Source organism: Protopterus annectens, chromosome 7.part0, assembly GCF_019279795.1.
Source record: "Protopterus annectens isolate FY-2018-M chromosome 7.part0, PAN1.0, whole genome shotgun sequence".
NCBI classification, from domain to species: Eukaryota; Metazoa; Chordata; order Ceratodontiformes; family Protopteridae; genus Protopterus; species Protopterus annectens.
This window is the reverse complement of record NC_056739.1, coordinates 49,086,109-49,158,197: the sequence shown is the minus strand read 5'-3', so window position 1 is coordinate 49,158,197 and position 72,089 is coordinate 49,086,109.

The following is a 72,089-nucleotide window of genomic DNA, read 5'->3' as shown; positions in this document are numbered from 1 at the left end:
AGTAAGGTGTCCAGACCCACATTATGACCAACACTTCTTTAAGATCCAGAAACCTGGCCAGTGAAGGCTGAGTAGTTGCAGAAGATGGCAGTGATTGAGATGAAGTGACTTAGATGGTGGTTGGATGCACATTGTGGGGCACGTGAATAAAATGATGACATCATTGCAGAAGCCAAACTAGCTTCATTTGCAGAGAAGGTTAAAACAAATAGATTACAGTGTTTCTGACGTGCAGAAAAATAGAAGTCAATTTGGTGAAAAGGATTTGGGAGAAACAGGGAAGAATAAATGAGGACAGTAAAGAGAGGGGAGTAAAGAGAGGGGTGGGCTACGTCAGAGAAGACCTATAACACTCAGGCATGACTCTCAAGGGAGGTAGAAGACCTATAACACTCAGGCATGACTCTCAAGGGAGGTAGAAGACCTATAACACTCAGGCATGACTCTCAAGGGAGGTAGAAGACCTATAACACTCAGGCATGACTCTCAAGGGAGGTAGAAGACCTATAACACTCAGGCATGACTCTCAAGGGAGGTAGAAGACCTATAACACTCAGGCATGACTCTCAAGGGAGGTAGAAGACCGATAACACTCAGGCATGACTCTCAAGGGAGGTAGGACATCGGTATTCAATCAAAACAGGCTGCAATAGTTCACATGACACTGACTCTGTGTAGAAAAATGGGGGTGGGGGTAATGCTGATGTGCATTATTATGGGTATGTGGTGAAGACATTTGGAAAGTAGGGACGCACTGTGTTTGTGCTAACAGGACAGGTTATGGAGATGGAAGTGCTGTTTTTGCTCATACTACATTCCACTGCCTTTCCTTGGCACCCCCTGACAGATACTTGCTTTGTTACCTTCCAGCAAATGTGTTTTCTACTACCTTAGGACTCCACCTTTGCTAAGCTAAACAACAGTATTGTAGCCCCATGAGGTTTGTAAACAATGAGATGAATTTTAAGCTACATCACTTTGACCTTGTCATTTAGTGTGTGTGTGTGCATGTGTGTACGTGCGTGTGTGTGTGTGTGTGTGTGTGTGTGTATGCCCAAACATGTGCATGTGTGTGCATGTGCATGTATGTGTGTGTGTGTGTGTGTGTGTGTGTGTGTGTGTGTGTGTGTGTGTGTGTGTGTGTGTGTGTGTGTGTGTGTGTGTGTGTGTGTGTGTGTGTGTGTGTGTGTGTGTGTGTGTGTGTGTGTGTGTGTGTGTGTGTGTGTGTGTGTGTGTGTGTGTGTGTACATAACAGATATGTTTACTGATTCCTATGTTCACAGGAGGTCACTTGGCTAATGGCCCTACAGATTCACCCCCTTTTTACAGTTCTCTGTTATGTCTTTATTTAACAGCAAGCTGTTGATCTATAGTTGTTAGGATAGCTTGAAAGTTCACTCTTAAGTAGCTGTATTGTTTTTCCTCTTGTTAACCAGGCTGGTGTCTGTTCTGGGTGGTTATATAAATAGTCCTTACTCAGGGCTAAATCTTCATGTAAAGATGTTAATACTTTTAGCCAGATGTTAGGTATCGAATCTGGTCCTGGGGTTTTCCAGTTAGGAGCTTTTCTTAACTCTGTTTCAGTCTTTCTGGCTGTTACTTCATCCCATTTCATATCTTGTACAGTTAAGGTTATTATTCTTTCTTTTACTTTTTCTATCCATTTAGCATCTTTGTTGTGTTCCACAGGATCTTCATAGAGTTTTCTCCAAAAGTATATCTACTATTTCTTCCTTTTTCACTGGGGTTTCAATTCCTTGTACTTGTTCCTAATTCTGTACAAAACCTTTCTAAGGTTTTCAATAAATTACTTATTTTGTACTTTCCTTTACATTTATCTGTGTATCTTCTTAGTTTTTCTGCCTGTGCTGATATTTTTAGTTTGTTATTTGTGATGGTGCATGATAGATCCTGATCTGTTCTGATACTGGGCGTTGCTTTGATCACATTTATCTTTCCGAGTATTTTTGTTGATCTGTTCCCTCTCCTATACTCTAACAGTGACACTTCTTGTCTTAATTGCTTTACAATTGCCCCTATTCAATACTCCATCATGGCATTCAGTTTCTCCCCTCCTTTCCCTTACTGCCCTGTGTTTTGGTAAGACTATCTGTTATTAATTTAGCTGCACAGTAACATATCCTATTTACTTCTGTTATATCGCATGACTCTCTGTGGACAGTCCTGATTACTGTGTTCATTTGTTTTATCAAACTTCTAACTCATGTTAAGGTATAGCTGATGTACGGCTTGCTTCAAAGGTAACCTGTCACCTGCTGGCATTTTGGTGGAATAGATTGCTATTATCATGTTATCATTAAGCTGTATAAATCAAGTTACAGATGTTGTCAGTCCTTTTTGTTTTGTTTGGTAAATTGTCTGCATTACAATCTGTCTATGACATAAAAGAGGGAGATAGAATTCAACAATATGCATGCAGAGATGTGCAAAAGACCACTGCTGATGTACAGCTTGTTTCAAAGGTAACCTGTCACAATATATCCGTAGTGTTATGTCTGACTAACCTGCAGTATCTGTGGTATGTTAATAGAAACCAGTGACTTCTGAGGATTTCCGTAAGTTGTATGTTCACTGATTACAGATACTTTCTGATGCTTAGTTATATAGTAGTAGTCGTTAGCGGGGGTCTGATAGAAACAACATGAGGATGGTTCATTGTTTATTGTTTTGATATGTTGCCATGAGTGCATAGCAGTTCATTTTAATATACTGATATTTGTCAGCACTGTTTCTATATAACTACCATTATGTGTGTTGCATACCATATTATGAAAGTAACATTTGCTATGATGTGCATCAATGGCTGTGGTTGTACATGACAGGCATCTGACATTCTTGGACTATACATGCTCATTCTGTTTGGATGTGCACATAACTGTGGAACATTGCTATAGCATATTGGTTGTGTGGTTGTCCCTTACCTGTTATGATATCCACTGCCATGGGTTCAAACCCCACATGTGACCTATGCAACTCTAATGGATTGTACATGTGCTGATTATGTGTCTTCTTATGTATTACATATTCTGACTTTTTTTCATATTTATTCTGATTATCTATTCATAACAATAATAAAATTAAACTGATTGTTTAGCACAGCTTTGCATTGTACATGAGAGGTGAGATAGTCAGTTGACATATTCTTGTAATATTGTCATGCCAGTATGTGAGCCACCATATAAAGTATAACACTTGCATATCACACTGTCTTCCAGATGTCAGTCAGAAGTAGGGAAGACAATTTCTCACACAGAGAGAATGAAATTATAATCAATATTCCTCTGCAGTATGATTGCAGTCTTCTTGGATGGACGGGCAATACGGTCTGGAGGAATGAAGTGTGAACAGACCTTCCAAACATAATCAATGCAATTGTGTAGTCACAACAGATTCAGTGAGGCCTGTTAGTGATGTTGCTCTGGCATGATACTCAGTGTAGCCTACAGACTGCTGCTGTGAGTGAGCGAGGAATGCCAATGGAGGTGGGCCACCCTTGCCTCCCCAAATAAGTGTTACTGGCCTCAAATCATACCACAAGGACATATGTTGCCCTCATACTTAATGTCAACAGGCATGAATTCTGATTATGTCATAGCTGTGGTCCTGTACTTACTGATGAGTAGTCCTGCAGGCATTTCACCATGTTGGAAAGCAACCCTCAGACGACTTTCCCTTCATATTGCAGCATCATGGACATTCCCAGAGCGTGTCACCATGATATTAGTAATGAGGGATCTGCTAAGTACACCACCTGATACCCCTTTATATTGATGTACAGTTCAGCACCAGGTACAGCAGGTGTTTTAAATGGAACATGGGTGCAGTCTATTCACCGAGGCTGCATGATAAATTGGCTATAGCACAGAATTGTTGTTTGGCAGTTCTTTAATCCATGACTGTTGCTGAGAAGTGGATGTGCCATTCCATGGCACATTACTGCCAGGAAATGCAAGAGAATTTGAATGGCAGCTGCCCAGTATACTCCTACAGCATCTTTCTTATGCTGCTGAGATGTTCCAGAGGCCAGTATACCTAGATTCAGACAAACTTTTGTTAGCAAATGTAAAGGTTAAATTAAAGATGAAAAAAAGTATGAGCATATGTGTTTGTGTGTATAAAAATGTGAAGAATGAAAATAATTGAACCGTTGCAGAAGTTAAGAGGCTTGCATACCTCTTGACCTCTCCTCTTAGCTCAAGATAGAAATTGCAAAGTTGATTGAACAACAGGATTTGTGTTAGCATGCATATTCTGATCCACAACTGTGTTTTGGGGTGGGGATTGGGGGGGTAAGATTGATCCAGCAATGGCAGCAGCAGTTAAGAGGTTTGCATACCTCTCAACCTGTTAGCTTAAGGGATCATTGTGGGAAGTGTTTCATCTGATGTCAGTGAAGTGCTTGAGCAAACATGGAGAAACTACTGAAGGGATCATTGGATGGGAATGTTCCATTTGGTGTCAGAGAAGTGCTTGAGCAAACATGGAGAAACTACTGAAGGGATCATTGGGGGGAACGTTCCATTTGGTGTCAGAGAAGTGCTTGGGCATACATGGAGAAACTACTGAAGGGATCATTGGGGGCAATGCTCCATTAGGTGTCAGAGAAGTGCTTGAGCAAACATGGAGAAACTACTGAAGGGATCATTGGTGGGAATGTTCCATTTGGTGTCAGAGAAGTGTTTGAGCAAACATGGAGAAACTACTGAAGGGATCATTGGATGGGAATGTTCCATTTGGTGTCAGAGAAGTGCTTGAGCAAACATGGAGAAACTACTGAAGGGATCATTGGGGGGAAAGTTAGATTTGGTGTTAGTGAAGTACTTGTACAGACATGGACATACTACTGAAATGATCGTTGGAGGAAATGTTTTATTTGGTGCCAGACAATGACTTTAGCAACAATCGACCAACTACAGAAGGGTTTATTCGAGGAAATTATTCATTCTGTCATAACTGAAGTCTATGTGCAGACATTTTGGGGGAAATGTTTCATTTGGTGTAAGTGATATCTTTGTGCAGACACAGACAACTTACTGAAGGGATTGTTTTGGAGAAATGTTCCTTTTGGTATCAGTGAAGTGCATGGACACACATGGAGAAGCTACTGTTGGGATCTTTGGGAGAAATGTTCCATTTGGTGTCAGTGAAGTTCTTGTGCAGGCATGGACAAACTATGGAGGGGATCATTGGGGAAATGTTTAATTTGCTGTCAGTGAAGTGCTTTTGCAGGCATGGACAAACTATGAAATGGAGCACTGATGTTCATGAAGTGCTTAGGCCTACATGGAAAAACTACTTCATGGTTATTTGGGAGAAGTGGTTTATTTGATCTCAATAAAAGTGCTTGTCCCAGGATCACTGGGGGAAGTGTTCCATTTGATGACAATTGACTGCTTGTAGAAATATGGACAAACTACTCAAGAGATCAGTGGGGGAAATGTTTCATCTGGTATCAGTGAAGTGCTTGTGCAGGCCAGGACAAACTGCTAAATGGATCATAAGTTCATAGGTTCATAGATGTGTACTATGCTAATAGCCCTGGAGCCTTTACAAGCCTAGTCGAAAAAAAAAAAAATGCCCAGGCACTGTGCCACCAGGTGTTAGTTCACAGTGCCCATATCCAATAGGGCAAGTGGAATGATCCCTGGAGTGAACTTTCTATTACCCATCCACTCATCAAGATTTCGCTTGAAGAGGGCCAGCAAGGTGCTCTGCTTGACATGAATGGGAAGCTTATTCCAGAGTATGGGCAGTCTTTGGGAGATGAACCTGTCCCTCCAGCATGTTCTGTTAATTGTGGTAATGAGGTTGCGATCTCTGGACCATGTGGCATGGGGGCATTGGGATTTCTTTAGGTGTAGCATTTAAAGTAGGGCTGGGTTGGACATAGCATTGTAAGTCAAGCAGAGACCACCTCTAAGGAGACAATAAGAGACTGAGAACAGCTGAAGTTTCTTATGTCTGTCCATGTAGGACATGTGTTTAAGGCCTAGGATCCTTTTTGTGAGGTACTTTTGTGGTCTCTCCAGCTGCTGTAAGTGTCTGGTCAGGTACATGCCAAATGGGGCATTATATTCGATGATTTGTGTAATGAGGGATGAGTAGAGAGGGAAGATGGCCTCTTTCTTCCTAGATGCAAAACCTTTGGTTATAGATGCACCACGTAGAAAGACTTTCTGACCCCAGTGGCAATGTGATGGTCGAAGGTAAGGTGACTGTCGACCTGGGTGCCAAGATCTCTTACTTCAGTGTTCAGTGGGCTCCCATCAACGTGGTCATTTGTGGGAACTGAGTTTTTTTTCTAAAGGGGATGATAATGCATTTTTGGCATTAAGCTTCAGGCCATGGTTCTGACACCAGTCATTGGTCTCAGAGAGGCCCTTTTGTAGGATATCTGCATCACTTGCGGAGTTGATAATGACTTGTAACTTGCAGTCATCAGTGAACTTGGTCAGCCAGAGTCCTTCTGTGTTGGCCTGGACTTCTGAAAAGTAGATGCCAAACAGGAGAGGGCCCAGGACTGAGCCCTGTGGGACAGCACTTGTAACTGATCGATAGTCTAACTTGGAATCCACAACTTTCACTCTGTGGGTCCCGTCTGTGAGCTAATTTGCAACCCACCTAGTGATGTAAGGATCGATGCGTAGTTTGGTGAGTTATCAATGATACCTGAGCAGGGAATGGTATCAAAGGTCTTGGCCAGGTTGAGGTAGGTTGTATGCACTGCCTTACCCTCATCCACAGTCTTGGTGACTGCCTTGAAGAAGTCAACCAGGTTCAGCAGGCAGGATCTCCCCTTGACAAAGCCAAATTGTGTGGGGTCAAAAGTTTGGAGACTGCCTATATCTTTGTTAAGCAGGTCCATGATGATACACTCCATAGCTTTGCATATCAGACTCGTCAGGTTAATGGGGAGATAGTTCCCAGAGTCTGTAGTTGCTCCCCCTTTATGGAACGGGATGACTGTAGCAGTGTACCATTCGTTAGGGACATAACCTGAGGTAAGGCTGTGATTAAACAGAGCACATAGATGTGGTGTCAGTTCATTTTATATCTCAGGTTGGATGCACACAGAGATATTATCAGGTCCCATGGATGCTGTATTTTGGCTTTGGACAATGCAACCTTTACCTGTGCCACAGAAAATGGTGGGTACCAGGTTTTCTTCTGGTATTGTGATAGGGCCCGGGGGGGGGGCTAAAGCTGACACTGAATCTGTCGGCCAGTATGTTGGCTGTATCTTTTGGCTCAGTATAGGAGCTACCATTGTGCAATAACTCAGAGTAAATCTGGGTATTGCTTTGGAGGTTTTTGATATAGCTATAGAAGGCTTTGTGGTTGTGTTCGGTGTCAGCTGCAGTTCTGCCTTCATAGCTGGCTTTAGAGGATCTGATGAGGGAGCTCAGCTTTTCGCTGAGAGTGATAATCAATGGAGGAATTGTTTTCATTTGGCGTCACTGAAGTGCTAAAGTCTGTTTTAGATCACTTACTGAATACGCTAAAACCTGCATCATTCAAGTTTGAATGAAAACAGTATTTTATAGGTTCATAGGTTCATAGGTTAGTACTAGGCTAGTGGCCCTAGGGCCTATACAAGCCTAGCCAAATGAGTTCCTTGGCTTTCACCACCCAAGAAAATTATTTTCCTGTGCCCCTGTCGAGCAGAGCCACAGCAGTGATTCCCGGGGTGAATTTCTTATTACCCATCCAATTGTCAAGATTCCTCTTAATGAGGGCTAATGAGGAGCTTTGCTTGATATGAATGGGCAGCCTATTCCAGAGCAGGGGAAGTCTCTGGAGCAGGAATCTATCCTCCAGCATGTTCTGTTTATTGTGGTGACAAGGTTTAGGTCCCTGGAGCATGTGGCGTGGAGAGATTGGGATTTCTTTAAGTGTAGCATGTCCAACAGGTCTGGGTTAGACATGGCTTTTTACATTAGGCAGAGGTTGCCTCAGAGTAGGTGATATGCGATGGAGTAGAGTTGGAGTTTTTTGAGATGGTCGACATGTGGCATCTGTTTGAGGCCAGTAATCCTCTTAGTGAGGTATTTCTGTGGCCTTTCCAGCTGTTGCAGATGTCTTGTGAGGTACATGCCAAATGGGGCATTGTACTCTATGATGGGTCTAAAAGAGATAAGTAGATAAGAACGATGACCTCTCTTTTTCTGAAGGAGAACCCCTTTGTGATGTGGTGTGCCATGTAGAAGGATTTCCTGACTACTGTGGCAACTTGATTATCAAAGGAGAGACTACTATCAACCTGTGTCCCAAGCTCTCTTGTCACACTTTCGGTGTTTAGTAGGCTACCGCCTATGTAGTAGTTCATAGGTATGGTATTTTTCACAAAGGGGATGACAATGCACTTCTTGGCATTGAGCTTTAGGCCATGACTTTGACACCAAGCATCAGTCTCAGTGAGGCCTCTTTGTAGAATGTCCACATCCTTAGGGGAATCGATTATGGATCCTAGTTTGCAGTCGTCTGCAAATTTCATTAGCCAGAGACCAGCTGTATTAGCCTGGACTTCAGAGGAGTAGATACCAAACAGGACAGGACCCAGGACCAAACCCTGTGATACTCTGCTTGTCACTGGTCTGAAGTCGGATTTGGCATTGGCTACTTTCACTGTGTGGGTTCTGTCATTTAGCCAATTGGCCACCCATCTTATGACATAGGGATTTATGCCTAGTCCAGAGAGTTAGTCAATAATACCAGAGTGGGGGAATGGTGTTGAAAGCCTTGGCAAGGTCAAGATAAGTTGTGTGCACTACCTTACCCTCATCTACAGCTCTAGTGACTGCTTCAAAGAAGTCCATCAGATTTAGGAGGCATGATCTACCCTTTACAAACCCAAACTGAGTGGGGTCCAGAGTTTGGAGGTGATCTATGTCTTTGTTTATAAGCTCTAGGATGGTGCATTCCATGGCTTTGCACACCAGGCTCATCAGGCTAATGGGACGGTAGTTCCCGGAGTCTGTGGTGGCACCCCCTTTGTGGAGTGGGATAACTGTCACTGTGTGCCACTCCTTGGGCACAAAGCCTGAAGTGAGGCTATGGTTGAACATGGTACTTAGGTGGTTTGCCAGTTCATTCTGTAGTTCCTGCAGAACGCAGCCTGGGATGTTGTCCGGCCTCATAGATGCTGTGTTCATGGCTTTGGAGAGTGTGGTCTTCACATGTGCGGCCGTGATTTTAGGGACTTTGCAATCATCTGGTATGGAGATGGGCCCTTTGGGGGGTGAGGGGGAGTGAAGTTAGCACTGAACCTGTCTGCCATAATGTTGACAATATCAGTTGGTTAGGTAAATGTTGTGCCATTGTGCTGTAGTTCAGAGCAGATATGAGTGTTGCCATTGAGATTCTTGACACAGCTGTAGAAGGCATTGTGGTTGTCTTTAGAATCCAAGGCAATTTTATTTTTGTAATTAGCTTTGGAGGATTTTATGAGAGATCCCAGCTTCTTGCTGAGGTTGACCAGAGAGTTCCTGCAGTCATGGGATTTTACTCTTTTCTGCAACAGTTTCTTCCTTATGTTGTAGAGCTTGTTTATGGCAAGGGACCACCAGATTGTCTTCCTTTTTCTGGAGGATAGCGTCTTGGTTCTGTTGGGGATGGCATGGTCCATGCACTCGTGTATGTGCTTATACAGTGCGTTTGTATATGATTCATCAGTCGTGCCACTATTTTCCATCTGTGTGGGTGTAGTGAAGTTTGTCACTTCTGACTTAAGAAGCATGAAGTTTGCTTTGGAGAAGTTCTTTTTTACGGTGGTTTCCTTAATGGGGAGGGGGTCAGGATATGGATGTCTAGAGTGATTAGCTTGTGGTCAGACCTGACCAACGAGGACATGACCTATGGCTTGCAGAATCTATTTACCCATATTGGTTATGACCAGGTCCAGGATGTTGCTAGCCCTGGTAGGGGTATGGACACGCTGGTCCAGGGAGTTGGAATTGATGAATTCCAGAAAACATTGGCAAATGTGTTAGAACTCAAGTAGTTTTCCCAGTTGATGGAGGGGTAGTTGAAATCTCCCAAAATTAGGGCATTGGGCTGTATTTTAATATTGTCCAGTATATTGAGAAACATGGAGTGGATGTCCTGGGGCATTGCGGGGGATCTGTTACATGCTACAACCTGAACTGCAGTCTTGTCCAGTGTTAATTGCACTTGGAAAATTTCGGAGGCCTTATGTTGAGCAACTAGCCTGGAGGTGTGGATATCCTTTATGAATATGGACATGCCTCCTCCTTAAGTATTACTTAGTTTATTCTGGAAGGCCAGAATGTTCATATTAGCTGCATGCTAGTTTATATCTGAAATAGAACATTCATGAAGTAATCAACATTACTGCCTTGTATTACTTATGCCCCCATTTCACAAAGCTAAGAAAACCCAAATAAATAGCAAAGTATATGTGTAGAAATGCAAAAACTGGCGACCAATTTCTTTTAGCGCTTTTGATTTTTTATTTTACATCATAGAACGTCATCAGAAACAAACTACAATACCTCAAACCAAATTTAAAAAGAGTCACGTAAAAATCAAATGACTTACAAAAATTGAAAACACACAACCTGCCTAATGAATATTAAATATTCAACGTCCACTAAATCATCTGAAAACTTACATTAAGGCAATGCAAAATATAAAAACAAACAATGTTACTAAAAAAGCTAAAATTAAACTATTACCTCTGTGTTACAAGAAACACTTTACATTTATATATGCATTAAGACCGGGTTTAATGTCTGCACGAAAGCACAAGGGGTCTATATCATATATTTAAAATCCCAAAATATCGAACACCATAAGTTCGAACTTGGAATTTTGAATATTGATAACATCGAACGCTCAGAATAGCAAATTTCTTTCCCAGGGAAAAAATTCACTTTTCCAAGAAACATACACACAACACAAGCACACCAAAACAAATAAACCACACACATACAGTTAACAAAACCCAATCCTACACTAAACCATACATACATACATTACTAACTATCCACTTACCTTAACCCACACCCTAACCCTAAGTTCCGTAACCATCGCACCACAGTGGAGGAAATAGCGAAGCCACAGAACAGCCCACTGAAATCTTGCCCTAGTTAAGATTTCGATGTTCTGGGGCTTTACTGTTTTCACTATTTGATGTTTTGGGTTCAATATTTTAACTTTCAAAGTTTTACATCTTCGAAGTTATGATATAGACCCAGCACAACTGCCACTCTGCTTCAGGCATTCTAACAAAACATTGTGATTACCAATAAAACTTTTCAGATCAATTTGATCTAGAACCAAAAAATAAACTTCCTAAAATCTTCACAACTCAAAAAATGCTTATCTAGGGCATTATTCCAATCTTTTTTATGGATAGCCAAAGTGTGTTCATATATCCTTTTACTTAACTTATGCAATGTTTTGCCGACATAATACCCAGGACAAGTTTCACAATGTTTAATGTACACAACTCCATGGGACTTGCAAGTAAAATTACCTTTTGCTGTAATTGTCTTATTTATGGCTTCAATGTGAATATCAGAGCAGTTAGCTAAAAGCTGCAGTATTTCAGTATTTACAATTGCTGCATTTGAATGTACCAAAGCTATTACCACTCATTTGATTAAAGTTCTTAAAACTTTCTAATAATGTTTTAACATTAAAACTCTTTCTTCACTTTAATTTTTTTTATTTCTTTTTGTTTAAAATAACATTTTTAAAAGCAGTACATGAAAAAAGTAGTATACAACATATATAAATCTTAAAACTAAATAACTGCATAACACTGCAAACTATATACATTGGTGTCTATACAGATTATGACATAATTAAACATTGTGTGAAGAATAAATCATAATATCATGTATTTTTGTCAATTTTCTCGAGTATTTCCATTACTGTCATCCAAGTGTTGTAGTATGATATAGGTCTGTTGGTTCTATTCTTTAAAGTAGAGATTTCCATACACCCAACTGTTAAGGCAAGATTTTTTAATTCGTTGAAGGTAGGAGAAGTCACACTTTTCCAATGAATGGTGATCTTTTTTGCTATAGCAGACAATGTCCAAAGGATTGATAAATATTTCTTGGAACACACTTGGGTATGGATGAGTTAAATAGGATCATTGATTTAGTTAACTGAAAGTTGTCATTGAGGATAGTCTGAAAAAGATAATTAATGTTATTCCAGTACACACTGAGGCATTTACATTCATAAAAATACATTGCCAATCAGCTTTCAATTTTATCTCACATCTCCAACATAGTTCTCATTAGAAAATATTAATGCTAATTTGTGGGGTGTAAAAAAACTTCTATTTAAGAATCACCAAGTAAATAATTGCCAATGAATTGATAGTGTTGAGTATTTTGATGATTTAAGAATATTTTTTTTATCATCTTCAGATAGTGGATGATCATTTATTAGTGTATAATAATTCCAGTTTGTTTTGGTATGGTATATTTTTGTTTTTTTAACAATTTTGTAGATGTTAGATAAATAACCATTACCTTGATAGGGTTAATTTATAATGGTTATAAATTATTCAATAAACTTTGGGGTGTCTTGTCTAACAGAAGTTTGTATTAATTCTATTTTATTTATAAGATATTGCCTTGGGCTTTGTAGAAGTAACCACAAATCCTTATTTATGCTGTATTTATTTATTATTTGATCATTAGATAAAACTTTTCCTAACTATTAATTGATGCCAAAAAAATAAACATTAATTTTTAAGTGCATTCATTTTATGTGTTTCGAATGTTTCAAGATTACTAGATGTAAAAGCTATAAGAAAAAATTAGAAAAAAACATGAGTTGGTGTTTAGATTTTTATTTACAAATGTATTGAAGATAAATAATGCAAAGTTTATATATTGTGATGGTAGTTTAATATTTTTATTTTCTAGGATATAGTCTTTAAGCATCCAAGTAAGGGAGTTTGATAATATGGACAAACAATCTTGATTTTGAGAGTGCTTATATTCTAACCCTCTCTGTTCATGAATTTGTTTCTATATGGGAAAGTAAGATGTGTTTAACCATAATGTTATATTTTTAACAACAGAGGATATGACATATGTCTCAATGTCTGGTAAGTTTATTCCTCCATCCTCCCAGTGCAGTAAATGTTTATTCAAGGCAATTTGAGGTTTAAATGGAAACCATTGAAAGTTTAGTATCAATTTATTAAATCTTTGAATAATATGTTTGGGGACAGGGAGTGAGAAAACTTGTATAAGGTATAGCAGCTTGGGAAAAAGTATTATTAAAACTTTTTTAATGGTAAAAGACAGGTTAGTGCATAATGTTTTAGGCATCTCTTTATTTCCTTAAACAAATTTCCAGTTATTCGTAATAATGTTCATAATAATACCCATATTTGTAGTTATTGGTAAGGGGAAAGTAACTCTAAAATCAGATGCACTATTGTCCATAGAAGGACTAATGTCACTCAATACTGAAACATTGGAAGAACAAAAAAGAGACTTAGCTTAACTTGTCTAAGCTTGTAGACTTCATTGATAGCTGTGGACAATAAATCCAAAGGATAATTTCTTTCCAAAAATAAGCTCTTTAAATGATCCACCCTCTCTTTGAAAACAGTGTCAGAACTAGTCTAGTTAATCTGATTAACTGCCCTTTTACAATGCCTCTTTTCATATGCTGAGGATGTAAACTATGATAGTGCAAGCAATTGCTAACAGAAGTGTTCTTCCTATATACTTTGCTTTGTATCTCACCTACACTATTAAAATGTAAGCTCAGATCTAAATAATTTATTTGTTTACCATACCCACTCATCATTTATTGATGATCTTTTTTTCTTTTGGAAAGCTACGCAGGAAGAATTGTTGTCCTTCACCCACGAATTAAGTAGCAGCACTAATTTTCTGCAGTTTATTATGAGTGGGTATGGTGAACAATACATTATTTGGGTTTGAGCCTCCATTTTAATAGTGTAGGTCAGATGGGGTGTGCTCATGAACTGCATCTCTTTTCATTATCTATAAATGAACGGCAGCATTACTATATCAGGTGTCCCACAGTTTACGCACGAGCCACACCTGCACTTATTACCTATAAATTAATGAAAACATCAACGTGTCACCTGTTTCACAGGATATTCACATGAGCCACACCTGTACTTATTACCTATAAATTAATGAAAACATCAACATGTCACCTGTTTCACATGATATTCACATGAGCCACACCTGTACTTATTAGCTATAAATTAATGAAAACATCAATGTGTCACCTGTTTCACAGGATATTCACATGAGCCACACCTGTACTTATTACCTATAAATTAATGAAAACATCAACGTGTCACCTGTTTCACAGGATATTCACATGAGCCACACCTGTACTTATTACCTATAAATTAATGAAAACATCAACGTGTCACCTGTTTCACAGGATATTCACATGAGCCACACCTGTTCTCATTATCTGTAAATGAACAGCAGTATCAGTATGGCAAGTGTCTCACAGGATATGCACATGAAAAACTTTTTTTTTCCTTCCTCTGTATAAGCATGTCTTTAAATGTTTTATATATATTATTTACTCTATTACTAGTAAGTTTTAGGCTAAGTTTATGTGTACCTATTCTGTATTGTTTTTTTTTTTTTGACAGTTTATTGTTTACCATGTTAACTGTGGAGGTGTCTTATAGAGTACATGCATGGTCCACACCTGCTGTCACCTGTAAATGAGAAGAATCACTGTGTCAGGTATCTCCCAGGTTACGCACATGAGCCATACCTGTTCAGTGTGTCAGGTGTCTTATAGAGTACATACATGGTCCACACCTGCTGTCACCTGTAAATGAGAAGAATCACTGTGTCAGGTATCTCCCAGGTTACGCACATGAGCCATACCTGTTCAGTGTGTCAGGTGTCTTATAGAGTACGTACATGATCCACACCTGCTGTCATCTGTAAATGAGAAGAATCACTGTGTCAGGTATCTCCCAGGTTACGCACATGAGCCATACCTGTTCAGTGTGTCAGGTGTCTTATAGAGTACATACATGGTCCACACCTGCTGTCACCTATAAATGAGAAGAATCACTGTGTCAGGTATCTCCCAGGGTACGCACATGAGCCATACCTGTTCAGTGTGTCAGGTGTCTTATAGAGTACATACATGGTCCACACCTGCTGTCATCTGTAAATGAGAAGAATCACTGTGTCAGGTATCTCCCAGGGTATGCACGTGAGACACATTTGTTTTCATTGTCTATAAAAGAACTGCATCATAAGTGTGTCAGGTGTCTCTCTGGGTATGAACACGATCCACCCTACTCTCATTATCTATCAATGAACTGTTGCATGTGTGTCCGGTGTCTCACAGGATAATCATATGAGCCACACCTGTTCTCATTATGTATAAATGAAGAGAAGCATCACTGTGTTGGGTGTCTCACTGGGAGATGCACATGAGCCATACCTGTTCTCATTATGTATAAATGAGCAGAAGCATCACTGTGTTGGGTGTCTCACTTGGATATGCACATGAGCCACACATGTTCTCATTATGTATAAATGAAGAGAAGCATCACTATGTTGGGTGTCTCACTGGGAGATGCACATGAGCCACACCTGTTCTCATTATGTATAAATGAGCAGAAGCATCACTGTGTTGGGTGTCTCACTGGGAGATGCACATGAGCCATACCTGTTCTCATTATGTATAAATGAGCAGAAGCATCACTGTGTTGGGTGTCTCACTGGGAGATGCACATGAGCCATACCTGTTCTCATTATGTATAAATGAACAGAAGCATCACTGTGTTGGGTGTCTCACTGGGAGATGCACATGAACCATACCTGTTCTCATTATGTATAAATGAGCAGAAGCATCACTGTGTTGGGTGTCTCACTGGGAGATGCACATGAGACATACCTGTTCTCATTATGTATAAATGAAGAGAAGCATCACTGTGTTGGGTGTCTCACTGGGAGATGCACATGAGACATACCTGTTATCATTATGTATAAATGAGCAGAAGCATCACTGTGTTGGGTGTCTCACTGGGAGATGCACATGAGCCATACCTGTTCTCATTATGTATAAATGAGCAGAAGCATCACTGTGTTGGGTGTCTCACTGGGAGATGCACATGAGACATACCTGTTATCATTATGTATAAATGAGCAGAAGCATCACTGTGTTGGGTGTCTCACTGGGAGATGCACATGAGCCATACCTGTTCTCATTATGTGTAAATGAAGAGAAGCATCACTGTGTTGGGTGTCTCACTGGGAGATGCACATGAGCCATACCTGTTTTCATTATGTATAAATGAAGAGAAGCATCACTGTGTTGGGTGTCTCACTGGGAGATGCACATGAGACATACCTGTTATCATTATGTATAAATGAGCAGAAGCATCACTGTGTTGGGTGTCTCACTGGGAGATGCACATGAGCCATGCCTGTTTTCATTATGTATAAATGATCTGAATCATGAGCATTTCAGGTGTCTTGTGGGATATTCACATAAGCAACACCTATTCGTATTACCTATGAATGAGCTGCTGCATGACTGTGGCAATATCTCACAGGATATGCACATGAGCTATGGCAGTTTTCATTATCTATACATTAAATGCAACATCGGTGCGGTGGGTGTCTCACAGGCTATGTGCTTCATACACACCTATTCTCGCTACCTATAAATGAGCAGAAGCATCTGCATGTCAGGTGTCTCGCAGGATATACAAATTAGCCACTGGGGTTCTCATTATCTATAAATGAACTGCAACTTGAATGAAGCAGGGGTCTCACATTACATGTGCATGAGCCATGCCTGTTCTCATTGTCTAATACTGAACAGAAGCATCAGGGCATCAGTGAGTTGCTGTATCACATGGTATCATGTAGAGGTATAACTGTGTCAGGTGTTTTGGAAGCTATGCAGATGATCCACACCTGCACCCAATATCTATAATCTTGCAGAAGTTTCAATGCATCAGGTGTCTCACATGCTATGCACATGAGCCCCAACTGTGCTCATTATCTATAATTTAAATGAAACATCATTGTGACAGATGCATCAATGTTTGTCCACATGAGCTATACCTCTTCTTATAGTCTATAAATTAATTGAATTATCATTGTGGCAGGTGCCTCAAAGGGTATGCACATGAGCCACATCTGTTCTCATTGTCTCTAAATCAACAGCAGCATCAGTACTGAAGGTATCTCACAAGGTATGCATGCAGACCACACCTGTTCTCATTATATATAAATGGACTGCTCCATGAGGGTGTCTGTTGTCTCACAGGATAGGCATATTACCCATACCTGCTGTCATTATCTATAAATCAGCTTTAACATCAGTGTGTCTGGTGTATCATAGGGTATGCACATGATCCACATCTATTCCCATTACATATAACAGAGCTGAAGAATCAATATGTCATGTGTCTCACAGAGTATGTATGTGAACCATGGCTGTTCTCATCATCTGTAAATGAATGGCAACATGATGGTGGCAGGGGTCTCACACGACATGTACATGAGCCACACCTGCTCTCATTATCTAAAACTGAACAGAAGCATCAGTGAGTAGGTGTCTCACATGGTATGCATGTGAGGCACATCCATTGTCATTATCTGTAAATGGACAGAAGCATCAATGAGTAGGTGTCTCACATGGTATGCATGTGAGACACATCCATTGTCATTATCTGTAAATGGACAGAAGCATCAATGAGTAGGTGTCTCACATGGTATGCATGTGAGACACATCCATTGTCATTATCTGTAAATGGACAGAAGCATCAATGAGTAGGTGTCTCACATGGTATGCATGTGAGACACATCCATTGTCATTATCTGTAAATGGACAGAAGCATCAGATTGTCAGATGGCTCACAGATTATGCACATAGGTTCACAGAAGGTTACTAGGCTAAGGACTCTAGTCCCCTCACAAGCCTAGTCTCATTTAGCCCAAGATGTCCCAGTTGGTGGTTAGGTGAGTGAAGTTCACAGAGGTAAGAGTCTATAGTAGTTAATACCAACTTTATCTGTCCTGGAAGGATATGGGCACCACCCCAAAAGTGAATTTATAGCCACCCGTCCATTGATCTAAGTTGAATTTGAACAGGATCAGGGAAGAGCTCTTTTTCATGTGAACTGGAAGCTTGTTCCAGAGAAGTGGCAGTCTCTGTGAGATGTGGCTATCTTACCTGTCTGTCTAATATGTCCTATATATCTGCAAATGCTTTGTAACCTACCCTACTTATCTGACAGTCATGTTCCTAAGCACCTTTCCCAACATTTCTCTCCCCCCGAAAATGGGCACCTGTCCCACAAAAAAAATATGCCTCATACATAGTTCTCCACTTCCACTTTGCTTTTGTGTCATTCTGGCACAAATGATTCAGTCCAATTGGCCATACTACATTATTCTGCTGTTGTCACCCATCACTGGTGTGGTGACTCTGCAAAGTCATGAAACTGTATAAAATTGTACACTGATGATGTGATGAAGTGGGGAGATATGGTGCTATCGCATAACCCTCTGCAAATTCATATGTTCTTTTCCTTGTTTTTTACCCTCTGCTTGCCAATCCTATTTTCATCACTGGCCTATCCACTATTTTCCACATGTTTAATCTGGTCAAATAATAGATTCACACACAATGCACACATAGCCAGAAATGGCCAATGGAAAAGCCTTCACTTCATGTCCTCAATATTTGTGGGGAGTTGGAAGAGCATAGTATTGTTGAGTGACACTGAATGCTGTTAAGTTCTTATTACAAAAGCTGAAGATTTCAATCAAGTTTGCAGTGGTCCAGTTACTGTGGTGCAAATGTGCTTAAACTGCACTACGGGAATACAGAGCAAAGCCATACTAGAAGCAGTGTGCAGAACAGTTTATGTAACATTTATGAGGCTGTTGGATGAATTAAACTAGCAGTTCCTATGTGTCATTATAGGATAATTACCCTTTCTTTTTGTAGCCTGATGTTTTGGTATAGTGTGATAGGTTTTATTACAGGTGTGTGTCAGTTTATTACTTCATGACAGTTCATATTCCCAATATATTTTTAATTGCAAATGTCTCTATTTCTCTACATAAAATGCATTTTCTTAATATAACATTGGAATAGTGCAGCAAGACATCATTTTCAAAACATTGTTGCCCCATCAGGGAGAATTAGTAAGCTGACCTTATCCTGAGTAAGTATTTATGCTTATTGCACTCTCCCACCCCTTATTTGACCTATAGCAATCGGTTTATTGTACATAGCAGGACAAAGTAATGATGATTAATAAGTAAGACTAAGAAACCATGCAGATGTTCCTATATGTACTAAAAACATATCTGTGCTATTTCTCTCTGCATCTGTTTGTAACTCTCTCTGTTCACCCTCCTTTTCCCATATTTTTTCAGTTTGTTTCAATAGTGCTGTTTTAACACTGAGAAGTAATAATTTATTTTGTGGCATGATGAGCTAATTAATGAAGGTGTCAAGAGTTTTTTTAATATTGTCATGGGATCTATTCCAGCCATTAGCTAAGTGTTACTGTTTTTGGTTTACTAATTTAGGTGGTTCTGTTGACTATGTATTGCTATGAGCCACCAGTATCCATATACATTGATAATTTATTTTATCCCTGCCTACGGGTTACCTTCATCACCTCCATGGCACCTTGACTATGTATCTTTTTCCTTCTGTATCATTATATTTCCACTTCTGCATTTGTGCAAAGCTTGGCACTGTGCAACAAATGCAACTAATTCTAAATGGAAGTATAGTGCTTATAGCAATATATTTGGATTTGATTACCTTCATCCATATTACTCTGTCTCACTTTCTGCCACTGTGCTAAGCTGTTCTTATTCAGTTTACTGCAAATTTAAACATGATTAAGAGTTGGATGTATGGATCACAGTGATCAATAAAGCACATTTATGTTTTCTGAAATATGCCATCAACTCTTAACTTTCAAAAATATGAACGTCTACATATTCTGCTAAAAGAAAACTCTGATGTAAATTACCTGTTGGCATGATGAAAATGTTCAGATACATGTAGATGAGAAAATGTTTCATATTGTGTCTGACTACTGTTTCTGCACACATTGGCTAAACCCATCTACTTGGCACATCATTATCCTGCTGTTACACTAATCTGCCTGCTGTTACACAATCTGCCTCCTGTTACACATTCTGCTTGCTGTTACACTAATCTGCCTGCTGTTGCATGAACCTGCCTGCTGCTACATGAACTTTCCTGCTGTTACACTAACCTGCCTGCTGTTACACTAATCTGCCTGCTGTTGCACTAATTTGCTGCTGTTGCACTAACATGTCTGCTGTTACACTAATCTGCCTGCTAGCTACTGTAAATGTTGTCTTGTAAAGGTCTTTGTGTGGATCTCAGCACAATGTAATGTAGACTACTGCTAACTACAGCTGTAATTCAACACTTCAAGATATGATTACACATGCACTAACACTTTGCCATCATCAGCAGTGCTAATCAGCATAGCAGTACTGTACTTCTTCTTCTTCTTTCGACTTTTCCCGGTTAGGGGTCACCACAGCAGATCACCTGTCCGCTCATGATTGGCAGTGAAGTTTTACAGTGTTGAGTTGCCAGCCTGGCACCCAACCTTCCACAGAAGGCACACACACACATGCACTCACACCTAGGGCCAATTTAGAGTGTCCAATCCACCTACAGTATGTCTTTGGGATGTGGGAGGAAACCGGAGCACCCGGAGGAAACCCCTGCGACCACAGGGAGGGCATGCAGACTCCGCACAGAAGGCATCCCAGCCGAGGATCGAACCAGAGAACCTCTTGCTGTGAGGTGGCAATGCTAACCGCTGCACCACCGTGGCCGCCCATAGCAGTACTGCACTTAAAGAGTGCAGTGCAATAAAAAAGAGGAAATCAAACAATTATAGTTTTCTATTGCACAACATCTGTATACCTGTATTACCATTGCCCAGAGATGATCATGAATTTTGAATGATGTTAACTCACCTAATTAATTTTTGTGAAGTAATGTGCCTGCTCTGTAGTGGTTACAGTTGCAGCATGTTTCCAGCTTGGTTAACTTAATCTCACCACATCCATCACTGTCATTCTGTCAGTCGCGCCAATGCACATAGTGCAAGTATGAGACAATGTAATTGTGCAGTCATCTCAACATGATGTCGGATTAATTATTGATTGATACTCCAGTAGTGTGCAACAGTCAATGTGTATGTCATCCCATTAAGAGGAATATGCCAATGTTCCTCACAGTAACACAATGTATGATAAGGACAGTATCTACATTGCATTAGCAAGGGGTGTCATTACATGTGACAATCATAGTGATGTTACATTGTCCTGTGCACACATATGCCTTTGTTGTATAACCTGGGATGCACAGCACCATCTCTTCCAGCACTGATTTTTTACAAGTATTCCAATATCCATTTTCAGATAGGTATTGTGTACCTTCCCCTGTGGTGCCTGTGGCTAGTGCATTGAAATGTATATTGTGTAAACCAGATAGGTAGGAGATTCAATACCCAGCATGGAAAACCCATGTGCACATGTGTGTGAATGTGCCACTGTGTGTATCATGGCGTGGTGTATCCACATTTCCTTGGGAAAACACATTTAACTGTTCTCACAGGTTCCTTATCCCTATTTTTACAGTAATATCCTACAGAAACACACTGATGGGATCATCATGACAAAATCATCACAACAAAAGTGCGATCTCTCCCCTCAAAGTCAGACTTCTCTTGTGGCACTTCTGAATGTTACAGTGTTCCTTAGAGTGTGTAAACTAGATCGATAAAAGGTTTGATAACCATCATGGATAACCTGCATGTGTGTGTAATGCTTGTTGCTGTCTCCATTTCCATTGCAAAGGAAGTATTTATTTGTATACACAACTTCCTTATAAAAACTTTTATGGAAACATTTTGCATGGAACCCACTGATGAGGTCATCCTGACAAAAGTGTAATCTCTCCCACAAGAGTCAGACTTTTTCTGGTGTGCTTGTGAGCATTACAATGCTGTCTAGATTGTGTAAACTAGACAGGTAGGAGGTTTAACATCCATCAAGGAAAACTTCTATACATTTGTGTAATGTTTGTTGCTGTCTCCATTTCCCCTGCAGTGGATTTATTTAAATGTGTTCACAGCTTCTTTATAACAACTTTGCAGAAACATCTTGCATGAAACACAGTGATGAGGTCATCCTGACAAAAGTGCAATCCCTCCCATGTGAGTCAGATGTCTCTTGTGGTGCTTGCAACAAAGACAGTGCTTCTAGCTTGTCCAGCTATATAGCAAGAAGATTTAATACCCATCATGTTTAATTTGCATGCCTGTGTGTGTGTGTGTGCGTGTGTGTGTGTGTGTGTGTGTGTGCGCGCGCGTGTGTGTGTGTGTGTGTGTGTGTGTGTGTGTGTGTGTGTGTGTGTGTGTGTGTGTGTGTGTGTGTGTGTGTGTGTGTGTGTGTGTGTGCGCGTGTGCGCGTGTGTGTGTGTGCGCGTGTGCGCGTGTGCGTGTGTGTGTGTGTGTGGTTGTTTACAGTTAAGTCAGCATGTGCTCATTTAACCTATACTATGGATATATTTTGTTAAGCTTCTGATTGTTCTAACTTCATTGTTTTATGACATTACTGGGCATGTTCAGTGATGCTGAGTGTTCTGTCCTCATTGTGATATAAATTTATTAGACATGTTCAGTGGGGATGGGTGTTCTAATCCCATTGTTGTATGACATTATCAAACATGTACAGTGGTGCTTTGTGTTCTAACTTTATTGTTTTATGATATTACCAGTCATGTTTAGTGAAACTGGATGTTCTCACTTCATGATATTATCACATTACCTGGCATGTTCAGTGATGTCAAGTGTCCTAACATCATTGTATTATTGCATCATCAGCAGTGCTAATCAGCATAGCAGTACTGCACTTCTTCTTCTTCTTCTTCTTTCGACTTTTCCCGGTTATGTGTTCACTGATTCTGATTGTTCTAATTTCATTATTTTGTGACATTTCGAGGCATGTATAGTGATGCTTTGAAATCTAACTTTATTGTTTTATGACATTACCTGACATTTCAGTGATGTTGAGTGTTCTAACTTCATTCTATTATGGCATTACTTGGCATATTCAGTACTTCTGATGTTCACCCTTCATTGTTTTATGATATTAAAAGGCATGCTCAGTGTTACTGAGTATTCCAACCTTATTGTGTTATAACATTAGCAGACTTCTTCATTCATTATAAATGTTCTAACTTTATTGATTTATGGCATTACCAGACATGTAAATTGATGCTGGGTGCTCTAACTTCGTTATTGTATGACATCATCATGCATGTTCAGTTATTCTGAGTGTTCTAGCATCATTGCGTTATAGCATTACTGTACATGTTCAGTGATGATTGCTCTAAATTGATTATAAGTTATGAGGCATTCAGTAATGCTGGGTGTTCTATCTTCATTATTTATGACATTAACAGCCATGGTCAGTGATGGTGAGTGTCCTAACTTCATTGTTGTATGACATCAGTAGCCATATTCAGTGATGCTGAGTGTTCTAACTTCATTGTCTTATGACATCAACAGGCACCTTCTGTTTTGCTGAGTAATCCATCCTCATTATGTTATACCATTACCAGATGCATTGTGATTATGAATGTTCTAACTGTATTGATGTATGGCATTACCATGCATGTTCATTGAAAATGGGTGTTCTAAATGCATTGTCTGATAATGTTACCTGAGGTGTACAATGATGCTTTGCATCCTACCTTCATTGTATGATGACATAACAGACATGTATTGTGAGACTGGATGTTCAAACTTCATTGTATGATGACATTACCAGATATGTTCAGTGGTACAAGGTGTTCTAATGTCATTGTTTTACAACATTAGCAGACACATTCAGTGATGCTTGGTGTTACAAGTTCAAATTACCAGACATTCAGAGATCCTGCATTTTCAAACTTCATTCTGTTATGACATTACCAGATATGTACGGTGATGCTGGATGTTCTAACAACATTGCTTTATGACAATTCTAGACAGGTTCATTGATGTTTTGCATTCTAACTTCTTTAAATTATCACATTTCTCTCACATGTGGAAGGATGCTGGGTGTCCTAACATCACTGTTTTTTGATATTACCAGAGATGTTCAGTGATGTTGAGTGCTCATTATGACATCACCAGAGATGTTCAGTGATGTTGAGTGCTCATTATGACATCACCAGAGATGTTCAGCGATGTTGAGTGCTCATTATGACATCACCTGAGATGTTCAGTGATGCTGAGTGTTCCTATGTCACTGTATTATGACATTACAAACCAAGCAGAAACTTTACAGTGTGGAGGGTGTGAAGTTCACTCCTTGAAATATGTTATGCACCTAGCTCACTAATAACATTTGAAATTTAAAATATGTACTACAAAATAATAAAATAGTAGGTAGTCCACACTTGAGTTACAAATTGAATATCATTTATAGAAACACACAAACAAAAGATCCTAGCTGAGAGTAATGAAAAACATTAAAGGCATTCATTAACTTATATTAAGGAAACTCGGAGCTATAATATATAACATTAAGTATCCTGTTTTTTGTTTATTTTGTTCTTTATTTCTTTGTTAATTATAGCACTTTGTGTACTGTGTATTTTTCTAGTTAGTTTCACTGTGTGTGAGGTATTAACTGGAAATTGTCCACTTTTATTAAGCATCTGTTGGGTTGTTTGTTTCTGATAACTTGTTGCAGATAAACTCTTTTTTCTAGAGGCTCCTTTAGCTGTTTAAAACTTTCATTTAAAGGCTCACTGCTGCTTTTCAGCTGTGAGAAACATTTCTGCAGTTTGTTTCCCACCCTCCCTCCCTGTTGGTATAGTGTTTTTATAGTCGGTGGCTTTGCAGTTGCCCACCCCTAGTGTAAATTTAATCTGGGACCCTCCTCCCAGTCTAGTGTCATTACCTCATTCTACCCAGTACAGGAAGAACATTTGAGAAGGCCAATCAGCTTAGTTTCTGCTACTCCTTTCTCTCTTTCCACATAAAAAAAAATAAAATAAAAAATTATCTGCTTTTACTGTATTTGTGTTTCTTCCTACTTTATTTTGCTTTTGCGTCATCTTAAAAGTACTCAATTATATTTATTACTGCTTGGTGTAACTCATTCTAAGCCTTTTAGTTTAAGCACTTGGGCTTCAGACCAGTTGTTTTACATTAGGAAGGTTTGTGGTCTGCACTGTAGTGGCAGAACAGGTAGCTTACATCCTTCTAAGTTGGGAACTGCTGATTGAGGGCTCAGTGTCTGTTATTCTAAAAGTGTATTAATTCTGGTTTAAGCACTTGGGCTTCAGGCGAGTTATTTTACATTAAGAGGGTTCATGGTCTGCACTCTTGTGGGAGGAGAGGCTGGACTCTGCCCTCTTGAGCTGGGAATTTCTGGTTAAATGCTTATAGTGCCTGCATATTTGAACTGCTTCTTACTGAAATTGGTACACCTTGTTTGCTGTAGCATAGACTAGATCCAGGCCTGCTGAATCTAGCTTTGTTTGTATAACTTGAGCGCTAATCCAGGAATTCTTTAAAGTATTCAATTGTATTTATTACTGCTTGGTAGTAACTTGATTAAAGTGTAGCTATCATTCTAAGTCTTTTGGATTAAGCACTTGAGCTTCAGACCAGTTGTTTTATATTGGGAAGGTTTGTGGCCTGCACTGTGGTGGCAGGACAGGTAGCTTACATTCTTCTAAGTTGGGAACTGCTGATTGAGGGCTCAGCGTCTGTTATTCTAAAAGTGTATTAGTTCTGGTTTAAGCACTTGGGCTTCATGCCAGTTATTTTACATTAAGAAGGTTCATGGTCTGCACTCTTGTGGGAGGAGAGGCTGGACTCTACCCTTCTGAGCTGGGAATTTCTGGTTAAAGGCTTATAGTGCTTGCATATTTGAACTGTTTCTTACTGAAATTGGTACACCTTCTTTGCTGTAGCATAGACTAGATCCAGGCCTGCTGAATCTAGCTTTGTTTGTATGCTTGTTTGTTTGCTTGTTATTTCCCTGAAATGCTAATTCCACCTAAAACACGGCTTTTCAGTGCTTTTATGGATCCCTAGTGACATCTGCATTGCTTACTTTACTTATTTCCTTGTTTCACTTGAAAGAAAGTTACTGTTTGTCATTTTTGCATTTAAGTTACCTGTAACACATTGCATTTAAGTTACCTGGCATTTGCTCACTAAGTCAGCACTAAAAAATTAAAATTACTATACCCTCACAAACTCCCCTTGAGTACCTTGTTCCCCATTAGCCCTTTTTTTCAATTATAAAGGAATTCACAATACTATTCTAGCATGTCCAAAGGTCAGTTGTCAGTCTCCTCTCTGGTCCAGCTGGAGAATCTGGGAATCTTGAGGCAATGTTACAACTGCCTCATGTACACAGACAACCCTCTCCTCCTCCCAACAAATTCCAACATGTGAGAGATGCAACCATATAGCCAAACTGGAGGCTAAGCTCTCTCAACTCAGTACTGACTAAAAGAAATCTGGTAACCAGTCAGGAGGAGAAGGAAACCACACTCACTACAATTCAAGTCTCACATAGACCTACCACGACAGCAAACCAAGCACATAAACACACAAAAACATACTTGGAGGCTCTAAATAAAAATTGGCCTAAGCAGCAGAGACCTCCAAAGCAGACACCCAAGCATCCGCTACCCCAAAACAAAACACGTGCAACACATAGCTCACAAAGCCAGTGTGCTGAACAGTCACAGCCCTTAAGGCTAAACAACACACCTGATACACTTGTAATAGGTGACTCTACCGTCAGGCACACTGATGTCCCGCTCACCAGGCTGAACAAGGAGAAGGTCACGGTGAGCTGCCTGTCGGGCGCTAGGATCCGCCACATAACACAAGCACTCAGGTCACTCCAAGGCAAGTACAAATATGACTCAGTCATTGTCCATGCTGGTGTGAATGACCTGAGACGTACCTCCCTGGACTGCATGAAAAGAGACATAGAGGAGCTCTCTGAGCATGTAGCCCAAGCCGGTATGACCCTGACCTTGAGTAGCATCTTACCCTCACCAAGAATGATGCCACAATATGAAGACAAGATGATCAATTTCAACAATTGGCTTAAGTATTGGTGTCATTCAAAGGGGATCCAATGCCTGTCAGCTTGGGATGATATGCACGACAAGCCACGATGCTTTGCTAGGGACGGCTTGCACCTGTTACCCCTGGGCTTTCGGATATTGGCAAAGGCTCTTGCTACCCCATAGTGCCTTTTTTAGGCAAGGCACAAAAGACAAACCCACCTCCATAGGTATCACAAGGGATAAGAAACTAAGAGTAATGCTACTCAACGCCAGAAGTCTAAACCTCAAGATGCATGCACTCGAAACTCTCCTTAGCATGGAGAACATCGATATCTGTGCAGTAACAGAAACCTGGTTCAGGGCTCCCGAGAGCACCCCAGCACTACCAGGTTATACCTCATACCATTCTTTTCGGCCCCAAAACTTGGACCGAACCACAAAAGGAGGGAGTATCAATATTCGTCAAAGATACCCACACCTCCAGGTTGGTGGCACAGCACGAAGCATCAGAGACTATCCATGTGCAACTAACAGTGGGTAAAACTGCCTTCCAGTTTATAGCCTGCTACAGACCACCCTCCCAAACCCAGGAACCCCACTTGGCCTTCCTGAGAACACTGGAAAATATGAAGGTCTCTCCAAACACCATTATATTGGGCGACTTCAACTACCCAAACATAGACTGGGAGCATTACTCTAGCTCCAACACCCTAGCCCAAAGGTTCCTAGAATTTATAAACTCAAATGCTATGTAACAACTTGTTACCACTCCCACAAGAGGGGAAAACATACTGGACCTGATCATCATCAACATGGGGATTCTATGCTCCAGTCCAGAAGTGTATCCCTCACTGGTAAGATCAGACCATAAACTAATCTCACTGGATATTCACCTCCCGACTCCACCCCCTGCCCAGAAAACCACAGTGAAAAACTTCTCTAAAGAAAATTTCACACTCCTCAAAACCGAGGTGGAATCCTTCAAAGTCCCCCATCCTCTGGAAAATACGGTCCAGACTGCAGAATCCTTTATAAACGCATTCTATGAACACCTTCAGGAATGCATGGATCATGCTATCCCAAATAAAACCAAGACCCAATCCTCCAAAGGCAGACGTCCTGTCTGGTGGACCCCAGCCATAAACAAACTATACAATAGAAGGAGGAAGCTACTACATGATAGAGCAAAATCCCAAAAAGCGAAGGCATCTCTGATCAGTATTAGCAAAAAACTACGGGCACTCATAAAATCGTCTAAGGCCAGCTTTGAGAGAAAAATTGCACAGGACACTAAGGATAATCACAAGGCTTTCTTTAGTTATGTTAGGAACCTGGGTGGAAATTCCCAGATATGCTCAGAATTAGTCCAAAATGACAAAAAATACACCGAACCCACAGACATTGCAAACATCCTAGCTAACAGGTTAAGTGCAAACTTCTCTCCCTCTCCCCACCAATAGGGCAAATATCTATCCCAGCAGAGTGCTGCCCCCCTGACATCTCAGATGCTCAGGTAAGCGTCGCCCTCTCCAAAGCAAAAAACACAGCATCAATGGGACCAGACAGTGTCCTGGGCTGCGTCCTACATGAACTCCAAGAAGAGCTAAACCCAAACATAGAACCACTGTTCAATCTCAGCCTTACTACAGAAAATGTACCCAAAGAGTGGCATCCAGCAACAGTGGTCCCTCTCCACAAAGGTGGTGCCTCAACGGATCCTGGAAACTATCATCACATAAGCCTGACTAGCTTGGTCTGCAAAGCTATGGAAAGGATCATCATGGACCTCATAAATAAAGATATTGGGGACCTACAGACACTGGATCCTACCCAGTTCAGCTTTGTTAAGGGCAGATCTGGCCTCTTAAACCTGGTCGATCTCTTTGAAACAGTCACCAAGGCCATTGACGAGGGGAAGGTGGTCCACACAGCCTACCTGGACCTCGCAAAAGCCTTCGATACAATACCCCACTCGGGCATTATAGGTAAGCTCACCAACTTAAATATAAACTCCTATGTCACTAGATGGGTTGCAAACTGGCTCAAAGACAGAACCCACATGGTTAGAATTGCTGGAGCCATGTCAGACTCCAAACCAGTTACAACTGACATCCCACAAGGCTCAGTCCTGGGACCTCTCTTGTTCGGTATATATTTCTCGGAGGTACAGGCCAACAAAGAAGGACTGTGGCTGACCAAGTTCGCAGATGACTGCAAACTGGGCGCCATAATCAACTCTCCAGCCGACACAAGCACCCTCTAAAAGGGCCTCATAGAAACAGACAACTGGTGCCAGAGCCATGGCCTCAAGCTAAATGCCAAAAAGTGTATAGTCATCCCCTTTGGCAAAAACAAAGTGCCCACAAATTACCACATAGGTGGTAATCCATTAAGTACAGAAGAAGTAATTAGGGACCTGGGGACCCAAGTTGATAGCAATCTCTCATTTGACAACCACGTGGCCAAAGTGGTTAGAAAAACATTTTATATAGCCCACCTAATCATGAAGGGATTCACATCTACATCAGGGGAGGTCATCGTGCCTCTTTACTCATCCCTCATCAGGCCCATAATTGAGTACAATGCCCCTTATGGGATGTACCTTACCAGACACCTGCAGCAACTGGAAAGACCCCAAAAGTACCTCACCAAGTGGATCAAAGGGCTCAAACAGATGCCATATGCTGCCCGGTTAAAGAAACTCCAGCTCTACTCAGTGGCATACCACATGCTCAGAGGCAATCTGTGCCTGACGTATAAAGCCATGTCCAACCCGGAATTAATGGATATGCTGCACCTCAGACAATCCAAATCCCATCGAGCTATGCGCTCGAGAGACTTGAACCTCAGCACTGCAATAAATAGGACATGCTGGAGGGACAGATTCATAACCCAGAGGCTCCCTTCACTCTGGAATAAAATCCCAGTCCAGGTTAGGCAGAGTCCCTCATTGACTCCCTTCAAGAGGAATGTTGATGAGTGGATGGGAGATCGTAGGTTTACCCCGGGTATCACTTCTGTGTCACTGTTAGACAGAGGCACAGTATACTAACCTCGAAAAAGGGCATAGCAAAATTTATTTAAAATGGGTGGTGAAAGCCAAACACACTCTGGCTAGGCTTATAAATGCCCTAGGGCAGATAGCCTAGTATGAACCTATGAACCTATGAACCTATATAATTCAGTTATTTGGAGCAAGGGAGTGGTTACAGAGGGTGGTTCTGTTAAGAGCAATAAAAACATTAAACTCATTCCTTTAACCAAGTCCCCCTTCCCCCTTAACACCGTAGTGTAAACTGAGACTGTGCTACCTTAGACCTAAATCTTAAAAGCTAGAGACAAATTAAAATATATAATATAAGAATAGCTAATTAAGGATAGACTACTAATCCAAACCTTATTAATTAAGAAACCAACTCACTAACAAAATGACTAATTAATTAACTAACAAAAAGATCTACCAGTAACCATCTATCAGAATAAATATTAGTAACTTATAAACTGAAACACTTTTAACAGAGATCACTTTCATAGCAAATGAATACTTCATCTGGTTTGTATGTAAACAAAAATATCATAATATTAATGAACATGTGTATAAATCTACAAGTGAACACCTAAGTAGACTGAAAACCATATATACAATTGCTAAGGTGGAACATACAGTGAAAAATGTAAGAAATTAAGCATTAAGGCCCTGGGGATCTGTTCAAGTATGTTACCTGACTAAGAAAGCACTTATTTTAAATGAGTAAAAGTATCAGCAAACACTACAAATGTCAGTTATTTTCATTATAAAATATTTTACAATGTCTGATATTTTTTCATAACGATATTAGCATGTATAATATTAGTGTATAATGTCAGCATTAATCAGTCCCATATCAGACTTGTAATAGTCTTTTAAACAGTGGGGCAGTTTTCTGAGTTCTAATATGATTTTATGGGGCAATAATAAAGCCCCGACTTTCTAAAAGTCTTCAGTTTCAGCTGCCACAGGCATTCACATTTTTCTAAATGATTGGGGATGTCTCCTTGTAGTTCCAAAAGGTCCACATGATCAATAATTTGAAATTTAAACCCAGTGTGTCTTTTGTGAAGCTGCGGGTGTGAGCCAGTGTGTTATTCTTGCACTTAGCTCTAATTTCAGAAAGATGGCCAGAATTCCTTCTTTAAGTCTGTTGAGCATTTCCCAACATAAAATTATTCACAGTCATTGCAGTTAGCCCTGTAAACAACCTGCATTTAGTTACAGTCACCTCTTGCATTGGTTTTAATCAGTTTCTTTAAGGGCAGAAAAAAACATGTTTCCCTCCTGTATGTGCTGACAAAAAACACAGTTGGCCTCACAGTTATTGGTGCATGTATCCAATGATCTGAGTCTACCTTCCAACCAACTCCTGATGTTTCTAGCTTTCCTATACACAAAGGAAGGAGCTTCTCCCAGGATGTCCATTACATACAAGCTTTCAGTAATTATGTTCCGATTCTTTCTAATAATATTAATGATGCTGTAATAGTCAACAGTAAAAGTCAAGATACAACTGTCTTTAGATCTGCTGTCCATAGATTTATTTAAAATCCTTCAATAAGGACTGTTAAGTCCCGGTGAATTTGTACTTTTTAGTTCAACTATAGGTTTCAGTGTGCTTCTTAGCATATTAGTTTCATATCCCCTCACGCAAAAAGTAATTTTCAAGATCATTTAGGTTCTTAAGGAAGGGTTCCATTGTTGTGGTGATCCTAGCCAAACTGTAGCCCTGGAACTTAACAATGTTACATTTTGTCCTGGTGGAATGGAGACTCTTATTATGTAGCATAAAGTTTACTCTGGTAGATTTTCTGTAAAGATATGTGTCCACTTTACGTTAGTCCAAATCTTTAGTAATTTGCATATCTAAGAAGACTGCTGAGGTGAGGCCGCGGGAAGAGGTGAAATGCAGGAAGCTGGTGGTTTGATTCAGATAGTTGATAAAATCTTCTAATTTAGCACCATCTCCTTTCCACACAATAAAGATATCATCAATAAAGCGCAGACACACTGTGATATGTTGCATGTATTCTCTGTTGTTAAAAATATAATCCTACTCCCACTGACCTAGGGCTATGTTGGCTAGGCTAGGGGCCATAGCTGTCCCCATAGCTATACCAGTCTTTTACTTATAGTAATTTCCATTAAATGTAAATCAAATTGTAGCTAAGCACCTTATCTAAACGTTTACCTATTCCTTCATGTTGTGCTGGTGTGCCATTGTTGTTTTTTCTGTACTATTCCAATACAATAATTATGTGGAAGTACAATCTATAATGATTCAATATCTATTGTTAATAAAATGCTATTAGATCATGTAATGATTTTTATTTTCCTTAAAAAATCAATAGAGCATTTTATGTGTGAGATGTTCTTCTCAACCAAAGGTTGTAAAAAAATCCAGGTAGATGGCAGCAGCTTCAGTCATGCCCCTCCCCACTTGAAACTGCTGGCCTGTAAGGAATGTTTTCTCTATTTTTATGTAGCGTAGGGATTCCAAACTATTTAGGCAAGTGTGGAAATGTGTCTGTAGATAGTCAAACAAGTTATCTGTTTACAAACCATCATGATAAAGTGCAGTCAAGATTATGTACCAGTTGTTGTATGATGCCTTAATCTCTTCTAAAGTTAAAGATACATAATAGTGTCACTCAACATTTCTTCTGTCCTCTAGTCATAGCTGCTGGTATCAGTAACAACAATATCCCCCTCCCTTGTCAGCCTTCATAACATTACTAGACATGTACAGCGATGCTTTGTGTTCTAACTTCATTATTTCATGACATTACCTGTCATATTTAATGATTCTGGCTGTTTTAACTTCATTGTTTATGCCATTACCAGGCATGTTCGGTGATTCTGGTTGTAATAACTTCATTGTTTATGCCATTACCAGGCATATGTTAAGTGATGCTGAATGTTCTGTGCTCAGTGCAGTGTAACACTATTAGACATGCTCTATGATGATGAGTGTTCTAACTACATTGCTTTATGGCATTACCAGACATGTTTAGTAATGTTCAGTGTTCTAACTTTCTATTATGAGATTATCAGAATCCCGGGTTTTAGCACGGAAGCCTTTAGGATGGAAGGTTGGCATAGTGGTTAAAGTGTTTAAATTAGAGACATAAGATGCAGGGTTTGATTTTCACACAGTGTAACTGGCTAGGCTTAAAATTGCCCAAAAGGGCAGTTAGCCTAGTATGAACCTATGTTTAGTGATGCTGAGTGTTCTAACCTCATTTTTATGTTATTAACAGCCATTTCTAGTGATGCTGAGTTTTGATCTTCACTGTTTAATCACAGTACCACACATGTTCAATGTTGCTGATTCTTCTCACTTCACTGTATTATGACATCATCTGCAATGTTCCGTGATGCTTGTTCTAACCTCATTTTTATGTTATTAACAGCCATTTCTAGTGATGCTGAGTTTTGATCTTCACTGTTTAATCACAGTACCACTCATGTTCAGTGATGCTGATTCTTCTCACTTCACTGTATTATGACATCATCTGCAATGTTACGTTATGCTTGTTCTAACCTCATTTTTATGTTATTAACAGCCATTTCCAGTGATGCTGAGTTTTTGATCTTCACTGTTTAATCACAGTACCACACATGTTCAGTGATGCTGATTCTTCTCACTTCACTGTATTATGACATCATCTGCAATGTTACGTGATGCTTGTTCTAACCTCATTTTTATGTTATTAACAGCCATTTCCAGTGATGCTGAGTTTTTGATCTTCACTGTTTAATCACAGTACCACACATGTTCAGTGATGCTGATTCTTCTCACTTCACTGTATTATGACATCATCTGCAATGTTACGTGATGCTTGTTCTAACCTCATTTTGTTATGTTATTAACAGCCATTTCCAGTGATGCTGAGTTTTTGATCTTCACTGATTAATCACAGTACCACTCATGTTCAGTGATGCTGATTCTTCTCACTTCACTGTATTATGACATCATCTGCAATGTTCCGTGATGCTTGTTCTAACCTCATTTTTATGTTATTCACAGCCATTTCTAGTGATGCTGAGTTTTTTATCTTCACTGTTTAATCACAGTACCACACATGTTCAGTGATGCTGATTCTTCTCACTTCACTGTATTATGACCTCATCTGCAATGTTCTGTGATGCTTGTTCTGACCTCATTTTGTTATGACACTATCAGACATGTTCATTGATATTTGGTGCCCTAACTTCATTGTTTTTTGACATTACCAGATGTGTTCATTGGTACTGGGTGTTCTGACTTCATTGCTTCATGACATCATCAGACATGATCAGTGATGCTTGGTGTCCTGTCTGCACTGTTTTAGGACAATATTAAACATGTTATATAATTCTGAATGTTCTATCTTCATTGTTTTATGACATCAACAGGCATGTTCATTGATTCTGGGTTTTCTAACTTCATTAAATTACCCAACATATTTAGTGATTCTGGTTGGTCAGCAATCATTAATTTGATGTTGTCCTTTTCATTCTTCCTCAATGAATGTATTATGGATCAGCTCCTTAGATTCGACTCAGCCACATGCTATATACTTTGAATCCAACTCTTGAGCTCCTCCCTCTACCCATAATGCCCTAGTCCATCCCCAATACCCCAGATCTTGAGTGCTGCCATTGTACATTTTATTTTTTATTTTATTGCAGTTTGATGACTGGGGAAGTGCAGTGGGCCAAGAAGACCCCATTTTCTGTGGAGGCTTGGTGAGGAAAAAGACTTATATGTTTGTAGGATCCTCTCTCGCAGCATTTGCTTAATATTATTCTTTATTGTAAGTGCACTTTTATCCTTCTTTTTGAAATATATTTCTTTCCCTTTTAATTCTTTCTCATACCTCTACTTTTTCCAACCTCCCTCATAGTTTTATCATTTTTTCTGCATTAGGCATTTCTTGTATTGGAATAGTAGTTCTTTTCAAGTGCCATTGTTGGTAATCTTATGTCTATCCCTTTATTTTTAACCCTTTTATAAAATGCTATTCTTTATTACCATTGTTGGTATTTTTTCTTAAAAAAATACTTTCTGCCTTTTATAGTGTTTCTCTTTCCAACTTTGTTCTGTCATGGCTGATAAGTTGACAAGTTTCAAGTAATGCATTTCCTGTGGGCATAAAACGCCTAAACTGGGAGCCCACAGCGAGTGCATTTAGTGCTTAGGAGTGACTCACTTAAATGCAAACTTCACTATTTGTGCAACTTTTAATTCAAGAGCACTTGCTGATAGACATAACAAGCTTTCCCTTCAAGGACTGCTGCCATCTATATATCGTCATCCTGTTCAGGGATCAACCCCCAGCAAATCTTCTATAGCATCCTCATAGCACAGAAAATGGTCTCCTATGAAGTCTCCAAAACTTCATCGGAGCTGTCCCATAAAATTCAGAAATCCTCTGGTTTGAGTTCATTGGATCCAAACAACAAACCATGGCTCCAAAGCTTTTCGATCCTAAGTGTTTGGATCCTATTATCATCTTGTCTAGCCCTACAAAGACTATGTATTTGAAACCATTGGATCCTATGTATAGCACATCATACATGCCGAGGCATTCACCCAACTTTATGGTGGATCCTATATCCCCTCTGCTACACTCCCCATTTATGCAGACACATAAGAACCATTCCTGATCTCAATCCACTACATCTTCCATCAGGTCCTCCAGGAATCTTTCTGAAGAGGTTATGGAAAGGATGATCTGAATGTTCCTCAGAAATCATATCCAAATGGGGCTGTCTCCCATTGTATCCATGAACCTTCCTTGCACTGCCCAAACAATTCTATCTTCTTCTCTGATCCATCTTTCAGTTTCATACCCCAGAATCTGACAGTCCCAAGAGTTCTGGTGTCAGATCTGACAATGTTCTTGAGTAGTTCTGCTCTTCTGCTCTTCTGCCTTTGGATTAGGATGAGTCCTGGAGCTGAAGCATCAGTGTCAGATCTGTGGGGCCAGGGTCTACTCCAATGATGTCAGACCCATCTCTGCCCCTTAGAGCATTAGCATTAGACAGCTTGGGTCCTGTTCCCTCCTCAAAGCATGGATCAGGTCAGAGTTGTGATCTGCCTGTACTGGAAAGCTTGACTGTGGTGCAGCCAGCCATGTCATCTCCGAGTCCATCTGTCTTCAAGGTGGTAGAAGGTGTCCTTTTTCTTTCTAGGGATCTGGTCTCTCATCCTTCCTTGGATCCAAACTTTCAACCCTCTATGGTTCAGAGCTCTGATCCCATCAGATCTATCCCACAGGGACAGTCAGTCTCTTCTAACTTCCAGTTGGTTCCCCTTGAAAAACCTCCTCTCTGTTCAGACACCTCCCCTTAACATCCCCTGAGGAGGTTCACCGCAAAAGAACACAAAGGAGGAGGAGGCACATAGATTCCCCTTTGGAGTGCCTCACTGAAGATGACATGCCTGGATGCAGCTATGTGACTTTACAGAACCTTTCATGTCTTGTTCCATCAATGGTCCCTTTGATGGAACATCTTTGTTGCATTTCCCCTTTTTGGCATCACCAGGTGTGCTTCCCCTTCTATTATTTCATCTTCATTATCCTCCCTGAATACTGGACCCAAGTCCAGATCTTCTTTCACATTCCATGTAGGTGAATTGTCCCAGTATCATAGCCCTCAGACTAACTGCATGGTTTCTCCAGTTGCATTGACAGCCAGACAGTCTGGGCTTTCTTCTCCAGTATGGGCCATACTATTATCCTCACAGAAAGACTATATCAAATTTTCACTAAATCCCATCCCAACTAGCTACATTAAACAACTTCTTCTCAAACTTAAACCATGTTCACCATCAGATGACAACTTGTTATCTCTCTATATAAAGGCAGATGCTAGCTCCATAACATACCCAGTCCCCATCCTCATTATTCATAGATTCGTTTCTCCAGTTGCATTACTATTATCCTCACAGATGCTGTAACTGCTAACTAACTGCTCTATCACTGAATCCACTGTTCCAACTCTCTGGGAGAAATTCCATACCAAAAAGGTGGAAACTTTGTAGAACTCTCTAACCAATTACCATACTGTCTCATCTCCAAAATTCTCAAGCACTGTATGCATAAACAAATCATGTCCTATCTGACTCAAGAAAACTTCATCACCTCTACTCAGCATTGCTTCCACCTCACCACAGCACTACTACTGCTCTCATTACTTTACTAACTCCATCTCCCCAGCCAGAGACAATAACAAACTAGTGTTCTCTCTCTTCTTAGATCTCTCCAAAGCCTTTAACACTGTTTGCCACTCCATCCTCCTCTCCAAACTTTTTCAACTAAACCTCTCCCTAGCAACTACCTCATGGCTTATCAGCTACCTCACAAACAGACAGCAGTCCATCAAATGACTCTCTGCTCTATCTCGCTTTCTCCACATAAAAATGGGCATCCTACAAGTATCAATTCTAGGCCCCCTCCTTTTCAACATCTTTACTAACCAACTCCACATATCCTGTCCTCAGTCATCCCCCATACAGTACGTGGATAACTCCACTATTACCACCACTGCTGACAACCCGTTTGACCTGCTCGCCCTAACTCAAACCTCTTTTAACCTCAGTGAAACTTGTCTTACTAACAACCAACTCATATTTAACCTTATGAAGACTAAACTCCTCCTGTTCATACCCAAACCTTTCTAGCAATTTAAATTGTCTTTCACCATCTCTTCCCTTAATAACACCACTATCTCATCTGAACCCCATACAAAACTCCTTGGAGTAATCACTGATGACCAGCTTAAATTCAGCCTCCATGTACAACACTGTATAAAGAAAACCCACAAAAAGCTCAGCCTACTCTATAGAAACAAAAGGTTACTTACCCCAAACTCCAAACCCCAGACTCTCACTCACCCAGGCTTATATCCTCCCTAACCTCTTCTACAGCTCTCAAATCCTTACTAACCTACAGTCCCTTTCTACTATCCAAACTCAAAACTACATACAGTAAAGTAGCCAGATTTTCAGCTAGCCTACCATGAAATTGACACCACTGTCTTGCTCTCCAAACTCTCAGCTGGTTAGAGTTTCCTAACCAACTCCTATTTACTCAACTTCTCATGATCCACACTGTCGTAAACAAGCTCTCCTCCTACCCTAGCATATCCTGTCTCATCTCCCTCTATAACCCACCATGCTCCCTCAGACATTCTAACCAATGGCTCTTACAAATTAACAAACCTAAAAAATCCTGTGGTCAAAACCTCTACTTTTATCTTACTGTTCTATCATGGGATAAGCTTCCCATGGCCCTCAGAAATATTAGCTATGCACATGAGTTTAAGACAACTCTCAGAAACTACCTGTACAGCACCTGGAGATGTCACTGCAATCATCCTACTTGAACTATCCCCTTCCCTCTATCCTCCTTTATTATTTCCCCTCCCTCACTTTCCTTCCTACTGCTTCTGTTCCCACAATTATGCTATGTACCCTAACTTCCTCTGGATTACGACATCAATCTAATACTGGTCTCTACACCCTCAAACTCATGCCACCCATAACCTGAAGCATATTCTCTTTCACTCTTCTAGCTTGCTTTCTCTTTTGCCCTCACACTGTAACTTGTCTAACTGCTACGTCTCTCATACTAGACCACCAATAACTATTCTTCTGCATTTCTGCCACTGTCTTCTTTCTGCATCCTTAATACTTTCTACTTCCTCATTAGCTGAGCTCTTGTATTTCACACAGCAATCAATCATTAACCTTTTTGTATATATTTTCTTTGTGTCTATTATATTTTACTTTACTCCAATTAATTACTTTACTAGCACAACTTGAACTGTGAATGTTCTATTGGTATAATTGGAACTGTCATTTTTTTTTTTTTTTACTTGATTAGTCTGTACTGTGGAGCTTTTCTCCCTGGGCCTCCGCTGAAAAAGGGCACTAGCTCAGTCAGACTATCCCAGTCAACAAATGTCAGATAAATAAATAAATAATTGCAAGAGTAAATGGAAAATATTTTCTTTTTGGGCTTTGAAAAACAGCATTAACACTTTTACTGCTCCTGTCTCTGCTGTACTAGATTTCCTAACTTCTCTCTTTAAAGAAGGTGCTGTTTTTTTCATGATCAAAGTACAACTGGCAGCCATATCATATTTATATTTAGGAGAGAAAGAGCATGTTTTGGCTGCTTCCAAATTATGTAAGGCATTCTTAAAAGGTACCTTGCTTCTTAGACCTCCAGTAAAAGACACATCACCATCCTGGGATGGTACTGCAAAGTTTGATTCAAAAACCGTTTTAACTTTTGGCAAAACTAACTTAAAGCATCTGCCTTGAAAAACAGCCTTTTTAATGACTATTACTTCTGCTAAAAGGACTTCTGAAATCCAGGCTGTTTCACCTAAGACCCCTTATATTGTTTTTCATAAAGACAGAGTTGGTTTATAAACCAACCCTTCTGTCTTACCCAAAGTGGCCTCTGAATCTAATATTAACCAAACCATTCGTTTACCAGTCTTCTTTCCAAATTGTTTAAACAAAAGGAGAATCTTTTATAGAAAATGATGTTTCTATTTATGCAGAACAAAAGAATTCAGAAAAACAGACAAAATGTTAATTTCCATAATTTATTCCTGAATCTCTTTTACCAGTACTCAATCTCAGGAAAATAAGGCACTGATGCTCTGTGGCTGGATCCCTACCAGATTAAGCCTGCATGACTTTAAACTGAGATCTTTTTGTTCTTGAAATTTTTTATCTCTAAAGAAGTAGGTTGGTTCACTTTTTATCAATGTGGTTATTTCAATATTTCCTTTTATATTATTATTTTTATGTTTGTTTCACCTTTTTCTACAAATTTTTATCAATATGTTTATTTTATTTTAGGTTAGTTGTGAGCGTGTTTGGAGTGTTTACTAAGGACCCTCCCCCAGTATTTAGTTTCTTAAATTTTCTTTGGTGTTTTGAGCTCTATTATGTATGTATATGTCTTCCAGACCTCAGCCATCTGTGATCTATTTCTGCCTCAGGGTTTTTATACATTAGGAGTTTGTACTCCTCATCCTTCTTACCAACCTGAGGAAGGGCGACCCGAAAAGCGTAGCCTAACACCAATATAAGTACCAACAAACTCCTTTCAGAAATGGCCCAAATGACTTATTCCTAGGCTCTAATCATTGGCTATCATTTTTTTACAACTTAGGTGCTTACTCAACACCTTTACTGTATTTATATAAAGTGAAGCACCACTGATAGGGGTACATTTCTTCTCCAAAAAAGAGACGACCAATAGTTTTCCACTTAGAGTATTGGCTTTTTGTTAGACTGCATTAGATTTTTGTTACACTGCATTAGACATATGTTATACTGCATTAGATATTTGCGGAATGTATTCTTATGCTAAACAAGATGTTCAATACTGCTTTTCAATAGGCTGTAAGGCTTGAGGGACCCCCTATCCCAATAAAGGCCATGCCTGCCAGAGGCGGGTTCCTCAAGCCACGCCCCATACTAACTATATAAGGTGGAAGCACTGTACTGTACTCCCTCATTTTGGAACTACGCTTTGAATGCAGTAAATGACCTGCTATGCTGAGGATTGGGTCTGTCTTTTGTTTTTCATGTTCCTATTGATTTGTTTGCCTTGTGCTGCTTTTAGCTTTTAGCTTTGAATGTAGTAAATGACCTGCTACGCTGAGGATTGGGTCTGTCTTTTGGTTTTCATGTTCCTGTTGATTTGTTTGCCTTGTGCTGCTTTTAGCTTTTAGCTTTGAATGCAGTAAATGACCTGCTACGCTGAGGATCGGGTCTGTCTTTTGGTTTTCATGTTCCTGTTGATTTGTTTGCCTTGTGCTGCTTTTAGCTTTTAGCTTTGAATGCAGTAAATGACCTGCTACGCTGAGGATCGGGTCTGTCTTTTGGTTTTCATGTTCCTGTTGATTTGTTTGCCTTGTGCTGCTTTTAGCTTCTCATTACTTTGTTTTCTACAGACAAGCCTACCACCCACAGGAGCCTGGCCACACTGTTTTCCAGAGTGCCCTCACTGATATTTTACCCTGACTGCTGGCTACTACCTTCCACCACCCCCCAGACACTGGACTGAGCCATCAGGAAGGCAGACATCTCCCCAGGGAAGCCTAGGCCTGACCACACTTGGAGGCACACCCTCATCTGGAGCCTTTTTCAAGGCTTCATAGGTTGAGTCAGATGTACAGGACCCATCACCACAGCCTTTTTAAAGGATCAACTAGGCCATTGTCAATGCTAACCATAGCCTTTTTGAAGGTTACCCTACTCTCCAGCAGAGAGCACACCGGCTAAGAGTCATTTTTGTGGGCTTTACAGAAGGTCACACAGCCTTTCTCAAGGCTACTATGATTAGATTATCCACAGCCCTCCCCAAGGCCACTACAGGGGGCACCTCTTAGGAGCCTTTTTCAAGGCTTACTGCAGTTCCCACTCTGGAGAGCCTTTTTCAAGGCTTCCCCCAGGGTGGACTCCTCCTAGCTGCATTACAGGGGTAATCGTGTTGGCAATTTATTCCTGACAGATCTTTTCTCTACCATAAATGCCTAAAACCCACTCTACTACAGCTATGGCCACTGCATCTGCTTTTTGGACAAGCAAGTCTATTGATGATATTTGCGCAGCAGCCACATAGTCCAATGCTCATACCTTTGTTACTCATTAGAAACTGGACCTAATTTCCAGAAGTTTGGTTCAGTGGTTCTCCGGAATATCCTTCCATGAGGGCTACCCAAGATTTATGTAGCTGGGAACCCTGCCCCTTTCATTGAGGAAGAATGCAAAATACAGCATTAGATTTAAAAGTCATGTACTCACTATAACTGCGTATCTGTGTTGTCCATTTTCATTCTTCCTCAACTCCCACCCTCCTTCCCACTTCCTGTCATCTGCTGGTGTGACCTGATGGACCTTTAGAACCTGCAGTTAGTTCCAGGTTTGAGCCCTACTCTAATGACTATTTTTTCCCTCTTTTCATTACTTAATGAACACTTTATGGCAGCAGACTCAGTCTGAAGTATTGGGGATGGACTAGGGCATTATGGGTACATGAAGGATCTTGAGAGTTGGATCCAAAGTCTATAGCATGTATCCAAGTTGGATCCAAGGATCAGATCTGTAACCCATTTGATGAGGAAGAACAAGAATGGACAATAGAAATGCATAGTTATGGTGAGTACATATCTTTTAATTTTCTGACATTACTAATCCTGTTCAGTGATGTTGAGCTTTGTATCAATATTGTGTTATAACATTACGAGACATGTCCAGTGATGGTGAGTGTCCTAAATTGATTGTATTATAAGATTATCAGACATGTTCAGTGAGGCTGGGTGTTCTAACTTCATTGTTTTATTCCATTACCTGACATATTCAGTGATTCTGATTGTTTAGTCTTCATTGCCAGGCATGTTCAGTTATACATCGTCTTCTAACGTCATTATTTATGACATTACCAGACATGGTCAGTGATGTTAAATGTTCCACCTTCACTGTATTATGACATTACCAGACATATTCAGTGATTCCTTGTGATGTAACTTCATTATTTTACACATTACCAGACATGTTCATTAATGCAGGGTGTTCTAACATCATTATGTTATGGTATTACTAGACATGGTCAGTGATGCTGGATATTCCAACATCATTGTATTATGACATTACCAGACATGGTGCGTGACGCTAGGTGTTCTAACATCATTGTATTATAACATTACCAGGCATGGACACTGATGCTGGGTGTTCTAACATCATTGTATTATGACATTACCAGGCATGATCAGTGATGCTGGATGTTCTAGCATCATTGTATTATGACATTACCAGACATGGTCAGTGATGCAGGGTGTTCTAACATCATTGTATTATGACATTACTAGACATGGTCAGTGATGCTGGGTGTTCTAACATCATTGTACTATGACATTACCAGACATGGACAGTGATGCAGGGTGTTCTAACATCATTGTTTTATTACATTACCAGACATGGTCAGTGATGCTGGGTGCTCTAACATCATTGTATTATGACATTACCAGACATGCACAGTTATGCTGGGTGTTCTAACATCATTGTCTTATGACATTACTAGACATGTTCAGTGATTCTGAGTATTCTAACTTTATTGTTTTATGACATTACCTGACATTTTCAGTGATCATGAGTGTTCAAACATCATTGTGTTATGGCATTACCAGACATATTAAGTGAAGATGGGTGTTCTAACTTTATTATTTTATGCCATTATCAGACTGCTTTGCATGTTAATTTCATTGTTTTATGACAATTACTAGAAATTTCATTGATGCTGAGTGCTCTGACTTCATTGGATTATGACAACTTGACATATAATGATTCTGATTTTTCAACCTTCATTGTTTTATGACATTACAATTCTCGGCTGGGGTGCCTTCTGTGTGGAGTCTGCATGTCCTCACTGTGGTCGTGTGGGTTTCCTCCGGGTGCTCCGGTTTCCTCCCACATCCCAAAGACATGCAGTAGGTTGATTGGACACTCTAAAATTGGCCCAAAGTGTCAGTGTGTGTGTGTGTGTGTGTGTGTGTGTGTGTGTGTGTGTGTGTGTGTGTGTGTGTGTGTGTGTGTGTGTGTGTGTGTGTGTGTGTGTGTGCCTTTTGTGGAAGATTGGGTGCCGGGCTGGCAACTCGACACCATAAAACTCCACTGACAATCATGAGCGGACAGATGATCTGCTGTGGTGACCCCTAACTGGGAAAAGCCGAAAGAAGAAGATTGTTTTATGACATTACCAAACATGTCTGGTGATAATGAGCGCTCCAAACTGATGCATTATAATCAGAGAGGTTCAGCGATGCTGGTCATTTTAACTTCATTATTTTATAGCCTTACCAGACATATTCAATGATGCTGAGTGTTCTAATTCATTATTTTATGACATTACCTGAGATATTCAGTGATGCTGGGTGTTCTAACTTCACGGTCTTTTGAGATTACCAGACATGCTCAGTGTTGCTGTGCAGTCCAATCTCATTGTGTTATAACATTACTAGACATGTTCTGTCATTACGAGTGCTCTAACTTTATTGCTTTATAGCATTGCCACACGTGTTTAGTGACATTGGGTGTACTAACTTCTTTTATGACATTATTGAGGTATATGATGATGCTTACATTCTACCTTCATTGTGTAATGCCACTACCAGACATGTTCAGTGATACTGGGTGTTCTAACGTCAATGTTGTACAACATTAGCAGACACATTCAGTGATACTGACTTTTCTAAATTCATTGTTTTATGACATTACCAGACATGTATAATGCTGGATGTTCTAACTTTCTAGTTTTATGACGTTACCAGATGATCAGATATCCTGGGTTTTCAAACGTCATGCTATTATGATATTACCAGACATGTAGGGTGATGCTTGGTGTACTAACTTCTTTGTAGAATCATATTTCCTGACATGTTCATGGATGCTGAATGCCCTAACTTTGCCCTAACTTTATTGTTTTTTGACATTAGCAGACATATTCACTGATTCTGAGTGTTTTTACTTCATTGTATTATGACATCAACAGACATGTTCAGTAATACTGAGTAATCTAACATCATTGCATTATGACATTACCAGGCATGGTCAGTGATGCTGGATGTTATAACATCATTGTATTATGGCATTGCCAGGCATGGTCAGTGATGTTGGATGTTCTAACATCATTGTATTATTGCATTATCAGGCAAGGTCAGTGACACTTAGTGTTCTAACCTCACTGTATTATGACATTACCAGGCAAGGTCAGTGGTGTTAGGTGTTCTAACATCACTGTATTATGACATTACCAGACATGGTCAGTGATGCTGGGTGTTCTAACAGCATTGCATTATGACATTACCAGGCATGGTGAGTGATGCTGGATGTTCTAACATCATTGTATTATAGCATTGCCAGGCATGGTCAGTGATGCTGGGTGTTCTAACATCATTGTATTATGACATTACCAGGCATGGTCAGTGATTATGGATGTTATAACATCATTGTATTATAGCATTACCAGGCATGGTCAGTGATGCTGGATGTTCTAACATCATTGTATTATGGCATTAACAGGCATGGTCAGTGATGCTGGGTGTTCTAACATTGTTGTATTATGGCATTACCAGGCATGGTCAGTGATGCTCATTGTTCTAACATTGTTGCATTATGACATTACCAGGCATGGTCAGTGATGCTGGGTGTTCTAACATCACTGTATTATGACATTACCAGACATGGTCAGTGATGCAGTTTGTTCTAACTTCATTGTTTTACAACATTGATAGGCAGGTTCGATGATGCTTTGTGTTCTAACATTGTTGTATTATGACATTACCAGACATGGTCAGCGATGCAGGGTGTTCTAACTTCATTGTTTTACAACATTAATAGGCAGGTTCAGTGATGCTTTGTGTTCTAACATCTTTGTATTATGACATTAGCAGACATCTGCAGTGATGCTGAATGTTCTTAATCTATTGTTATATTACATTACTAGACATGTTTAAGGATGTTGCATGTTCTAACGTCATTGTCTTATGACATTACCAGGCATGCTCAGTGATGCTGAGTGTTCTGTCCTCATTGTATTATGACACTATCAGACATGTTCTGTGATGCTGGTTGTGCTGACTTCATTATTTTATGACATTACCAGACATGTTTACAGAGACTGGATGTACTAACTTCATGGTATTATGACATTACAAGAAATGTTCAGTGATGCTGAATGTTCTAACTTCTTTTTATTATCACATTATCTAACATGTTCAAGGACTCTGATTGTCCGAACTTCATTGTTATATGACATCATCAGAGGTGTTTGGGGATGCTGAGTGTTCTAACGTTATTGTTTTATCGCATTACCGCAAATACTCAATGCTGAGTGTTCTAACCTCATTGTATTATGACATTTCCCATCATATCTAGTGATGCTAAGTGATGTAATTACATTGTACTATGACATCATCAGGTATCTTCAATGATGCTGAGTATTCTGACATGATTGTATTATGACATCACCAGAGATATTCACTCATGCTGAGTGTTCTAACTTCTTTGTATTATGACATCATCGGAAATGTTCAATGATACTAACTGTTCTAAGTTCTGTGTATTAAGACATCATCAGAAATGTTCAATGATACTGGCTGTTCTAACTTTTTTATGACATTACCAGACATTTTCATTGATGATGAATGTTTTATCTTCATTATTTTAGGACTTCACCAGACATGATCAGTGATCCTGTGTGTTTTAACTTCATTGTTTTATGACATTACCAGACATGTTGAGTGATGCTGAGTGTTCCATCGGACAACTCTGTGTATGAAATTGAAGCCCACTATATGTATAAGGATTTCTTACAATGGGGTACAGTCATAAAGAAGTTATCACTGCACTTAACACTGTTAAACAGTGCTGAAATGACATTATGTCACCATATTGGGCCTGTGGGGAGACATCTCAAACACATGTTACTAACACTAAAAGCAACGTATTTGTAGCTTATATCCTGACATATTCAAGTAATGTTAAACCAATAACCAATATTATAAAGGTGAATTGGTCTATTCCGACATCACCAAACATTAGACAGATAGTTAGTTTGAACCTTAGAACAATTTTTAAAAATAAATGTAATTTGAAGCGATAACTCTGTTATAGAGTGTCTAGCTCAGTTAATTCTAATATTAGGGGCAATTAATCTGCAAGCTGTAAAGGGTTCTTTTTCATGTATGGGATGTAATTATTGCAACTGTATTGATATAACCAGCTACTTTATACATCCAGTCACCAAGCATACATAAGAATTATTTCAGTATGCTGATTGTGATAGTATAAATTTAGTCTATTTAGCTAATTGCACAGTTTGCATATAATTTTATGCAGGGACAATGAATAGATTACGTGACAGAGTTGCACAACATTTATTTGATATTATGAAATGAAATACTACTAATGCTGCAGCTGAACATGTTGTGTCTCATTATAATACACATTGTTTTAAGTTTTTGGCATTGGTTGTGATTATTGATGGTGTTAGGAGAGGTGATATTATTAATAAGACTGTAGTATCTGAATATGAATGGATTACTAGGTTGAATGCTGTCAATAAACGTGGCATTAATGAACACTGCCCCTTTAAACTTTTTCTGAAACAGAGGGGCTTACATCACTGCCAAGATTGTTAACTGAATTATTGCAATTACTGCAAGGTATGCTGTGGATTTTTAAATTTACTTGAGAAAACATTTTTACATGAAAGCTTATGCTTTATTACATTTTTATTGTTGAGCACTATCTTGTTTATTGTTTTATTACATTCTCCTGTAGAACAGATAGCATTCCTGCAGTGTATTATTTTATTTTATCTTATTTTAGTCACCTGAAGAAGGGCTGAATAAATGAATGCAAAAATATGCATTTAGCTTACCAAGGTACATAGATTGCACACATGTGAGACAAGTCCTAGGATCCATGGCTTTCCTTCCAGCATTGGTTCCTCCTTTAATTAACCTGAGTTTTCTTTTTAAAGTATTTCTTTAAAACAGTGGAAAGATATTTTAACATCTCTCTCACTTATACTTTTTAACACTTTCACATCGGAAAAGGACTTTAAGGTAAGAAAGTCACTAGACCAGAATGCCATGAACAACTTTTTACTTCATACAGTATTTATGGGTGTTACTTTTTTAAGCAAAACAAAAATATTCCCACATCACTCCACTTTTAAATTTGTTTTTTAAACAATGAGCTTTCTAATCTGTCAGTGTTCTTTATATGCATGCTGATTTCATTCAACATAGGCTAAATTCTAGACCCATTCAGGTCCTTAATAAACATTTACTTGTTTTGATATGCAGATTCTGAAGTCACAGACTAGTTATCTTAGGTTCATAGGTTCATAGATTAGTATTAAGCTAACCACCCTTGCAAGCCATTTTAAGCCTAGCCACTTTTCCCTTGTGAGACTCAAACCCTGCACCTTGTGTTTGTAAGGCAAACACCTTAACCATTAGGCCACCCTCCCAACCCCTTAGGTTAGTTTAGTACTAGGATAACTGCCCTTGCAAGCCTAGCCAATTATCCCTTGTGAGACTTAAACCCTGCACCTTGTGTTTGTAAGGCACACACCTTAACCATTAAACCACCCTCCCGACCCTCTCTTGGTTGACTTCAAAAATAAGAAATTCCAGTCTGACAACCTTATATGAAGTCACTTGGTCTAGTACATGACAACATATTATTTAGTTCAGGTGCAGAAATTTCCACTGGCTATAAATATATTTAGAGGTACTTTCACATTTTCACATGACAACTCACTATATATAGCCTTTAAACTTCCATAGAGCCAATGAGTTCATGCACATAATCTTGGAAATGTGAACTACCCATGTCCCCATCAACAAAAAATCAGTATATAACCTGATAATCTTCCAAGTGAGTTCTCTTGAATTAGTTCTTATTTACTAAAAACACTAAAAATTATTAACAACAGAATAGTAAAGTCACACTGTGATAGTAAATATTGGTTAGTAACTGAAACGACTCCTAAGTCTCGTTTTTCTTCTAGCCATAGAAAGACCATTTGCCTTTGAATGGAAATCTTCATCTGGACTGCACTTTTTGAATTTAGGTAGTCTATCAAAATACACCAGAGTATGAATATTAGCTAAACAATTACATTTGATATACCACCCTAGTAATTTCTAGCTGCAGTATCCAGATAACTGTCTCTCTGATTTAGAAGTAGACTTGTTAAGTAATTCTCCTGTTCATCTTGTTGTGACAAAAGGGTTTAGATTCAATTTCTCACATGCAGATATCGCTATCATCTCATCTGAGTGCATATATTTAAACTAAGCGCCACTCCCATTCCTGCGTTCCCATACTTAGTAATATTTCAGGGATGAGATATTATTAGCAATGCCAACACCAGTATGTAATTATACATTACTAAACTGTTGTCAGATGACGACAGCGCATTTCACGGTCTGATCGCACTGCTAATATCAAAAGCTGTGCTCAGTGTCTACTCTTCTTCCTTTTTATGTTCTCCAAGTACGATGAAACGTAATAAATAAACTAGAAAAGAAAGCACATGTTAATAGTTTTAATATAAGTATGCTAATTTATCATAATGTTTAGCAAAATGAACCACCAACTCCTTATAGGCTTGATGACATGAAAAAAAATCACAAAGATAACTTGGAACTAAAGTAAAAGATAATAGCATTGAGCAGGATTGAAATTACAAACTTACTTTTTCATATTATTTCTTCCAGTTTTATTAATCTGCTGACTGGAAACATGAATCATTATTATAGCATTTATTATAGAATCTGTTTCTATCTTCTCCATGTTTCCTTGCTGATTAAAGAGGCTTTTGTATTCATATTAGGCCTCACTAAAATTATAAAGCACTTTGGGAAAAATATACAGGCAAGCAGGCCAGCACTGGAAGCAATAATAGCAAATACCTCAGCTGCTACCATGTATTTACCCTTAGTACTAAGGTATGCTGGGATAAATCCCAGCCAGACACTAACAAATACAAGCATGCTGAGAGAGATGAACTTGGATTCATTAAAGCTGTCAGGTAAGTTTCTAGACAGAAATGCTACTACAAAACAAATGCCAGCTAATACTCCCATATATCCCAGCATGCACCAGAATGCAGTGTTTGAACCTTGATTGCATTCAACTGCTGTTAGCCCAGGCTGGGATTTAAAGTTATGCTCTACAAATGGAGAAGAACAAGTAAGCCAGATGGTGCATATAATAATTTGAATGACTGTACCTAGTGACACAATTGTGTAGGACAGCTGTGGTCCCACCCATCTTTTGAACTTGCTGTTGGGCTTTGTTGCATTGAAAGCTGCAACTACCATAATGGTTTTAGCCAGTACACAGGAGACAGACAGAACAAAGGATATACCAAATACAGCTTGGCGAAGTTTACAATTCAGCCCAGTAGGATAGCCAATAAAAATTAAGGTACATAGAAAACAGAGCTTAAGAGTTATGAGAAGCAGATAACTGAGGTTCCTGTTATTAGCTTTCACAACAGGGGTGCCATTAAACCTGATGAATATAATAAGGATGGCAGCTGTCAGCAGTGAACCCTTAACTGTTATGCAAGTCAAAGCAATACCCAAGGGGTCATCATATGACAGGAACTCTATGGCTCTCTCAATGCATTTATCCTTCCTTTCATTGGGCCATTCTTCTGATGGGCAGATAATACAATCTGTAGAATCTGTAATAAAACGAATAATAAAAGCATTAAAGTAAGCAAAGTAATGTATATGAACAACCATTCATCTGCTTCAACCAAAGCAAACAATGAATATGTTATCAAATCTTCAAAATAAGCATTAGTATGTGATGAGCAACTTGATAAAATATATGAAGATGGACTGTGAATAAATGCCTCTGTGCTGTTACGCAGATAGATGCAAAATCACTGTCACTAACAGAAAAGAAAACAGTTGAGGATTTAAAGCTTTGTTAGTAATCTAAGTTCTCATGTTCCTAGCATACCTTTTATTAACTGAAGAGTGCAATGTCAATTATTTAATGATAACATGCTAAAAATAGCTATTCTGCAATGATAGTCAGTTTGTCAACTCATAGAGATTGCCAGTTACCGTTCCTTCTCCGTTCTCTTTGCAAGATGCATTCTACATCAAAACATCTTAATGCAGCTTAGGGTCATGTCAGCCTCTGTTGAAAACATTTTAGTTTGGTCAGGGATGAAATTCAAGTACCCAACCAAAAGTAATTCCGAGAACTGCACACTGATATCCTGCTCGAACGGTATTTGCATGGATGGCCACAGTTTATGTATGAGATGATTTCTGGTAGAGAGTGACACTGTCACTCCTTCATTAGCAGTACTGACAGTCTGAGTAATGGTCTTAATGTCTGACGATGCCAACTTGAGGGGAAAGAGAATGATAGGGTAATACCAAGTGTTCTATTTCAGGGCAGAGAGAAAGGGGTCCCCACTGCAAGGATTGCCTCATGTAGATGTCAGCACGCAAATGGTGAATAATAAGAAGGTAGGTTTGGCATGCATGATGTTGTATTACAGAATCCCATCTTACAACACTCAGAGACTAAATACATTTAAATTGTCTCACTTTTCATATAGCATACAATTGCAGTACACCAAATCTTTGAGTGTTTCTGGGTAGAGTGCCCATATATCTTTTTCAATGTTTCCATATGAATTTTGTTTTCATTAGCGCTAAGTCCTAAACAGACCTTTATAGCATTTTTTTTATTTTTTTTATGGATTTAAGTTAAGAGAATATAGAAGAAAGACAGCACCAAAAACTGTTCCCAGAACAAACCACGATCCACGAATATGTCACAAAGAACTTCTTTTACTGAAATACAAAACGAAGGTTGAGCGCTTTCATCTACCCAATGTAGATTTCATCAGAACACTGAATATATCAAACCTTGTCTCTTAAATACTTTAAAATTCCCACCTAAAACACCACCTGACCAATTAAACTACCATTAAGTTTTAAAGACATAAGAACATAGATTTGGTAAAACCCATATAAACAGCCTTCTAAATATTATCAGTATTAATAATGGTTAAAAAATGTCTAAAACAGCATCAAAATTCAATCATATAATAAAAATTCTCTATCAGTGGAATATGAACCATACCCCAACTCTAATAATACATACTAGATGAATGTTTCATATAAAATATGACAAATGCACGGAGTGCATAAAAGGAACAATATCAAATGTAAGATATAATCCTACAGTAAATATTAATTACATAACAAATACAATATATAGTTATGACCTGCCTAAATATATTGTGCATTACCAAAGTATATAAATGCCTATATTTAACAATGAAAAATTATTTTATATACATATTTAATTGAGTGTATATGTATATATGTCTATATGTCTCTCTCTGACAAAACTACAACATTGTTAATTTCTTATAGGGGGCTTAGTAGGAATATTTTCATTGATACCCGGTGGAATTGACGCATTTAGCTTTAACTGCCATTTGATCGCTTTTTCCCCCAAAATTGCCTTGATGTTACCCCCCCTGGGGTTGTTCCTAACTACTTCAAGAATGGCAAATTTGAAGGTGTTACAACCAGCACTACCAGCTAAATGTCTGTATAGTGCATTATTCATATCCTTCTTTTTTATACAATACAAATGATTGTAAATTCTATTACGTAATTTCCTGTCCGTTTTTCCAACATAAAAACTTGGACAGGACATGTACTTTCCTATATAGACAACATGTTGGGTCTGGCAATTTCCATTACAAAGATAAATCTTGCTTCTAATAATATTCTCTAAACTAATACACTCCACTTGTAAAATGGAAGGGCACTGTTTGCAATGTCCGCATTGCTTAGTCCCTGTCCTATGGGTGTTCCCGGAATTATCTCTGTGATTAGACCTAATGTCAATCATTTTTTTGAAATTCATCCCTGTTTTATATACATATGTTGGTTTCTCACACCCTCTATCACAAATTCCTTCATTACTAGTAAGAATATTCCAATTACTATCTCCAATCTTTCTCACTTCCCCTACGTGATGTCCAAATTGTATTATATATGACCTGTGATATCCTGATGTACTACATTCATTTGCACTGGTTGACAATAAACACTTGCCCAAGATAGGTATATATTTATTACCCCATTCTCGTATAACATATTCGGTGATGTCCTTGATCATGGCCATAGGATAACCTCTCTGTCTAAATAGTTTGCCAATAAAGGCCATCTCAAGAATCATATCTTCCTTTCTGGAGGTCATCCTAGCAGCCCTTATGCATTGCCCCTTTAAAATACTTCTTTTCTGCGTATAGGGATGATTACTGGAAAACTCTAAATAGGCATTGCAAAAAGTGTCTTTCCTATAGGTCTTAGACTGAAAAGTGTGTCCATCGCTGAATATGTAAGTGTCAAGATAATTTACTCCTGTCTTACTGATGTTATAAGTAAATTGCAAGTAGGAAGTACTACCATTGATGTAATCGATGAAATTCATCAATTTCTCTTCATCCCCCTTCCAAAGGATGAATAAGTCATCCAGGTACCTGACATAACAACATATGTACTCCTTCCAGAGTGATTCCAATACAAATTCCTCCTCCCAATCCAATAGGACGAGATTGGCATATATGGGGGCACAAGCAGCCCCTATAGCTACACCCGCTATTTGTTTGTCATACTCCCCTTTAAAGAATATGAAGTTATTATCTAGCACAATATTGATGAATTCTGTTAGTATATCGATCTTGTCCCATTGTAATTGACTGTATTTATTCAGACTGTTAATAAATCGAGTCACCCCATTCGCTTTAGGTATGCACGAAAACAAATCCTTTACATCTATGGTAACAAATAATACATTGGGGTCCCATATGTCTTGTTTGAACTTCCCTAAAAATTCCCAGGAGTCCTTGATAATGTGTGGTATCAACTTGTAGATATGCTTTAACCATTGATCAATGACCTTACCAAATGGAAAGGCCTTGCTACGACTTCCTGAGATAATGGGTCTAAAAGGAGTATCCCTGATGATTTTGTGTATTTTGGGAATTCCTACTATAGTTGCCATTATGAGGTACTCTACTTTTAAAAAATTGTACAGTTCAAAGGTGATTCGATAATCCAATAGAAATTCTTCTAGATACAGGTCAATTCTTCTATGGGCAATATTTATCTGATTGATAGAAGTTACTTCATATTGTTTGGAATTATTCAAAATGTCAAATATGTTGGCAATATAATTATCCATATCATACAATACCACTCCACCCCCTTGTCTGCAGTCGTAATCCTACTATTTTGAGAATATATAGAATCTAATAGTTTTTCGACTGCTACATTGCACCGGGAAGAATCACCTGATTTTTGTAAATTACCATATAGTTGATATATTTTCTTACTGACCACCTTTTCAAAGGTTGATAGGGTATTGTGCATGGGTGGAGTGACATTACTTTTCTTCTTTAAGCAGTCCATCTTTACTGACCACCTTTTCAAAGGTTGATAGGGTATTGTGCATGGGTGGAGTGAAATTACTTTTCTTCTTTAAGCAGTCCATCTTTACTGACAACCTTTTCAAAGGTTGATAGGGTATTGTGCATGGGTGGAGTGACATTACTTTTCTTCTTTAAGCAGTCCATCTTTACTGACCACCTTTTCAAAGGTTGATAGGGTATTGTGCATGGGTGGAGTGACATTACTTTTCTTCTTTAAGCAGTCCATCTTTACTGACCACCTTTTCAAAGGTTGATAGGGTATTGTGCATGGGTGGAGTGAAATTACTTTTCTTCTTTAAGCAGTCCATCTTTACTGACCACTTTTTCAAAGGTTGATAGGGTATTGTGCATGGGTGGAGTGACATTACTTTTCTTCTTTAAGCAGTCCATCTTTACTGACCACCTTTTCAAAGGTTGATAGGGTATTGTGCATGGGTGGAGTGACATTACTTTTCTTCTTTAAGCAGTCCATCTTTACTGACCACCTTTTCAAAGGTTGATAGGGTATTGTATATGGGTGGAGTGAAATTACTTTTCTTCTTTAAGCAGTCCATCTTTACTGACCACCTTTTCAAAGGTTGATAGGGTATTGTGCATGGGTGGAGTGAAATTACTTTTCTTCTTTAAGCAGTCCATCTTTACTGACCACCTTTTCAAAGGTTGATAGGGTATTGTGCATGGGTGGAGTGAAATTACTTTTCTTCTTTAAGCAGTCCATCTTTACTGACCACCTTTTCAAAGGTTGATAGGGTATTGTGCATGGGTGGAGTGAAATTACTTTTCTTCTTTAAGCAGTCCATCTTTACTGACCACCTTTTCAAAGGTTGATAGGGTATTGTGCATGGGTGGAGTGAAATTACTTTTCTTCTTTAAGCAGTCCATCTTTACTGACCACCTTTTCAAAGGTTGATAGGGTATTGTGCATGGGTGGAGTGACATTACTTTTCTTCTTTAAGCAGTCCATCTTTACTGACCACCTTTTCAAAGGTTGATAGGGTATTGTGCATGGGTGGAGTGACATTACTTTTCTTCTTTAAGCAGTCCATCTTTACTGACCACCTTTTCAAAGGTTGATAGGGTATTGTGCATGGGTGGAGTGACATTACTTTTCTTCTTTAAGCAGTCCATCTTTACTGACCACCTTTTCAAAGGTTGATAGGGTATTGTGCATGGGTGGAGTGAAATTACTTTTCTTCATTAAGCAGTCCATCTTTACTGACCACCTTTTCAAAGGTTGATAGGGTATTGTGCATGGGTGGAGTGACATTACTTTTCTTCTTTAAGCAGTCCATCTTTACTGACCACCTTTTCAAAGGTTGATAGGGTATTGTGCATGGGTGGAGTGAAATTACTTTTCTTCTTTAAGCAGTCCATCTTTACTGACCACCTTTTCAAAGGTTGATAGGGTATTGTGCATGGGTGGAGTGACATTACCTTTCTTCTTTAAGCAGTCCATCTTTACTGACCACCTTTTCAAAGGTTGATAGGGTATTGTGCATGGGTGGAGTGACATTACTTTTCTTCTTTAAGCAGTCCATCTTTACTGACCACCTTTTCAAAGGTTGATAGGGTATTGTATATGGGTGGAGTGAAATTACTTTTCTTCTTTAAGCAGTCCATCTTTACTGACCACCTTTTCAAAGGTTGATAGGGTATTGTGCATGGGTGGAGTGAAATTACTTTTCTTCTTTAAGCAGTCCATCTTTACTGACCACCTTTTCAAAGGTTGATAGGGTATTGTGCATGGGTGGAGTGAAATTACTTTTCTTCTTTAAGCAGTCCATCTTTACTGACCACCTTTTCAAAGGTTGATAGGGTATTGTGCATGGTTGGAGTGAAATTACTTTTCTTCTTTAAGCAGTCCATCTTTACTGACCACCTTTTCAAAGGTTGATAGGGTATTGTGCATGGGTGGAGTGACATTACTTTTCTTCTTTAAGCAGTCCATCTTTACTGACCACCTTTTCAAAGGTTGATAGTGTATTGTGCATGGGTGGAGTGAAATTACTTTCTTCTTTAAGCAGTCCATCTTTGCTGACCACCTTTTCAAATGTTAATAGGGTATTGTGCATGGGTGGAGTGACATTACTTTTCTTCTTTAAGCAGTCCATCTTTACTGACCACCTTTTCAAAGGTTGATAGGGTATTGTGCATGGGTGGAGTGAAATTACTTTTCTTCTTTAAGCAGTCCATCTTTACTGACCACCTTTTCAAAGGTTGATAGGGTATTGTGCATGGGTGGAGTGACATTACTTTTCTTCTTTAAGCAGTCCATCTTTACTGACCACCTTTTCAAAGGTTGATAGGGTATTGTATATGGGTGGAGTGAAATTACTTTTCTTCTTTAAGCAGTCCATCTTTACTGACCACCTTTTCAAAGGTTGATAGGGTATTGTGCATGGGTGGAGTGAAATTACTTTTCTTCTTTAAGCAGTCCATCTTTACTGACCACCTTTTCAAAGGTTGATAGGGTATTGTGCATGGGTGGAGTGAAATTACTTTTCTTCTTTAAGCAGTCCATCTTTACTGACCACCTTTTCAAAGGTTGACAGGGTATTGAGCATGGGTGGAGTGACATTACTTTTCTTCTTTAAGCAGTCCATCTTTACTGACCACCTTTTCAAAGGTTGATAGGGTATTGTGCATGGGTGGAGTGAAATTACTTTTCTTCTTTAAGCAGTCCATCTTTACTGACCACCTTTTCAAAGGTTGATAGGGTATTGTGCATGGGTGGAGTGACATTACTTTTCTTCTTTAAGCAGTCCATCTTTACTGACCACCTTTTCAAAGGTTGATAGGGTATTGTGCATGGGTGGAGTGACATTACTTTTCTTCTTTAAGCAGTCCATCTTTACTGACCACCTTTTCAAAGGTTGATAGGGTATTGTGCATGGGTGGAGTGAAATTACTTTTCTTCTTTAAGCAGTCCATCTTTACTGACCACCTTTTCAAAGGTTGATAGGGTATTGTGCATGGGTGGAGTGACATTACTTTTCTTCTTTAAGCAGTCCATCTTTACTGACCACCTTTTCAAAGGTTGATAGGGTATTGTGCATGGGTGGAGTGAAATTACTTTTCTTCTTTAAGCAGTCCATCTTTACTGACCACCTTTTCAAAGGTTGATAGGGTATTGTATATGGGTGGAGTGAAATTACTTTTCTTCTTTAAGCAGTCCATCTTTACTGACCACCTTTTCAAAGGTTGATAGGGTATTGTGCATGGGTGGAGTGAAATTACTTTTCTTCTTTAAGCAGTCCATCTTTACTGACCACCTTTTCAAAGGTTGATAGGGTATTGTGCATGGGTGGAGTGAAATTACTTTTCTTCTTTAAGCAGTCCATCTTTACTGACCACCTTTTCAAAGGTTGATAGGGTATTGTGCATGGGTGGAGTGACATTACTTTTCTTCTTTAAGCAGTCCATCTTTACTGACCACCTTTTCAAAGGTTGATAGGGTATTGTGCATGGGTGGAGTGACATTACTTTTCTTCTTTAAGCAGTCCATCTTTACTGACCACCTTTTCAAAGGTTGATAGGGTATTGTGCATGGGTGGAGTGACATTACTTTTCTTCTTTAAGCAGTCCATCTTTACTGACCACCTTTTCAAAGGATGATAAGGTATTGTGCATGGGTGGAGTGAAATTACTTTTCTTCTTTAAGCAGTCCATCTTTACTGACCACCTTTTCAAAGGTTGATAGGGTATTGTGCATGGGTGGAGTGAAATTACATTTCTTCATTAAGCAGTCCATCTTTACTGACCACCTTTTCAAAGGTTGATAGGGTATTGTGCATGGGTGGAGTGACATTACTTTTCTTCTTTAAGCAGTCCATCTTTACTGACCACCTTTTCAAAGGTTGATAGGGTATTGTGCATGGGTGGAGTGAAATTACTTTTCTTCTTTAAGCAGTCCATCTTTACTGACCACCTTTTCAAAGGTTGATTGGGTATTGTGCATGGGTGGAGTGAAATTACTTTTCTTCTTTAAGCAGTCCATCTTTACTGACCACCTTTTCAAAGGTTGATAGGGTATTGTGCATGGGTGGAGTGAAATTACTTTTCTTCTTTAAGCAGTCCATCTTTACTGACCACCTTTTCAAAGGTTGATAGGGTATTGTGCATGGGTGGAGTGAAATTACTTTTCTTCTTTAAGCAGTCCATCTTTACTGACCACCTTTTCAAAGGTTGATAGGGTATTGTGCATGGGTGGAGTGAAATTACTTTTCTTCTTTAAGCAGTCCATCTTTACTGACCACCTTTTCAAAGGTCGATAGGGTATTGTGCATGGGTGGAGTGACATTACTTTTCTTCTTTAAGCAGTCCATCTTTACTGACCACCTTTTCAAAGGTTGATAGCGTATTGTGCATGGGTGGAGTGACATTACTTTTCTTCTTTAAGCAGTCCATCTTTACTGACCACCTTTTCAAAGGTTGATAGCGTATTGTGCATGGGTGGGGTGAAGGTACTTTCCTTCTTTAAGGAGTCCATCTTTACTGACCACCTTTTCAAAGGTCGATAGGGTATTGTGCATGGGTGGGGTGAAATTACTTTTCTTCTTTAAGCAGTCCATCTTTACTGACCACCTTTTCAAAGGTTGATAGGGTATTGTGCATGGGTGGGGTGAAATTACTTTTCTTCTTTAAGCAGTCCATCTTTACTGACCACCTTTTCAAAGGTTGATAGGGTATTGTGCATGGGTGGAGTGAAATTACTTTTCTTCTTTAAGCAGTCCATTTCTGAATGCTTATCAGACGAATTCTGAAAAAATATACCCACATTTATCTTTCTCAAGAATAACTTGAACTCGACTAAAGTATCAACCAGATCAAACTTCCTTCTAGGAATATATTTCATACCTTTCGAAAATGTATCAAAGTGTTCAATGTTTATGGGGTATTGTGTGTAATTATATATTTTGAAGTCTCCTACACTATATACCACCCCATCAGTGATCATAATACCAGTAGGTTCACCTTCCTGTACTAGTACCCCCTGTGGGGATTCCTTGTGCTTCGATCCCCTTGTCTCCATCTGTTTTCTTGCCATTTGTAGTTGCCCTTCCACTTTTTTTTTTGCTCTAAAAAATCTTCCCCATGGCATTCCTCTCTATCAAGATCATTGGACATGTAGTCCACATCATTGCCCCTATCACGTCTATCAGGGTTAACATTAATTCTTTTGTTCCAGTTGTAGGCAGTTCCATTTTCATATTGTCTTGTATCCCTTAAAAATTTTTTGCATTTTCTATCAAACATATTTTTACTACTACTTTCTACATAGTGAAATTGCTTAGCATGCAATTTCTCCCACTGTGGGTACAATAAATCATTGGTTATAGCAACATTGAGTTCTTCTACATCTTTTAATAATGTACTCAACTTGTTGTCATTGCAGGATATTATGAACTCCATAAATTGCCTACCAAAACCGTCAAACATTTTATTACAAGTCAATATATTGGTCTCATTTAGTTCTATCCCAATGGGCTGTTTAAAAAAACGTAGACCTATAGGGACAATGCCACAGTCCAGACATTTGTGTAAATATAAATTATCCATCTGCAAGGCTTTTATCCGGATAAGCTTCTTTCCGAAGCTAAAAATCATGTCCTTTAAAGTGATGTCTTGTTCTTGTACAGTACTATGTTTCTTATGATTATCCACAGACCGGAAATCATAAGGCAGTTTTAAAAAATTATCTAAATTGAAAGTAAATTTATTATTCATACCATCCATAGGTTCCGACGTCTTTGGCCTGTTGGATGTGACAGTTTCTTTCATATTTACCAAGTTTGAACCCACTTGGGAAGAATAGGTGCGTGTGGGTTGCATACGTTTAGGTTTAGCCCCTGACAAAACATACACATCCTCCGAAACCTCACCAGATGCAGTAGAAAGATTAAACTGACGCATGTGATTGCCAATGGTTCTGTTACCATAGAAAGTGCCGTTGGACTGTGAATTGTTCCTTTTCAGGGCTTCTTGACCATTTGGAATCTCCTCGGAACTACCACTTCCTATGTCGGAATGTGGTGATGTCATCCCCTCCATTTCAATTTTCTCCGAAGCTGTGTTACGTGAAGTGATAGGCGGTGTCATCATTTCCAACAACCGGGTGATTTCACCCTTTAAAATCACCAGTTCTGAGTGTATTTTGTCCACTTCATCTCTCCTGACAGGAGAGAAGTTGCAGGATATATCCCCAATGGAATCCATGGCTGACGACAAATACCAACAACAAAGGTTCAAGGAACTCAACACTAGAAGAAAGACAGCAGCAAAAACTGTTCCCAGAACAAACCACAATCCACGAATATGTCACAAAGAACTTCTTTTATTGAAATACAAAACGAAGGTTGAGCGCTTTCATCTACCCAATGTAGATTTCATCAGAACACTGAATATATCAAACCTTGTCTCTTAAATAATTTAAAATTCCCGCCTAAAACACCACCTGACCAATTAAACTACCATTAAGTTTTAAAGACATAAGAACATAGATTTGGTAAAACCCATATAAACAGCCTTCTAAATATTTTCAGTATTAATAATCGTTAACAAATGCCTAAAACAGCATCAAAATTCAATCATATAATAAAAATTCTCTATCGTTGGAATATGAACCATACCCCAACTCTAATAATACATACTAGATGAATGTTTCATATAAAATATGACAAATGCATGGAGTGCATAAAAGGAACAATATCAAATGTAAGATATAATCCTACAGTAAATACTAATTACATAACAAATACAATATATAGTTATGACCTGCCTAAATATATTGTACATTACCAAAGTATATAAATGCCTATATTTAACAATGAAAAATTATTTTATATACATATTTAATTGAGTGTATATGTATATATGTCTATATGTCTCTCTCTCTGACAAAACTACAACATTGTTAATTTCTTATAGGGGGCTTAGTAGGAATATTTTCATTGATACCTGGTGGAATTGCCACATTTAGCTTTAACTGCCATTTGATCTCTTTTTCCCCCCAAAATTGCCTTGATGTTACCCCCCCCCCCCCGGGTTGTTCCTAACTACTTCAAAAATGGCAAATTTGAAGGTGTTACAACCAGCACTACCAGCTAAATGTCTGTATAGTGCATTATTCATATCCTTCTTTTTTATACAATACAAATGATCGTAAATTCTATTACGTAATTTCCTGTCCGTTTTTCCAACATAAAAACTTGGACAGGACATGCACTTTCCTATATAGACAACATGTTGGGACTGGCAATTTCCATTACAAAGATAAATCCTGCTTCTAATAATATTCTCTAAACTAATAAACTAGGATTTATCTTTGTAAGGGAAATTGCCAGACCCAACATGTTGTCTATATAGGAAAGTACATGTCCTGCCCAAGTTTTTATGTTGGAAAAACGGACAGGAAATTACGTAATAGAATTTACGATCATTTGTATTGTATAAAAAAGAAGGATATGAATAATGCACTATACAGACATTTAGCTGGTAGTGCTGGTTGTAACACCTTCAAATTTGCCATTCTTGAAGTAGTTAGGAACAACCCGAGGGGGGGGTAACATCAAGGCAATTTTGGGGGAAAAAGAGATCAAATGGCAGTTAAAGCTAAATGCGGCAATTCCACCAGGTATCAATGAAAATATTCCTACTAAGCCCCTTATAAGAAATTAACAATGTTGTAGTTTTGTCAGAGAGAGACATATAGACATATATATACATATACACTCAATTAAATATGTATATAAAATAATTTTTCATTGTTAAATATAGGCATTTATATACTTTAGTAATGCACAATATATTTAGGCAGGTCATAACTATATATTGTAATTGTTATGTAATTAGTATTTACTGTAGAATTATATCTTACAGTTGATATTGTTCCTTTTATGCACTCCATGCATTTGTCATATTTTATATGAAACATTCATCTAGTATGTATTATTAGAGTTGGGGTATGGTTCATATTCCACCGATAGAGAATTTTTATTATATGATTGAATTTTGATGCTATTTTAGGCATTTTTTAACCATTATTAATACTGATAATATTTAGAAGGCTGTTTATATGGGTTTTACCAAATCTATGTTCTTATGTCTTTAAAACTTAATGGTAGTTTAATTGGTCAGGTGGTGTTTTAGGCAGGAATTTTAAAGTATTTAAGAGACAAGGTTTGATATATTCAGTGTTCTGATGAAATCTACATTGGGTAGATGAAAGCGCTCAACCTTCGTTTTGTATTTCAATAAAAGAAGTTCTTTGTGACATATTCGTGGATCGTGGTTTGTTCTGGGAACAGTTTTTGGTGCTGTCTTTCTTCTAGTGTTGAGTTCCTTGAACCTTTGTTTAAGAGAATATAGATAAACATTCATTCCATTTAGTATTTTACACTATTTATACATTTTCACTCATGCTACATATATTCATTTAACAAACTGCAACACGACTTTCTATATTTGCATCCCTCCATCAGGTGCAGCATCCATTACCATCCCTCCATCAGCCACACCATCCATCAGTAGTTCCTTTTCAAACCCCATATGTGCCCTCAGTGTGGCCTATACTATTGCTAGAACTCGTCTCCATCATAAAATGTTAATATTCTTTTGTCAGCAGTTCCTCATTTTCTTACTAGTACCCTCCTGGGTTTTATGCTGTCCACTTTTACCTTTATATCCTTGTCTTTTGTTGGATTTCCCACTCAGTTTTGAACTACTGCATTTTTGTGCCGTTTCTTAGAACAAGTATATGTGGCTTATTTTGCTCTTCCCCTCCTTGTTCTCCCTTCTACCTGCACTGCAACAAATGTAGATTTCCAGTTTCTAAGAGCAGCCATCTTATAAATCCATTCGCACTGCACTAGGATGTTTTTTCCCAGAGTAATCCTTGAACTCATTACATTTCCAAATATTCTTATGAACACTGTCAACATTTTTACATCCCTAATACTTGAATAAGAGTCATAGATGACAGATATGGATGCCTCGTCTGCTTTTCCCAAATTTCGCCAATGAATTAACATCATATAGTCTTTCCTATAATTCCTGTCATCCCCTTAAGAAGCACTTTTTTCTTTACTATTGCTACACTTGGCACTGAGTAATTTAATTTAATAGAAAATGTATTTGTTTTTTTTTCTGGGGTAGAGCAGTGATCTCCATGGACCTTTTTCAGACTCAGCTGAGGTAGCAGTGTGTCTGGTTAGGTGACTTGCTCAGTGTCCGAGTTAGGCCATGGAAGCTGCGGGAATCAAATTATTAGCCACTGGACCAGAGGAAACAGCTCAGTAACAATTAACATCTCCTTAGCCCTCGAAGGCAACTGCCAAACTATGCAACTAGAATATGCCCCTTGATTTGGAACATGAATAATTGTCATCTTTTTGTATATTTTTTTTCTATTTAGTTCACCATTCTGACTTGGTTTTTTTTTAATTCAAATATAAATTCGAATAAGTTCTGTTTTTGAAAATGTTCTTGATAATAATCCAGGATATTGAGACACACACAATGTCTGTACATGAATGCATTCTGTGCACTACAGATTCTGGTAATGAAGAATGATCTATAGAAACCCATTATGTTCTGCAAATGATATACAGCCATACATAGTACACAGTGGAGTACTATATGCATTGGCACCCAAAACAGGGTTGGGGTCCTTTCCAGCAATTCAGACCTGTAAAGCCGAGATACTACAGCAGCTGTAAGGTATAATAGGTTGTATGTACAGTATGCCACCTGTTTTTTTTTTTTTTATTATTAATACATATCAGGTAACAAATTAAACTTAAAAGCTGAAAGATACAACAGTCCTTTGCACAGATTCTTCATTTGAACCACAGTTCCACTTACATGACACAGATTGGCACTGCCAATAGGAACAGCCAACACTTTAGTATTTTTATGTATCAGCTAGATACAATATTTTTCCAATATGTATGGAATCCTGATACTTTGAGTTTCAGAGTCTGAAAACTTGATATTTCTGATATACTGCTCAGCTCTATACGCTGAAGAACCGTCAACAAGGAAAGAGAATTAATACGGTTATGGACACTACATCAGTGGTCAGCATATGATACGGGTCCAAGGATCAACATGGGCATAGACACTACATCAGTGGTCAGCATATGATACGGGTCCAAGGATCAACATGGGCATGGACACTACATCAGTGGTCAGCATATGATACTGGTCCAAGGATCAATATGGTCATAGACACTACATCAGTGGTCAGCATATGATACTGGTCCAAGGATCAACATGGTCAAAGACAGTACATTAGTGGTCAGCATATGATACTGGTCCAAGGATCGACATGGTGATAGATGCTACACCAGTGGTAGGTATATGATTCTGGTACAAGGGTCGACATTCTCATAGACAGTACACCAGTGGTAGGTATATGATTCTTGTCCAAGGGGTTCAAGGATCGACATGGTCATAGACAACACACCAGTGGTAGGTATATGATTCTGGTCCAAGGATCAACACTGTCATAGATGCTACACCAGTGGTAGGTATATGATACTGGTCCAAGGATCGACATTGTCATAGATGCTACACCGGTGGTAGGTATATGATTTTGGTCCAGCGATCAACATTGTCATAGATGCTACACCAGTGGTAGGTACATGATTCTGGTCCAAGGATCAACATTGTCATAGATGCTACACCAGTGCTAGGTATATGATACTGGTCCAAGGATCGACATGGTTATAGATGCTATACCAGTGGTAGGTATATGATACTGGTAGAAGGATCGACATTGTCATAGACACTACACCAGTGGTAGGTATATGATTCTGATCCAAGGATCAACATGGTCATAGATGCTACACCAGTGGTAGGTATATGATACTGGTCCAAGGATCGACATGGTCATAGATGCTACATCAGTGGTAGGTGTATCATTCTGATACATGGATCAACATTGTCAGAGACAGTACACCAGCGGTAGGTATATGATTCTTTTCCAAGGGGTCCAAGGATCGACAACGTCATAGACACCACACTAGTGGTAGGTATATGATTCTGGCCCAAAGATCAACATTGTCATAGACACTACGCCAGTGGTAGGCATATGATTATGATCCAAGGATCAGCATTGTCATAGATGCTGCACCAGTGGTAGGCATATGATTCTGGTCCAAGGGCTTCAAGAACCAACATGGTCATAGACGCTACACCAGTGGTAGGTATATGATTCTGGTCCAAGGATCGATATGGTCATAGACATCACACCAGTGGTAGGTATATGATTCTGGTCCAAGGATCAGCATTGTCATAGACGCTACACCAGTGGTAAGGATATGATTTTGGTCCAAGGATCGACATTGTTATAGATGCTACACCAGTGGTAGGCATATAATTCTGGTCCAATAATGTATGTCCTTGGGACCAGCCCCTTCACCATTGGTGTAGTGTCTCTGACCTGCACATGATCCTGAGGGATTCATCAGCATGTGTACTCTGTGCATGAAATATTATGTCTATACAATATGGTAAGAATGTGTACCATTTTATATGAGTCACATAGGTCTTTTGTATACCATTCTCTGGTGTACTAGCTCTACTGCACACTGTGTAACATTTATGAATGGTACCCAGTGCTTTCAAGGTGATTTACATTTATTCAGCTGCATATGTATTGCTCATGTATAACATGGCTAGATAAATGGCCAGAAAATACATTTGAATGTGCGCCAGCTGTTGGGGGTGTGTGAATATAATGGGTTATCATGTTTCTGTTAGTTGCCTAAAGTATTGTGTTCTTTTCTCTAGTTGTCCAAGAGATGTCTTTATTTCAACTGTTTTGATATTTAAGTTATCTGAAGCCATGGTTACCATTCATATAAATCTATGTGCTATTAACCACATTACTTCTATGTATTGTTAGGATAAAACAGGTAGTCTGGGTGGACTGGAAGTGGCCACAACACTGGAGTTATTCTTGGATAGCAGGTCAGGACATGTTTTCTGCTTGCTGTGTATGGGAGGTATGGATAGCAAGTCAGGACATATTTCCTGCTTGCTGCGTATGGGAGGTATGGATAACAGGTCAGGACATAGTTACTCCTTGCTGCGTATGGGAGATATGGATAACACATCAGGACATATTTCCTGCTTGTTGTGTATGGGAGGCAAGGATAACAGGTCAGGACATAGTTACTCCTTGCTGCGTATGGGAGGTATGGATAACAGGTCAGGACATATTTCCTGCTTGCTGTGTATGGGAGGTATGGATAACAGGTCAGGACATATTTCCTGTTACTGTGTATGGGAGATATGGATAACAGGTCAGGACATATTTTCTTTTTGCTGCATATGGGGAGTATGAGAACAAAAGTCAGGCTATACTGATACAACATTCCCACCACCCAAAAGCATGCTGTTTGTCTGCTGTAATGTCTTATATATATATATATATATATATATATATATATATATATATATATATATATATATACACATACACATGGGTCTAATTCATTTGATCGAAATTTCATTTGACCTAAACCCATTTGATCGAAATTTCATTTGATCGAAAACCAGTGTTCAAGGCAAATAACAGGGATTTGTCCCTCTCCCCAATGTCGTGCGACCCTGGAGTTGGTATATATAGTTAGGGGGGGTGCAGCCTCCCCCACATTGTGGGGTGTGGGTGCGAAGCCCCCTACCTAGTTTTCTTTAAAAGAAGAAAATAACACAAAAAGTTTTGATTTTAATCGAAAGTAGATGCGGGCTGCACCCCCTCAGACCCCCTTATCTATACTAACTCCAGGGTCGCACGACAATGGGGAGGGGGACAAATCCCTGTTATTTATCTTGAATACTGGTTTTCAATCAAATGGGTTTAGGTCAAATTAAATTTCGTTCAAATGAAGTAGACCCATATATATATATATATATATATATATATATATATATATATATATATATATATACACACACATATGCATACATACATTTAGTTATTTAGTTATTTATTTATTTTACATTTACTCCTGCTCTTGTGTCCCAGGTCATGTCTGAAATTGGTCTGTGGTGATGATCAGCTTACATGCCGAGATAATAAATAGATCATAAAGTGTTGAGGTTTGTTTGCATGTATATAACATGACTGATAATAGGATGAAGGAAATAAGTGTGTCGGTTCTCAGGATGTTTGTATACTAATGAAAGGTGTGCATACAAGGGTCTTACTAGATTGTGCAATGACTAATGCAAATGTGAAAGTCTTATGGCAATGATTTTCTACTAAATGCTTATTTCCACATCTTCTACCCTCAACTCTTGCGCTTACCATTTCACAAATATCGTTTCACTCTCTCTCATCTTGTATAAAGCTTGCCACAGAACTTCCTGACCTCTCCCATAGCTCCTTGTTATGAGTACGCCTCTTTTCTTCATCCATTTCTATTCCAGCCAGTTTTGCCTTCTTCATATAATTGTTTTGCTAATGACTTCATGTAAATTCCTCCTTTGATTTTTCTAGAACTCCCTCATTTCCACTTCTACTTCTATCTAGTCTTCTTCTTCTCACCCATCAGACCCCTCCAGCATCTCCCTTATCACTCCACTTAAGCACAACATCCACCATTACATGTCCTCCTCCTTTTATCAGCATCCGATTCTACTTCATTTTTAACTACCATATACACTCTGCCTCATCTGTCATTATCTGTACCCCTTCACGTCTCCCTCCAAACTGTCTTTATTCCACCCAATTCCTTTAGACCTCTTCATTTTCTTGGATTCTGTCTCCATATCCAATTCTTACCTCCCGTCCATAACTCAGGCAACAAAGAATTATCTCATGCCTCTTTCAGTGCATACATCTACGGCTTCCACTTCACAGGTTTCACAGGTTTCATCTACCAAAACTTTTATTTATTTATTTTACATTTGTTGACCAGGAGTGTCCGGCTGAGCTATTGCCCTTTTTCAGAGAAGGCCCAGGGAGAAAAGCTCCAAAGATATACAATGCAATAAAAATAGCAATACAGATATATTTCAATAAAATAGCAATAGAGAATTTTGGAAGTTAAAATACGTAAGCTACATAAATGTATATTGTTGACAGATAAAACAGTGCTATAAACAAAAAGAAGAATGTTAACAAAGTAGAATAAGTTGTATGTTTTGGTTTAAAAAGAGAGCTGAGTAAATATAAGGTTTTGTATGCAGAGTAGCAGAAACTTAAAAGGTTACATAAGAATTTCAACTGTAGTGAATCTGCATACATGCTTGATATCCTGCCTGTAACATGATATTCTATAACAATATAATAACAGCTATGAATGAAAAATTGTGCTGTGATGTCATTTATATAGACTTAACTTCAGCATTTGACAGGGTCATACACAAAACACTGATCAATAAATTAGTACAACTAGGTATTGATGTACTCTTGATAAGATGGACAGCTGCATGGCTTACACATAGGACATGGGAAGTATCACACACCAACTGGACAGGTGAAATCCTTGGTTACAGTCAAGGTGTCCCACAAGGCTCTGTCCTAGGCCCTTACTTGTTTAGATTGTATCTTTCAGACCTAATTTTTTCATCTGAGGTGTTCTACAGTCTATACGCAGATGACCTGAAATTAGGTAAACTAATTACAAGTGTTAAAGATAAGGCATGTGTGCAAAATAACTTGACTTGACATTTGTGCACAGGTGAATAATATGCTTATAAATACATAAAAACTAAGCATATGAGATTTGGGAGACAGCAGAACTATACAAGGGCATTCATGGATGTGAAAATCTAAGTTATTATGATAGACTAAAATATTTGAACTTGTACAGTGTCTCTTACAGATGTCTAAGATTAGATCTTATTCAGGTATATAGGGCATTTAGTGGCAACTACCTCTGGGAATGCTTGGGGATAACACAAAGTATTAGAGAACCATCAGACAACATGTGTAGAAGATGCTATAGTAATGAGAAGTGTACTAATTGGTTCTCTGACAGAGTAGCTGATACATGGAACAGGTACCTAATTACATTAAAGCAAGTACTAGTTTAGATATTTTTAAGAACAGCCTGGACACTTATTATGAGAACAAGTGTTTTGGTATATCGGCAAGCTAAAATGGCATTTATAACGGTGCGTGAAATATTTGTATGTCTGTATGTATGTATGTATGTATGTATGCCTTCTAAAGGTAGGCTGCCTCACATGCCTCACTCTTCACCTCACTCCATGTGTACTTTCATACTCCACCTTAAATGCTTCTGACAATGCACATCGAATCTGCATTCCTAAACAGCTTCTCCACTCTTGGCTCCGGGACTACATTTTAAGTCACTTGCCATATTATCCAATAGCCTTTACATTTTATTTTATATATTACACCTGTACACATCCTCTCATTCCTTCTTTTTTGCCTTTGTCTAGGCCCTTATACCAACCTCTACACATCACCCACTTTACATTCTCACCCAATGGACCTTTGTCCCACCACCACCCCCCTTCTTTTGTGACTATCATTTCTCTTCCCCTGTTTCCTAGGACTCTGTCGACGTCACCTATTTATATTCTTTATTCAGTATCTTCCTATTTCCTTTATTTGGTTCCTGTAAACATATTATACCCAGTCCTTGCCTCTGAGGTTGTCTTAAAACATACTTCATCTTTATTTAGCCATCAAAACCACATTCCAACTCCCTCCCTTTTTCCATTCTGTTTTCTGATCTTCAGAAGATGGACTGCCTTGGCTTTTGTGCATGATAATAGGTTCATAGGTTCATAGGTTTATACTAGGCTATCTGCCCTAAGGCATTTATAAGCCTAGCCCAAATTATTGTGGCTTACACCACCCCTTATATGAAAAAAATACTGTGCCCATTAGTTTGTTGTGCCTCTGTCCAGCAGTGACACAGAGATGATTCCTGGGGTAAACCTACAATCTCCCATCCACAGGTCTAGATTTCTCTTGAACAGAGTCAGCGAGGTGCTCTGCCTCACATGGACCGGGATTTTATTCCACAGCATAGGGAGTCTCTGAGTGATAAATCTATCCCTCCAGCACGTCCTATTTATATCCGTGCTAAGGTTTAAGTCGCTTGCTCTAGTGGTTTTGGTGGATTTGGATTTTTTGAGGTGGAGCATGTCCATTAATTCCGGGTTGGACATGGCCTTGTATGTCAGGCACATGTCACCTCTGAGCAGATGGTATGCGACTGAATAAAGCTGGAGTTTCTTCAATCTGGCAGCATATGACAGATTTTGGAGTCCCTTTATCCTTTTGGTGAGGAACTTTTGGGGTCTCTCCAATTGCTGCAGATGTCGGGTGAGATACATCCCGAATGGGGCATTGTACTCGATCATTGGTCTGATAAGTGAAGAGTACAGGGGAACAATGACCTCACTAGATCTGGATGTGAATCCCTTCATGATCAGGTGGGCAATGTAGAAGGTCTTTCTAACCACTTTAGCAATGTGAGTGTCAAAAGAAAGGCCACTGTCAACCTGGGTCCCCAGGTCCCTGATAACCTCTTCTGTGCTTAGTGGATTGCCACCTATATGGTAGCTTGGGGTTACCTTGTTTTTCCCGAAGGGTATGACTATACATTTTTGGCGTTTAACTTCAGGCCATGGCTCTGGCACCAGCTATCTGTTTCCGTGAGTCCCTTCTGAAGGATATCCGTGTCCGATGCACTTTCCACTATGGCGCCCAGTTTGCAGTCGTCAGCAAACTTTGTCAGCCAAAGTCCTCCCATGTTGGCCTGTACTTCTGAGAAGTAGATGCCAAACAATAGGGGGCCAAGGACCGAGCCCTGTGGGACACCACTTGTGACCGGCTTGGAGTCTGACACAGCGCCAGCAACTCTAACCCTGTGGGTTCTGTCCTTAAGCCAGTTTGCAACCCATCTTGTGACATATGGGTTTACATTTAAGCTGGTAAGTTTTTCTACAATACCCGAGTGGGGTATTGTGTCGAAAGCCTTTGCAAGGTCAAGGTAGGCTGTATGGACTGCCTTTCCCTCATCAATGGCCTTGGTGACTGTTTCGAAGAAGTCAACCAAGTTCAAAAGGCATGATCTTCCCTTGACAAAGCCAAACTGGGTCGGGTCCAATGTCTGCAAGTCCCCTATATCTTTGTTTATGAGCTCCATTATGATCCTCTCCATAGCTTTGCAGACTAGACTTGTTAAGCTTATAGGGCGGTAATTACCAGGGTCTGTAGAGGCACCGCCTTTGTGGAGTGGGACCACAGTTGCCGTACGCCACTCCTTGGGCACGTATCCTGTGGTAAGGCTGAGATTAAACAGCTGCCTTATGTGTGGGTTTAATTCCTCATTTAGCTCGTGTAGCACACAGCCAGGGACACCATCCGGTCCCATTGATGCTGTGTTTTTAGCTTTAGAGAGAGCAGCTTTCACCTGCGCATTTGAGATGTCCGAGAGGCTACACTCGGCTGGGATAGTTATCTCTCCTTTAGGGGGGGAGAGGGGGGTGAAGTTTGCACTGAACCTGTCTGCCAGTATGTTGGCAATGTCTGTGGGTTCAGTGATTTTTGTATCATTTTGGACTAATTCTGAGCATATCTGGGAGTTTCCACCCAGGTTCCTAACATAGCTGAAAAAGGCCTTATGATTGTCCTTTGAATCCATGGCAATTTTTCTCTCAAAATTGGCCTTAGTTGATTTTATGAGTGCTCATATTTTTTTACTAATAATGATCAGGGGTGACTTCCCTTTTATGGATTTTGTTCTATCATGTAATAGCTTTCTCCTCTTATTGTAAAGTTTGTTAATGGCTGGGGTCCACCAGACTGGACGTTTGCCCTT